This window comes from Sceloporus occidentalis, unplaced genomic scaffold (genome assembly GCF_023333645.1).
Source record: "Sceloporus occidentalis isolate IW3139 unplaced genomic scaffold, rSceOcc1.0.p SCAF_135, whole genome shotgun sequence".
In the NCBI taxonomy this organism is placed as follows: domain Eukaryota; kingdom Metazoa; phylum Chordata; class Lepidosauria; order Squamata; family Phrynosomatidae; genus Sceloporus; species Sceloporus occidentalis.
This window is the reverse complement of record NW_028317115.1, coordinates 1,465,158-1,534,301: the sequence shown is the minus strand read 5'-3', so window position 1 is coordinate 1,534,301 and position 69,144 is coordinate 1,465,158. Positions and strand designations below refer to the sequence as shown.

General features: G+C 39.4%; 2 protein-coding genes across 2 annotated transcripts; one reads left to right on the top strand and one right to left on the bottom strand.

Annotated features, from left to right (window-relative positions):
- The first annotated feature begins 35,037 nt into the window (after positions 1–35,037).
- Positions 35,038–55,146, top strand: LOC149281333 (anaphase-promoting complex subunit 4-like). The gene is made up of 28 exons (XM_089499420.1): positions 35,038–35,145; positions 36,110–36,215; positions 36,320–36,452; positions 36,765–36,839; positions 37,265–37,291; positions 37,370–37,414; positions 37,669–37,753; positions 38,138–38,242; positions 38,333–38,416; positions 38,640–38,726; positions 38,835–38,899; positions 38,978–39,020; positions 39,125–39,201; positions 39,589–39,689; positions 40,201–40,252; positions 40,757–40,812; positions 41,524–41,570; positions 41,714–41,770; positions 42,395–42,451; positions 44,149–44,242; positions 44,472–44,569; positions 45,425–45,486; positions 45,584–45,622; positions 45,707–45,808; positions 46,093–46,170; positions 46,352–46,522; positions 47,967–48,090; positions 54,946–55,146. The coding sequence occupies exons 1-28, from the start codon at positions 35,038–35,040 to the stop codon at positions 55,144–55,146; spliced, it is 2,379 nt and encodes a 792-aa protein (XP_089355546.1).
- Positions 55,147–56,654: 1,508 nt separating this feature from the next.
- LOC149281332 (rRNA N(6)-adenosine-methyltransferase ZCCHC4-like) lies at positions 56,655–67,449 on the bottom strand. Its single transcript, XM_089499436.1, has 13 exons — positions 67,341–67,449; positions 66,385–66,503; positions 65,346–65,428; positions 64,530–64,805; positions 62,677–62,757; positions 61,624–61,696; positions 61,280–61,430; positions 59,970–60,067; positions 59,168–59,289; positions 58,613–58,688; positions 58,242–58,293; positions 57,451–57,595; positions 56,655–56,781 (listed from the first exon to the last, which is right to left on the bottom strand). Exons 1-13 carry the CDS (start codon positions 67,447–67,449, stop codon positions 56,655–56,657), a joined length of 1,512 nt encoding a protein of 503 aa, XP_089355562.1.
- Positions 67,450–69,144: the final 1,695 nt, after the last annotated feature.

The following is a 69,144-nucleotide window of genomic DNA, read 5'->3' as shown; positions in this document are numbered from 1 at the left end:
GTTTTCATAAATGAACCATATTTTGAAAAAAAAATAAACTTTAGTTTAAATCAGATCATTCCTGTGCTACCAAAAACTGTTTTTACCAAATTGCCAAGGAATTTGTTTACATATTTTGTTTAATATTGAGTATAAATGGCTTTAACAATCCCCCTATGACATGTCAACTTTTTTATATGGTCTGATCAGTACCTCTCATGACAAATTAATTTATACAAAATTATGTTCATTTGTTTTGCTATTTTTTTCCCCAATAATTTGTTAAATTACAATTTGACCATAAATATATTTTACATACATGCATACACACACATACAGTGCATATGCATAATGTATGGCATATATGATTCTATGTGAAAACAAATGAATAAAATGTTTAATCTAGTAACAATGTCACAAACATTACCAAAAAACTTTAAAGTAAGACAACAAATTTAGCAAGTAGGTTACAGTATTGAATTTCCAATAACATGTTAAATACTGATTAAATAAACAGTAAGACAGCCTGCAATAGGACAGATGAACCGCATTGATGCAATATTAACAAGTATGAAAAATATATATAAATTGTTTTTTTGCAAAGGTTTCATTTATTTCCAATATTTCTTTGGGGGGGGGGTGTTTTGTGTAATTCTATTTGGAGTTGGTAGATGATGACCATGATGAACACTTTTAGTAGATATTCCTAGAAAAAAAAAAAAGCAAAGAAATTACAACCATTTCTGACCAATACACTTAGTATAATACTGTATATTCATTACACACGTAACATATGTAGAAAACCTCAGTTATTTCTTTATTAAATTGTTTCCTTCTGTTATCTACATGTTAGACTTAATGTTGTTCCTCATGAAATGTTATCTTCTGCAGTCATGTCTATGTTAACATGCTTAACACATATGGAATTATAGAATATGTAAAATGTATCTGTTATAGGAAGGAACAAAATCTTTAAAAAAACAAAAACCAAAAAAAACTATCCCTAGATAGGTATTAAAAGGAATTGTTAAAAATATTTTCATTGATACATTGTAAAACCTATATATTAAGATATTTTCAGCAGTTTTAATTATTTTAATGATATAGCTGCACACTCTGCCCATTATTGCTCCATAAAGATTAGAAGATGACATTTCTTATAATACCTGTAATATGCCCTCTTCGTTGATTGCTTTTTTATTTTGTTATATAATTTTAAAATATATCTTAATAAATGACAATGCTTAGAATGCTTTCAGAGACTTAAGAGTTTGTAATTTTGATGCTTGATAGATAATTTATTTTATGTGCTATTTCTCAACAGCCATAATCATGATATTCATGGCTGAGCACATAAGGGTCAATAACATGTTTATCTAGTTTGGTTAAGCTGTCTGTACCAGAGAAAATGGCTACTTCTGCAGTCCTGCTGCTCATTGTACCCCCAAAAACAATAAGCAATGACCAGTCTATCATTCCAGGGCTGATTTGTCCTGACCAATGCTCAACAGTAAAATATGACCTTTATCAATGACACTACCGACAAGTAAAAACATGGTCATTGTGGGATTTGATAATAGTTTCTATTATATTCAATTCGGGCCATTTATTTATGATATAGTTGAGTAAGCATGTAAATATCGAGATTGGAAATCTGAGAATAAAAAAGTACCCTGTATGCCAGAATTGCAACCTCTAACCCACCTTACCTGTCAATGTTAATAAATGAAGACCTTTTGGTTGTGTGTTTTTTCTCCATTCCTTGTCTTACCACTAACTGGATGCCATTTCCCTTAGAAAGACTGTTGCTCTCTTCCTTAATGGCTGCTTCCTGATTTCAGTCACATACAGTACTGTATTCTTACCTAGTCTGACCAGGCATTTTCCATAGTGTCAACACACTGCAGAATAACTGGGGTCTGATCGGCTATTGAGGGATAAGGCTTCCCTGTACACCTCCACTCCATGGACCAGTTCTTCCTCCGGGGATCTTCCTTGTGATTGGTCCACGTGCACTATGCAAACCTCAACATGACATCATATCCTAGTGCTCAACATAGTGTAAATGGGACTTGGATAAGTACTCTTTATTCAATAAACAGTATTATTAATTATTGTATATGTTTTGGTTTTATTTATTTCGTAACTACTTAGAGTATGCCCATGGTTGTATCCTGGGGATACCTTTGTTTGGATTACAGCTTGTTTACTCTAAAGGAACATATTGTGGATAACTGCAAGGGAGGCATTCCACAAAGGTACTGTAATATCTGTCTAATGGAATGGATCCTTACATTTATTGTGTTTTCTGAACTTTGGTTTTAGAAACAGATATTATAAAACTAGTGTCAGGAGGTACATCATCTAATAACTTATTAGCACGCAATGCTTCTTGTCGCATCTTAGAACACTCTTTTATTTATCCTTTTATTTTACACTAGTCAACGCCTCGATTTAAAGCACAAGAACAAAAAAGTGAGAAGCAGAGGGCTGTAGTAACAGAAAAGGGCACATGAGATAACTTAACTCATATATAAAGGTGGTTCCTTAACTAGGAATCAGGCCTATTGCTATGCACAGTACCCAGAAGCAGAGTAAAATAGACTGTTAATGAACTTGATTCTTCAGGTCACAGGATAATAAAAATGAAAGGGCCAGAAATAATTCCTTTATCTTTAAAGAGATTCAGATGTCACAGTTGTAATCATATTACTAGATTACAACATGTCTTTCTCTATGCACTGCCGTCCAGATATGGAATAATCTATCCCAGCCAGTACATTATTTTTATGATACAATAACTAGAAATTACTTTGATAAAGAATAATTGCATTACTTTTTCAGAATTTAAAAACAGTTTATTTCACTATAAAAGTAAATGGGTTTGGATTCTAATATGCGGGTTAAATATTTACATGTTTTGTTTTTTCTCCAAGCGTTATTCTCTTTAATTACTAGGCATTTTGAGGAGAAGAATGTGGCTTGTCTAAGGCATCAAAATGTAGTACAATATATAGAAAATACAGACAGGTTGAACGATTATATTGCCAGTAATAAATGTAATACTTTTTATCATAATATTCTCCCATAAACTTGAGCTAGAATAACTTTGTATTCCCATACATACTGCAGGCTTTTGAAATTAAAGGATGGATGCTTCCTTCTAATCAGTCTCTTTATATTAAACCACCAGCAAGAATAGTATGCATACATTTATGCTTTGACTGGTTTCCATTGAAAAATGGCACCAGACAGGGATGTCCCTATTGACTATTTTTATATATACTGTAAGTATATTCCAATTACTACCACAATTCCCCTACACTTTCTAAAACACTTTATAAAAGATGCAGCAAACATTAATTATAAATGACATTTAAACAAAATGACAGTTCTTTTCCATAATATGAAAAAAAGATCTTATTGAGAAGATACAAAGAGAATATAATTTATGCTGTGACCAAAAAAAGAGCATAAGGGGATTGCCCATAGTCAGGCAAACTCAACTCAGGTAAGCAAAGTCGATTCAGATTAATTTTTCATTGCATTTTTGTTGTGTTCTTTTCAGAACAACAAATTTTCTTTTCGAACAGTCGGTTAGAATGAAATTTGAAGGTCTTTTTATTATTTAGAAATTGGATTTGGGGGGTGTTTTGAAAGGACTCAACTTTCACTTACAGCAGCAGCTTCTCAAGAGATCCAGATTTGATTTTGCATTGAGGTACCACCACCACCAGCAGAAACAGCAGCACTACACCAATGGATAAATACATCCAGCATTATATTGGACTGAATGTCTCCCAAAGGTGGACCATTTTGATCGATCCCTCAGATTAAGGAAAGTGATACAGCAGCAGCAGTAGTATGGCACTGAGAATATACACGCAGATGGAAACATCTAGTGCTAGGGTATAGGCACTGAATTTCCTTATAAATTAGAAAAAAAAATTAAATATATTTGAGTAAGGAAGGAGGCACAGACAGTTGCAACCATATGGTACAAGACCTACCTTCAATATTCAAAAAGAAGAAAAATTGACGTAAGGACTTTGAGCCGCAGCAGAAGAGGCAGGGCACAGGGCAGGCACCGTCAGACAGACACATCCAATTTGCACAGGGTTGTTTATGACTAAATTCCCCCAATAATAGAAAAAAAGAAGAATGATTGATGTCCCAGTGTAAGGAAGGTGATTGAGCCACAATCCCATATTAGAAAAAAAGAGTAAAAAATGATCCCCCAGAGTAAGCAAGGACATTGAGGGCACAGGGGCAGGGCAGGGTACAGGCCAAACACTGACAGACAGACACATCTAACTACTTGGTACAGGAGTGCATTTCCCACAACATTTTATTCAATTAAAAGAACTGACCACCCCTGAGTAAGGAAGGAGATGGAGGAGCATCAGCAATAGTAAGGCATGTGGGCTACTGCTGCCAGTTTGCCCCTGAAGCAAAGCTGTGCTATGGTTTGTACATCATGTTGGTTCAAACTAGAATTGGTGAGATTGGTGAGAAGTGGTGCTCACTTCCTTATGACACAATTTGCACCTTGCATTGTGCTCATCTGCCACACTTTACTAAGGAGCTGTACACTAGGTGAGGTAGTAGTGATACCAGCGGTTTTTGTTTCTTTTTACATGAGAGTATTGGTGGTGGTGGTACTGGTGCCAGTGGATGTAGGGAAATCGGTGGCATAACAGCTGCTTTTGCAGAGTAGAAGGAACAACGTTTCTAGAAGAGACATTACTGAAAAATGTGTCGCTCGACTCCCCAAGCGATGTGCAACTTAAACCCAATTCAGGATTAATATTGCATTTTATGAGTCTGAATACACAAGTCTACAGATCTAGCTTCAATAGATTATTGATATAATCTTTCCTCTCTATCTGACCTATATGACACACTTTTCCAACACTCAAGGCTTCAGTTTCATTAGCCACCCAGCATTAATATTTATTTCGAGGACCGTTGGCCAAAATAGGCAGTTTTAGCTTTGCCCCACAGTGTTTCCTCTGCTATTAATCCTGCACTGATACAGTCATCCACAGCAACACTCAATAATGAACAGTACAAAATAGCCCTCGGTAGCTACAGGTGGATTTAATGCATAGATACATAAACACACAGATCCTGTAGAATCATGTAAAGCAGGTTTAAGAACACCCGTATATTTTCTTGTGACACACTTTGACTTATTGGCTAGCCTCAAAAGCTGACCATGGAGGTAAATAATTTACAAATAACAAAAGCAAAATTAGTTTTGAGTATTTAGATTTTAAGGCAGAATCCCGGTGCATCTTACCCTAGAAAAGGATATCAATAGCTTATTTGTGAAGGTAATCATATTATTATTATTTAATGATTTATACTGTGCCATCCTATTCTGCATACAATGAAAAACAATGAAAAATAATTCAGTAGTACCATACATTGTAAACTCTTTAAACTCTGAATTATTAAAGATAAGATATCTGAACTATTCTCATCTCAATCCATTGACCTTGTAACTTGTTTACTACACTCTCACTATGGCTGTCCTGTCCGCCAGAATATATGTGTATGTATGTATATATATATATATATATATATATATATATTCTGAATGGCAAGGCATGCAGCCCAATATGTAATTTATTTTAGGACTATGCGTAGGTAGTTAGTAAAGGAATGCAAACTTATATTTTCTTCTTTATTCCTTAACTTGACTACGAACTTAAATTCAGGGTTGCTTATAGGAGACAAGATCCAGCTTTATCTGATGTTCTTTACAGTCAGGGCAATGGGTTTATTGGATTTGTTATCAGCAGAAAAGATTAGATACATTTTTAACAAAACTGTCGTTATGAGTCTCCAAAACAATTTCAATTGTATTTTATATATACTGTATATACATAGAGTCCCAAGATCTTTGTAAGCTTATATTTTAAAATTGATTATATTAAAGGGGTATTCTCGATTTTTCTTTTTAAATTGTGGATGCAATTAAGTCACTTGCAAGGTAACATTTGGCTACAGCTGATTTGCAGGTTTTAAATATTGTTCTCATTAAATAACATTCTCATGGAAACCACATAATTTGAGAATCTACTTCAGGCTGTGTTGAAAAGACAAGAGACATGCTGAGCTCCATGGTCCTCTTCCAAATGGTCAATACAGTACTTGGTGGAAAGTGCCAGAGGACCCTACTAATTTTTTTCCCAACATCTTTTTATTAAGCATTACAGAGAGTATATCTAAATGCCATACAGACAGCAAGCAAGATCAGTATAAATAGACAGAACGGGTTGTTACATAGATATTATATTGCCACCGAGAGAGCTAGGCAGTATAGACATTAACCAAAGATAATTGTTGCAGTTCCCCATTTCCGTGGGGAGAGCCTGATTCCCCATGGAGCAGCAGGTTGTACACACAATTTTAAGATGGTATACAAAAATCAACAAAACCAACAACATTATAACAAAGAAATTTTTTTAAGAATGTGTGGATCGTTATTTCAATGATTCGGAAGCAGCACAGAGGTAAACTGTGCAGATCTCTGCAAATAGTGAGTGCAAGACACATGGACTTAGTTATATTTATTTATAAATGTTCTAAGATCTATCTAGGCTCCCAATTACCTTTACAATTACATTTAAAATCCCGGTACTAACATAACACTGTTCCTCCATACATTTCTGCCCTCATAAGCAAATACTCTCCTACTGGATCCTTACGTTCTTCTCATGGGCTAAGGCTCTCCTCCTCACTTATCACCTCTTCCTTTTTCCGTCTACAAGATTTCACTCGGGCTGCCCTATAGCTCTGGAATCTACTTCCACCGAACCTTCAGCATTCTCCCTCCCTTCCAACATTCAAAAAACATCTCAAAACCCACTTCTTCAGAGAAGCCGCACCATCCTAGCTGCTATAACCTCCTTGTCATTGATACAACCACCACCCTTTCTCTGTGCCTTATGTTTGTCACCCCATTCCCTCAAGATTTTAAGCTAGCGAGCAGGGCTCTCTCCACCTAATGTGTCGGTTTGTCTTAGTCTGTCAATTCTCGTCCTGTCATACCATATATGTATTGTATTAAGCGCTGCGTAGATTGTTGGCGCTATATAAATAAAAGATAATAATAATAATAATAGAGTAGGTTAACTAATCATAGATAGCAGAAAAATCATCAGTTGAGGAAGTACAGCAAAAAAGTTTTAATTTAATCATGCTCTCTTTCTCTCCCTCTAGCTGATCTAGTCCCCTTCACTCTGGCAGCTGCTCATTCACAGGTACAGAGTCCCAGACTGAGATACAGTTTGCAGGCTGCAGACACTAGTTAGTTTATTTCAAACGTGTTTTGCAGATAGGGTTAGTTAAAACGCCAGATGTTGAGACTGCATTTCCCATGACTCTCAGCCAATCTGGTATGTTAAGCTTCATGGTAAAGTGAATACTCAATAACTGGAGTGCTAAAGGTTAGCTTTTACATGCACTCCCATTAGCATGGAACATTGGTAGTTCATTGTTATAGGAACAGTAGCCAGTAACTGTAGATTGGGCTTTGGAGAGGGGTCTACGGTACAAAAACAAACTTTTGATGACTGTATCTACAATAATATTCAAAGTCACATTGCTAACTGAACTTGATGGGTACTGTAGTCATAGATTGGGGTTGTGGTGGCCTGCACTACACACTAGCTGCAGCTCCAAAGAGATACAGTCATGCATTACTGTTTGAACAGCATAGGGACTGTATATTTAGGTAGTGATGCCTAATCTTTACCAACTCAGCAATTTTAAACTAAAATTCTCATGTTCAGGGCGTACCTAGAGTATTTGGCACCTGGGGCAGATCCTGTATGTGAGACCCCCACACACACACTTTAAAACGGTATAACTGCTATCATGATATACTGAGGCAGACATTGATGGTGGTACAGGATAACTGCTATCATTATAAACGGGGACAGATATTGTTGAAGGTGGTACAGCGTAACTGTTACAATTATATACTGAGGGAGACATAGATGATCGTACAGCCTAACTTCTATCATTATATACTGAGGCAGGCAATGATGGTGGTACAGCATAAATCCTATCACTATATACTGAGCCAGACATTGATCGTGGTACAGCATAACTGCTATCATTATATTTACTGAGGCAAACATCGACGGTGGTATAGGATAATGGCTATCATTATATACTGAGACTAGGGTGACCACGTCAGCCATATTTTCCAGGACACATACAATTTTTACATATTGCAAATACGGTAATACCTTGTTGATCTAGCTCTTAAGGATGAGCTGTGTACATATTGCATGCTATGAAGGCTTTTCTTTTTTATCTTTTGAGCCATTCATGGGTGAACTTGCTTGTGTGCTTCTGCGAAACCCAACTGCGTTTGAGCTTTAGGTAACAAACTGATAGCCAGACATCCTTATTCAGGATTTTCTAGTAGAGAGGAGAATTTATGGTTAAGTTCTCCTCTCTACTAGAAAAGTCGCCCAGGTCCTGAAGCAGCAAAGCAGCCCCAGACCATCACACTACCACCATTTTGGAATGCTGTGTTAGCTTTACACCAGATCTAATGGCACCCATGTCTGAAGCTATCTATTATTTAGGGTGTTAATAATAACAATATTATGCCTTTATTTTCAATCATTACATTTCTTCTCTCCCTGAGAAACAAATTGTTGCGAAGCCCTACTGAGTTTGAGGATCTGTGTTCCCAGGGCTTTCTGCCCAGGAGGGGAATCTCCTTTATTTATAAAATGCTCTTGAGGGGCAGTCATGCCTCATCGCCCTTATTAATGTGCCAATGGGAAGACATGCTGGTAGATCATTCTTGGAACATCAATAGGCTAAGATATGTTTGAATATGACAGATTTGTGTACAATATACAATAAAAGAAAACGCCTATATGGTACCATACACCTAGCAGAGTGAGTAGGGTGATTCTAGAGGCCGACCTAAGCTGTTAAACTGTTGGAAATGCGGAGGGGATGTTGGCACTTTTCTCCACATTTGGTGGGAGTGCTTGCTCATCCAGCCCTTATGTAAAAGATACATCTGACTTTGCAGAGGGTGTCTGACTGCCCCAGGAATTGATACATTCTTCCTCGGGGTTTATACTGCTACTTGGATTACCTGGCTGGACTATTTTGATTCTAGGTTTGTTAGGGCAATGCTCGCCCCTGCTGCTCCCTCACTGGCCCTCTGATCTTCTCCTTCTTTACCCACTCTTTTTTCTTTTTTTTTTTCTTGCCTGAGACCTATTTGTTCCCACCAGCTTTCTGTAGTACTTGGATCAGCGGGACTGGGTTCATGCAATATAGTAAATTTGGGATTGGATACTTTGGGGGGGGGTCTCTCAATGTGGCATTTGGCAACAGTAGCTGGTGGCTTCTCTCTTTTAAACTACCATCATAAACTCAATTATTTTTGTAACAAAAACTTACAAGGGAGAATTCACAATAGTTTACAAGATTCGAGACTTCATTAGGTTTAAGTGCAGTTTACATTTCTAATAATTGTATGAGATTTTTTTTTCCTAGAACAGATGAATCATTTCCGTAATGCAAAACGAGTACTTTTGTGGTTTGAAACTCTGATTTCTAAATTGTAGATAATCTGAAACTTCATCAAGACAGATTTCAGCTGTGCAGCTCCAGCAAAAACAAAACACATTTTCCAAAGTGTTTCAGAGTGTATCACTCGGTCATCCAAGTCATCCAAGTTTTAAAAAATCTAAACCTTACATGACTAAGCAACAATGTACTATTTAGTGTCTCACATATACTGTAAACCTGTGGCTTATTTATGCTTCTTAATCAAAATTGGTTTGAAACCAGCAGAGCCTCCATAGCTTACTGTACTCAACATTGTGCGTCCTTCTGAGTGGAGCACCAGGGTATGAAATCATATTTCTTAGCTCAGTAGAACGAATGGCAACTATAGAGGAAGGTGTAGGAGGAATCATATGAAATCAAATATTTAATACCATATCAGATATATCCAAGGTCACAATCCTACCAGACATGAAGTATGTATTGCTAAGGACAGCAACATCACAACTACCTAGACATTCAAAAAAATGCCATTCATTAATATAGATTTAGTTCTAAAGAAAAGTATGTTTAGCCAACATATGGGGAACTTAATGGGAAGACTGGATGAAACCAAAGAGGGGTTGGGCAAAGTCTGGACAACATGGGTTCACTGGTCCTTGCACCCAAATCGTCCGACACGACTAAAGAGCAGAAGTAGCTTTCTCCTTGTATTTGGAATGGTGAGTGTGGCAGGTAACAGAGGAAGGAGAGGTCTACGGATCACTCACTCACTCTTACTATCATACCACACATTATTTTCATTTTCATGTCCTTTGTTAGCCAACATACACTATAATTGAACAAAGCTACATTGATTTTGTCTCAGTACTGTTTACAGATTCCGATGCAATGCACGTGAGTATCCTAGTCTCTGTGGTACAGGATCAAATCCTCCGAAAACAGTTGTGAAAAATGAGGTATATACAGCTTAAAACTGTTACTTGTACTGCTTTGCCGAATGAGCACATTAAGACTTCTACATACAAGGTAAAGCTAGCAGTGTTCCACCAAACAGTTCTTCAATAGCACCACCTATGGATCAGACATGCTGTCAGTATTGAAAGGAATTGCAGACTCAAAGATCTCATCAGAGTGTTTCTATGAGAGACATTGCTTATTTTACCACTCTAGCCTTTCTAACAGGCCAGCATGCCGGTGGAATAGAAGAGAATTCAATACTGAAACCAGCCCCAAGGGGGAAAGTACAGAGCGTATGCACACAGAAATGTTTCTCAGGGCAGAAGCCAGGGAGCAGTTTTTCAAAGAAACATTGTCCAGTTTGCAGATGTAAGAGAGCTAGAATAATGAAAGCATTTAGAATCACTACCCTATTAAACCTGGAAAAAAACATTTTTTGCTGTGGTTTTTCATCAAGCTCACATGGTTACCATCTTATATCTGACTCTCACTTGGGCAACAACTAATGAGAACAAAGGATAGTTTGTAAGACCTAAACTTTCATAAGCTCATTATTCCAGTGCCTTGTTAACAATTGTCTCCAAGATACATCTTAAGATTTAAAATACAAAGAGATTCTCGGACTGTAGTATATGTAAATGAGACAAAACTTGCTGTGTTGCAGCTATTTATTATTATAGATATTGATTGGTCACCTATAAATCAAGCCCGGAATGGATTGTGCCTTATTCCAAAGGTAAATGACACTGATGAACAGGCCAAGACTGAGTCTGTTGGTCCACTTTAGAAACCTGTAGCCAAGCGTGTAAGATGAGACAGCAATGTTTAGACATTTGTAGAGCGTGGAGTGTAAAATCCAGTCTACACAGCACAGCATGACAACTCTACAGGTACACAATTTCAACGTGTGCTCATTCTTTCGAAACTCTAAAACTAACAAACTTAAAGCTATTGTCCCGTGCAAACACAAGTAACTATTTTTGACTAAGCTAACAGACAGGATCAGTCAAAACAACTACTACTAAATACATGTTAATATTGAAACGTTTTAATTGTATGTCATAAAATCACGTTTGACTGTAACAATACACGCCTCTTCAAATTACGTCTCCAAAATTAACACTGGACTTTTAATCCTATTATGAATGGCGCTGCCAATTTACAAATGTTATTTCCCCAGATTTCTCAAACCAGGAAGAATCATGAGATCAAATCAGTGTTAGTCTACCCTGAACACAGAGAGAGTCTGTTTTTGAAATTACATCATACCAAGGAGCAAACAATTTTATAAGCATGTTTAATGTTTTTAATCGCTGGATCCATCAACCAGGAAGGAGAAAAATGTGATTAACTACGTAATTTCGTTTTTGTTTTAGTTACCCAAACATGCTTTGGCTCTTCTTTTCAAATGCTGTAACTTTGGCAAAAATAGGGTTAATGGAAAAATAGTGGTAATACAATGGATAAAATAGGGTCTATCACCTTCATAATTGTTAGCAAGGTAAAATGAATGTTTTAAAACTACCAATGGCTTGTCATTTTTATTTTGTAGAAAGTGTTATTGGTTTGCAAAAAATAGTTTAAACATTTTATTTAGATGTGTCAGAATCTTATGATAACAAATATACATAGCTAATCTCCATTAATCTCCCTTCTTCTAATACAGTCATTATAAAGGCTGCCTTAACCAACCATGAACAATCAGCAACTCAATTATGGAGGAAGAGATCATTTAACAGGAGAAATAACTGTGCATTACCTCTAGAATCACTGGTTTAACTACCTTTTCTTACCATTTTCAATAAAAAGAAGTCACAAAAGTCCCTCTGCTTGTGTATTAGCGTACTAGGAAAACTCCATGACAAATTTCTAGGGTCAAATAATTAGGAGCCAATTCTTCATATTCCAGTGGGTGCTATTCTGCTTGGTATATAACATCTGAAGTATCTTCTTGGATACAGCTGACAATTATAAAAGTCTTTGCCACTGAAAATGTCATGGTTTTTGCAAGCACCAATATTACAGTGATTTAGTACCCACAGTTAGCCATTCCCTACTTTGTAATGGACTGTTAAAGGAATAATATTTAAAAGGGTCTCTGGCTCAGCTAATAAATATAGTTTGAACATATGGATAATGGTGCACAACTATTCAGTGTTTAATAAAAAAAACTTAATACAAAGTGTGCATTTAACCAAGGCCCACCGATAGGACCCCAACGGTCATTGTCCCAACAATTTACCTGCCAAATGTATAACTATGAGTAGGACTAAAGGTGAATGGGGCAATCACTGCTTTAAATCAGTTTGTCATCCACGATTGCTATTGTTTGCAAAAACTGATCAATATATAAGACACAATGTCACACTGACTACAAAACAACCTCACCCTAACTACCTGTTCCCTGGCTGTGAGTCAAGTTAAACAGTTGAAAACAACAAAGGAGAAGACACTGTTACCCAATACTGATTAACATAATCAAAGTGTTAAACTGGAGCATCCAAAAAGTGAAAAAAAGATGTTCAGGCTATATGACACCTGCGCCCACACACTGAAGTCTCCCCAAACACTTCAAAAACAAAGAAACCAAAGATAATAAGCAGGGGGGATAAAGAGAAGCAGGGGAGATAGTAAAAAAGTGAGATAATGAGAAAATGGGGAGATAAGGAAAAATAGAAGAGATGATGAGATAGGGGGTATAGAGAAAGGGGAGAGATAGGGAAAAACTGGAGGTAAAGAGAAAGAGGAGGACAGATAAAGAGTAAGTGGAGAGATAATGAAAAAGGGGAGAAATAAAGATAAGAGATACATAAAATATGTAAAGAGACAAAGTGAACAAAGAGATAAAAAGAAAAGGGAGCAATAAGGAGAAAGATAAGAAATAGAAAGAAGAGATAAAGAGAAATAATGAGAAGAAGGGATCAGAGAGAAAAGGGGGAGAAAGAAAAATGGAGGTGATAGGGAGAAAATGAACAGATAAAGACAAAGGAGGAGAGATGAAGAAAATAGGGAAAGATATGATAAAGAGAAATGGGAGAGATAGGAAAGGGAGGGTCAAAAAGAAGGGCGTAATGAGAAAAGGGAGAGATGGGCAGAAAGGGAAGATATAATAAGAAAGAGGAAAGATAATAGAATAGTGGAGAAATGATGAAAAAGGGTATAGAGAGAGAGTGTGTGTTTGTGTTTTGAAAATGTTTATGTTAAAACAAGTATCCCTAAAGGTAAGCAAAAATGGATGGAAGGGCAAGTGTAACCCAGTATGTTGAAGGGCAAGTCTGAATGTGTGTGCCTATGTTTGTACGTATGGGCAGGTGTGTGTATATGGGTAGAGTATATGCGTATCCATCAACGTTACAGTTTTGGGCCTAAAGAATAAAGAGAATGAATAAAAGCCCATGGGTGCAGTCTGGGTGCTGGGTAAATCCTGTGTCTGTGTGTAATCTGGGTGCTGGGGCAAATCATGTGGGTGCAGTCTGGGTGCTGGGGCACATCCATATGTACATATTATACAGTTTAAATGGAATGTCTATGTCTATGTCCAGATAGACTTGGTTGCATATTTCAAAGTTTTGCAAATATGTGTGTGTATGTATGTATGTATACACCGGTAAGTCATAACATTATGACCACAGAATAACACTGATAATCTTCTTATCATGGCACCTGTCAGCGGGTGGGATTTTATTAGGCAGCAAGCGAACACACTGTGTGTGACGTAATTGTGTAATGTTCCAATCTACATAAGGCTTCTAAGTAATGAGAACTAGATTCACAAGAAGCAAAGGATGGTGGGTAGGTGAGTACTTGCATGAACATTAGCGATAACATTGCTATTTACAGTTTTTGCTTAATTAAAAAATGTATAAAATATGGGTAGAGCTCCCCATTAATGACACATTGCAGGGTGTGACAGTGTCAGTCACTGATGTGTTGTGAATCACTATGTAGGCAACAATATTCTGACTATGTATTTAATGCTTTAATTGATTTTATATCCCCAAATGGGCCAGGAGACATGCATATATTATACGCATTCCAAACTTCTAATCAGTTTCCTGTTGCATACTGCATCGATGAACCATTATCCAAACAGCAAATATATGATTGATGTCTTTACTTTATTGATACATTGGACCAGGGCTGTGGGTTTGGCTGCATAAACAGTGATTAATCAATCAGAGTCTAGTTTACTCTATACCTTAATCTTTGACTATATGCATGCCTTGTATGTGATATTGATTTTTATTGTAATTTGGATGTTTTGTTTAAATAAAAAAGAATACCTAATATATGAGATATCGTCCTCAAGTATGACATACATGGGGTGAAACCGTTAAACCTGTCTTGAGTTTTTAAAAAAAAAGTAACATTTTATTTAAGGAATAAATTCCTTAATAATATAGTGTTTTGCTATTATGGAAATATATTTCACAATCCATTTACAGCTGTCAGTATTCAGTTCCATGTGGGTATATGCAGTTCATAGTCACATGAACATCAATGTCTTTCCCTGAACACCCATGACTACTCCTTAGCAAGCATTAGAGCTTGTTTGTGGGACATCAATAGCAAACAGGGAACCTGACCCTACTGAATGCTGATAAATGGGGGGGGGGGGGGGTCAGGGAATCTAGATCGTTGTATATAATAAATCAAGGTATTAGTTTAATTCTTATGATTACCTATATATTTTATTTTGCATGTAAATGCATACATAAGCAGAAAGAGCTCCCCTTGATTTCAGCGAGAAGACAGCAATGCAACAGCAGGGAGATGTCTCTTCCACAAAAAGCATAGACACATATATATATATATATATATATATATATATATATATATATATACACTCCCTGATGAGCATTGTGGCAGGTGTTATAGTGCATTAAACTAAACTGTCCCTTTAACTGTAAATAATCAATCAATAAATTATCATAAAATGGACCAGATATAATCTACTTCACTAATCACACAAACAAAAAACAAATGTTAGCATCTTTTAAACAAGTAGCCGATATGTACATTCAAAAAACTATATGGACATACACTCAAACTTCTACTGTGTGGATTCCAACTTTTAATTGCCCTGATTATTATATCAAACACATTTTCTCTAACCTTAAAATGCCAAGGATGGGGTTAATATGTGTTCAGGATTCCAATGTGGACATCTCATTTATTCCAATTACGTTTATTGCTTTATTTCATGTGCCAAATAGATACCAGTTTCTGCCTTTTAGTTTAGAACAATTTTGTTTACCGGCTCATAATTACTAGAAGATAAGGGATGTGTGCGATTTTGATTGTGGTTTATTTATAGTATTGTTGAAACAGTGAATCTTACCATTTTATGAATTCCACAGAATAATATCGGAGGTATTTCTGTTAGTGTAGATAGTCTCCTGCAAACATTATAGAGCAGCAAATTCTAAACTGCATAGGATAGCAGAAAAAAAAGATACCCATATTTGGCTTTCAAATTCCTTGAGAACCTCAAAGATAAGGTCTGTGTAGAAACGTTGTTTTGCTGTCCATGTCAGATTTCCACAGTTTCTTCATAGGTTGCAGAATATACTAGTTCTTGAGCATTTTTTTGTTACAGCATATTGATCTGTATCAAAATTTTCTAATGGAATAGTTAGAGAATAGTCCATAGTCATAAACGTAATAAAGTCAAGAACAAAGAAAGAACTATGTTAAATGTAATGCCTAAAACATGGGTACACAGAAAAAATCTTACTGTGTGCCATAGAGGAAAACAAATTACCTACTAGTGTTATGTCAAGATTTGGGACAGGCCTACCCAAGCCGTAATGACTATCTCTATGACAGCCTTCCAGGAGAGGTGGTATAGATTAATGCAAAGAGATTTAAACATGCATTGGCTGGACACAAGGCCACCCTGAATAAAAAACAAGACCAAGGACTGCTAAGGTTTGAGGTTTTCACAGCAGGAAAAAAAAGAGGCAGATTGTATGGGCCAGATGGTTCTTAACTGCCATCATATGTGCCAACATGTTTGTGTGTAAAGCACATACAGTACATGAGAGCCATCAATTCGTAAACACAAACCCTGACATGGTAGGTGTCCTATTCAGCAAAGAAGACATCTATTTGAAGACTCAAACAAAATGTCTACATGCTTATGAGTGTGTCACGGTCTATGATAATGGCCCATGACTTTCATAACCAAATCACTCTTCAAAGCAAGCAAAATCAAAATTCATGGTAAATAAAACCATAAATAACACATTTAACAATCACACCTTATGTCTAACATTGACAACTATCTTTTTACTTGTACACAATTAACATTTTTGTTTTTATAATATGTTTGAAGGACAACTGCAGAAACAAAGACGTTAGAGGTACTTACTTATCTGATTCTTGCATACTCAGCGTATTCCAAAAGTATAGGGTCAAGTTAATATGATGAAAAAATGTCAAATATTTTCATACACGTTAGCCTTTTGCACTACTAGTGGGTTATCCTATATATATTTTTATAGATTTACAGTGTTCGGTTGCACAATAGATAAGTGACTAATTACATGGATACTATTATATACATACATTTCATATTAACTGTAACATTAGAGGACAATATGGCAACAATAGATGACAAATTGAAAAAGTGAGGGCATTGTCCTTTCTACAGCAGCCATATTCACTCATGTCTGTAACATGTTTTAAAACAGGGTTATCTATTAGAAATATCTGCGTATCCAGAAAGAAGACAATTTGTGATGTCTACAATATGTGGACAAAAGCACTAATCTTTTGACATCTCCAGTACTCAGTAGATACAACATAGAAGTTGAGAATATAAATAATTCTGTTCAAAATCTGATCTTTAATCCCTTCATGACAATTGAGGTGCCAGGCACATCACAGATAAAAATCCCCTTGGCGACAATTCACATGCCTGGCGCATGGACTTTAAATGGGTATAGAAAGAGATCTGCGATTGCTTTTTTTCACCCAAACTGTGTTGCTGTATTGCCTCAATGTTGAGGCATTCAGCAACACCAAGATCGGGAGCAGGGACCTCATGTGGCTCCTCCCCCAGATGTCAACATATATAGTATGGTGACAGACGCCTGATTTAAAAGTGCTTAGGAGGCGATCAATGAAAACCCACCCCAGGATGCACTGACCACCCTGGAAAGATTTTCATGAGTAAGTCCTAAAGTTAGCGCTATATCTTCACAAAAATTCTCACATGGAAAGAGTTAAAATACTGGCATGTGAAATGGGGTGTTTAGTTTTCATAAATGTATGATTTGATGAGGTGAATCGAATTGGTCAGTTTCAATAATGCGCCAAAAAATAGGACATGGGCACAGAATGACCAGATGTGCAAATTCCAAAAAAAAACACACCTCCCAAAGGTGACCTTTTACTTCCCAACAAACCCATGCATGGGTGGTATTACTGTGCTCGGGAGATATTGCTAAACACATATTGGAGTGTTGTGTCATAGTGACATATACCTGGGGAGGTATACAGTTTTTACAAAGACTGGTAGTAGAATTAGTACATGGAAAAACATTAAATACTAGCATTTGAATTACCCTGAAGTGTCTAGTTTTCAAAAATATATGGTTTGATGGGGTAAATTGCATTGGTCGGCTTCAAAGATGTCCCAAATAGCCTAGGGGGCAAAATTACCAGATTTGGTAAAAAAATGGTTTTGAAATAGCAAAATGCCACTTGTAGTTATTGCCCTATAACATGCAAACAAAAACAGAAAAAAACATAAAAACATTGGATATTTCTAAACTCAGGACAAATAGTAGAATCTATTTAGCAGATTTTCCATTAGCTCTTATAGATGAGTAATTATTATTTTTTTTTTCCCCATCATATTTTATACTTTTTTTATAGTAAATTATATGATACAATCTAAAGAAAGCCCTTTGTGTCCCAAAAAAACAATATATAACTTGTGTGAATTACAGCTAAACACGAGCACCGCAGAAATGTTAGAAAAGCCATTGTTACAGGTAGAAAAAAATAAAATCAGCCATTGTCATGAAGGGATTAAACTTTTGGAAATATAAATTATTGCCATGTTCTATGAAAGACCTAGAACACTTATTCAATGAATCTATTACCTCTTTCAAAAATATGTTTAATGTATTGAAACCAAATGATTCAGAATTGGATGGTGGGCCCCAAGGATTATGTTTTGCCCTGCCATAACCTTGATGGCAACATTTACCTTTCTAAATGTCTTTTTGCAAGATTTGGCAGCTGTGATACTGTTGGGGAAAAAACAAATTGTTTAAAATGCTTGATTAGTGAGAATGAAGAGTGAGAGTTATTTCAAATGCCCTTTTCCAAACTGGATAAACTAGATTGTACGATTAAGAAATCCAGAGACGGTTCAAGGTCCAAATCCTTTGTGCCTGAAAGTTATCCATGTTTAATAATCCAAACCTGGAAACATATACATTAAAAACTAGAGGCTTTAGTCTGTCAAGGTGTGTGCCACCCAACTAGTGTTAAAATAGTATTACCAAGCATAAAATGGTTACAAAAATCTGTTTAAGCCAAAAATGGTAGTAATTACTTTTATCCTACTAATTTAAGGGTTAGTGCCCCTTTGTTCAAAAAAAGAAAATACTATTCTAGAGCTTGCTAGGTGAACAACTACAAGATTTTAACAAATTTGCTTCTAACGCACACTAATGAGGGCATGCCATTATACCTGGGAACTCTCCAGGTTTGACCCAGAGTATCCAGGTAAAGTGCTGCTTATAAGGGTCTCCGGGTCACTCTCCTGATTCTCCGGGGAGGGGAGCTGTATTTAGTCACACCCACTCTCCACCCAATTCCCCTCCAGCTCTTAATATTAATGATCAAATGTACAGCTTGAGGACTGTTGTTGTACCTTGAAAGGTCAGAATAATTTGGTTCAAGTTGGTTAGTCAATTCATTTAACACTCTCCTTTCTTTCAATGTTTTGTCTGGCGTAATGGTGGCAATTTACAATAACTACGTTTCTAGCATAATTTTTAATAACATTTTAAATATACTGAGAGCGCTTACCTTTTCTGTTTATGTTTCTCAATCTTTTTAGGAGGGGTGACCCCCACCTTTAGTTTAGCTAAAGCAATTTACAAAATAGGTGTGAATGTTTGTCCTGCACACACCGAAAGTCATTGGCTTTTTTCACCATCATTCATTGAAACACCTAGTTCAATAAACAGAAAACAATGGCGCTATTGACTTAAAAGTAACTCACAATACCTTAATATCATGCAGGCCAAGAATACGCTAAAGGGATTTTTATAAGGTGTTTTCACACAAAGAAATGGACTTTAACCACACCGAGGGAAAAATATATGGTAGCAAAGGGACAGTGTGTTAAAGTGTGCAACTATATATTAATTACGAGAATTTAAGGGTTTTAAAATCACCTTTGTGTGCAAAACAATGTAATGTTATTTGTATACTATGGGAGCAAACAACTTATTGCTCTTGTTTGTGGAAGACAATGGCTCTGCCAGCTTTTGTAACAATGGGATAATGACTTCTGATCAAGAAATAGCAATTCAGGTCTTTCCACACATTTCAGCCTCCATAAGGTAAAGTAGTAAATCCCTGTTCCACCAGACTTACAAGCATACAACCCTCATTCTTAATACCTACAACCAACATGCCAAAGATGCCATCTGCCATGTCCACATCAACAGTTCTCCATATTGCGTTTGCTACAATCAACACATCCTCACCCAAGCAGTCCTCTCCTACCGTCTCCCTTCCCCTTTAACCACTAAATAGATTGTAATCTTGCAAGAGCAGAGTTTTCTTCTCCTTCTGTACCAGCATATTTAACATCTATTAAATAATAATGTCATGTAAGGGTAGTTTTAACTAAACTGATTTATTTATACCAAAAGCTGTAATGAAGTGACAGTCCCTCTTCATGGATCTATTTTTATTTCATGCAATTAAGGTTTTTGGCAGAAAATAAACTCCACTGAGAATGCTGTGAATATGTGGAATGGTCTTCCAGCAGTGATAGATAGTTAATGCAATGGGATAATTTAACATAAGCTTAAGGGTAAACATGTAGATGGCCAGGTAGTTCTTTAAAAAAATATATGAAAGAGGGGGTTAATGACAAAGCAGTGACAAATACAATGACAATACAATGACAAATACAAGGCATGTTCATGGCCACAACAAGCCAAGTGAAAAACACTAATATTTGATATAAAAAATTTGGTGTGTCACATAAGAATATATTCAATTATTTGCATAATTTAAATGCCCATGACGTTTGGTTCTAGTCTTTTTTACGTGTAAATGTCAGATCTGTTATTTTTGTTGTTGAAAAAAACCTTTGTTAGTTTAAAAAAAATCCTGGCTCCTAACTTTTTTAGCTGGCTCCTAGATTCAAAACAAATTTGTCAAGCCCTGGTATATGATACACAGCTACATCCAAACGCAGTGAAAATTATGAAATTCTCTGGGGGAATTGGCCCCTGGATTTCATCAAGCAACATGTCTCACAGTACTACCTTTGCCCATAAGCAGCTTATCAGTGCCATCTTTGTTCCCAAACAGCTTGCCTGTGGTATTTTTCCCCCGATAGTGCCTATTAGTGCCCCATATAGCTTGTCTGTGCCATATTTGCCACCAAACAGCTTGTCAGTGCCCCCAAACAGCTTGTCTGTGCTATCTTTGCCACCAAACATCTTGTCAGTGCAAGCAAATGGCCTGCTTGTGCTTTCTTTGCCTCAAAACAGCTTTTCTGTGCTATCTTTGTCTTCAAACAGCTTGTCAGTGCCCCAAACAGCTTGTCTGTGCCATCTTTGCCACCAATGAGTTTTCTAGTGCCAGCAAATGACCCGCCTGTGCCTCCAAACTGCTTGCCTGTGCGATTGTACAACCAAATAACTTACCAGTGCCTCCAAAAAGCTTGCCTGTGCCATCTTTGTTCACAAACTGCTTGCCAGTGCCCAAACCAGCTTGTCTATGCCACATTTGTCCCCATAAAGCTTGTCAGTGCCCCCAGACAGCTTGTCTATGCTATCTTTCTTTCCAAACAGCTTGTCAATGTCCCAAAACAGTCACTTCCTGCCCACTGGATCAGTCAACACATAGCGTGCAGGGTTCTTATGCCCCTGCCTGCTCAGCAAATAGCTGCGGGGGTACAGAGTCTCTCCATGCATTTGCAAAAGGGACAAATGTAAAGGTACCTCTCACCCATCACAAGTTACATTTTACATGCAATAAATAAGGAGGCAGATTAGATGGTCAAATGGTACTTCTTTGTCATCATATTTAAGATATTATAGCATTTATGTCATTACTTTTCATACTGTGCAGTTAAAAAGGGCAGAGTACCATCAACCGCTTCAACGTAACAATGAAAGGAATGTCCTCCTTAAAGTGTAAACATTTCCTGGTTGGCAGATTGGCACCGTGTGCTTAAATAACATGGATGAATCACTGCTATATAGAATAAAGGTTATATGGAATATTGTTTTTCATAAGCACATTAACAAACACCTTTTTCTTCACTTACAGACATTTTACTGGTAAGTAAAACTGGTAAGTAATCTTGTGAGTAACAGAACTAGAGCAAATAATTTGAAGTTAGAATCGCTCTTGTGGAACTCATCAATACAAGCAATTGCACTTTATAATGCTACGCTTGCATCGCTACTTAAAACACGCTACATTTTTGTCAGCACAGACATGCATATTAAAAATAAAGAACACATCGAATTCCTGTGAGGCTCAGCCAGACATAGTACTTCCATGATGCTGGCTGAGCATCATGGGAAGTGCAGTTAACAGTAGATGCAGGCTATTGCTGCCGAGCACAGGGATGACCTGATGCAATCTCTTGTATGTAACATAACTCTATTCCCAGTTGCTTCAAAAAATGTGATATGTTTCCATACCACCAACATAGGAAGATAACGTCACCTCTCAAGAAAAGACCGTTAGACATACTAGACCCAAAAGTGCATGGAGTTTTATTTAGTGGTAACGCTACAAAACATCTAACTACACGTCAATACATTTTCTCTATTCTAAATAATATAAAAATGTTACTTTGTCTTTCACATTAAATTTAAAGACAAAAGCTCTGAGGTCCTGCAATATTATGTAAATTTACATCTTTTTAATGTGGACTCAATAAAAAGGTATCCATTTAAATCTTCAAATCTATTTCAATAAATATATGAAATCTTAATTTATTCTCAATGACACTGTACTGGGTGCATTATATAGAGGTTTAGTTGTTACAATTGTCGTATGGCACATTACTGGGAAAACAGGCAACCTAAGCTTATGTAGCACTGTGTAACTGCCCAAATAGGGCGATCTGTTACCGTTTTAAAAAATCACCATTAATAATGGTTTTAGGATGGTATGGAGTACAATGTCTAGCAAGAGGGAGGAAGATGACTTGCGACTCCACTCATCAGAAGGCAATCAAGGAAGGCAGTACCGAAACATGTTCACTTTCAGAGCTGTAAACTAGGAATCTTGGTGTCTGGGGCAAGGTCAGAGGTCATCTCATGTGCTGATATGACACCAGCAAAAGGACAATGTGCTAAAGGAGCATCGTCATCCCGAGGCAGAAGTATGCCCCTGGCCTTACGCCACTTGGGGCCACTGCCTGTTGTGCTGTCTTTTAGGTTACTTTGGCCTTGAGCTTTTTCTTGCTTTAGGTAACATTTTTGAGCTTTGGCCCCTGGCTTATATATGTCCTTATCTGATTGTCTATGTTAGTGTATTGTAATGTGAATCACTTGTCAAGAGCAGTAAGGGAGAGTGAATATGACATACTGATATTTACTTTAACTGGTATGTTAGTGAAAGCACTTGGGGGCAATTACAAAGGTTTTAAAACGTAAGTAGTCTGATTTAACCCCTTCAGGACCGGGATTTTGATACTAACGTGTCGCTAAAGGACCGGAGCCGTTTTTGCCATGTCTTTCTTCAACTGTAATTTCTCTCTTATCAATTGGTGCACCCACACAAATCATATATTGGTTTTTTTCAGCACAAGTAGGGCTTTCATTTGAAACCATAGTAAGCTGGGTAGTACATTGTTTTGTTTGAAAAAAACTGGAAAAAGTGGGGAAAAAATGAAAAAACGCATTTTTTTTACAGTTTTGTATACATACAAATTGTACACACATTAAACCAATGGGAAAAAATTATCCCAAATATATTCATTAACTTGTCCTGATTTGGAAACCACCCAACATGGCCAGGATTTTTATCTATTTTGACCAGCATAGGGCAAATATTGCAAGGCATGCATCACGTTTTTGAAATGTAATTTTTTTCAAATTTGGCATGGTAGTCTAATAACTGCAATAGTTGTCACAGATACTGATTACCCCCCCAAAATTATATGTTTATGAACAGTAGATAAGTCAAGGTGTACAACTAGGGTCATTTTGACACTTTTCAAACAGGGATTTTATCGCCAATTGCTGCCAAATTTTGAGGTATTTTTATATTTTTGGGGGTTTTTTTGCATATGTTGCAATGTTGCTTTAGATTTTATATTATATTTTGTATAGAATATGTGCAACTGCAGAACAAAACACCAAATTGTGTTCACCAACATCCCCCGGTTCCAACAAGGCCTCACATGCATGGTTCATGCATTTTTTGAGGAAGCTATGAGGGCAAAACTGGAACATGCGCATTTTCGTTTTCACATTTGGAATTTTCAGAAATTGGTTTCCTGGGCCCATATCCCATTTGGGACATTTTGGAAGCCCCCTGCTGTAAATTACCCCATAAAAGTATATATTTATGAACAGTAGACAAGTCAAGGTGTTCAACTAGGGTAGTTTTGACAGTTTTCAGCTAGCCTTTTCTTCACTGATGTCTGCCAAAGTTCACGGAAAATTTATTTTATTGCGTTTTTAACAAATACATTTCAATGTTAAAATTTATTTCTTGCACAGCATATGTGCAACAGTGGAAGAAAACACCACATTTTGTTCACCAACACCCCCCGGTTCCAACAAGGCCTCACATGCATGGTTCATGCATTTTTTGAGGAAGCCATGAGGCCATAGCTGGAACATGCGCAAGTTTTCAGAAATTGGTTTCCTGGGCCCATATCCCATTTGGGACATTTTGGAAGCCCCCCACTGTAAATTACCCCATAAAAGTATATATTTATGAACAGTAGACGAGTCAAGGTGTTCAACTAGGGTAGTTTTGACAGTTTTCAGCCAGCCATTTCTTCACTGATGTCTGCCAAACTTCACAGGGAAATTATTTTATTGCGTTTTTAACGCATACATTTCAGTGTTGCAATTTATTTCTTGCACAGCATATGTGTAACACTGGAAAAAAAACACCACATTTTGTTCACCAACACCCTCCCGGTTCCAACAAGACCTCACATGCATGGTTCATGTATTTTTTGAGGAAGCTATGAGGGCAAAACTGGAACATGTGCATTTACATTTTTTTTAAATATTTTTTTTCATCAGATTACTTGTAAGTGACAGGTTTAGGCCGCTGACATCAATCAGGGAGACCGATCAATAATCAGCGACTTAAAATGTCACCGACAAGTGATCAGGTAATAATTATGATTTTTTCATTTATTAATATTTTGTGTTTTTTCATAATTACCCTAGATGACCCCTCTCTCTTTGTAGAGCAGGGTCATCCGTGGGCTGCCATAATGATCCGATCACTCCTATTGGCCAGGAGCAATCTGATCAGCCCAGCATTTGACCTGGAAGCACCCTGGACTTTCAGGTCAGTGCTGTTATTTTTTTTAAATTATTATTATTATTTTATTATTTTTTTTTTTTATTATTATTATTATTATTATTATTTTTAACTCTTTCAATGCTGATGCTCCATTGAAGCACAGCATTGATTGATATTTAGTCCCCACAAGCTTGTGGGGACTAATATTAACCCCTGCAATGCTGCGATGGGGGTCATACACAATCGCAGCATTGAAGGGGTTAATTGAGGAAGAGGGGGGTAGGGGTCAACTGAGGAAGGGTGGGGGTGGGGGGGTCTGGTCTCCACACTCATGTGGAGACCAAAGAACCCTGTCTCCCTGTCCCTGAAGCTGCCTGGGACACAATCTCCAATAGACTGGAGATTGTAGGGGAGGAGTCTCTCTGATCAGTCCTACAGGACTGATCAGAGGACTTCTGGGGGCTCGTTTTTGCTGTTGCTGGTCTGCCTGGGCTTCCAGGCAGACCACCAGCAGCAGAACCCACTAAAAAATGGGAATTAACCCCTTCAATGCCGCGATTGAAGGGGTTAACGCTGCACTGACGCTCTCATGGAGCGATCAGGCAGCAGGGGGGTGTTGGATCAGGCCCCCACACTTGTGTGGGGAGCCATTCAATACCCCCCCCCTTCCCTGAAGCTGCCTGTGGCAGCTGAAACCGCGATTGCAGATGCTTCTATCGAGAAGCACTTAATGATAGCAGCAATCATTGGTAGTCTTTAATCAAACTCTCCCAAATAACTTAATAACCCTTTTTGGCACATGTAATCACCATATGCCTATAAAAGACCCATTATTATCTATCTACATTATGTGGCCAGGGTCACAACATTACGGCATGCGGCATATGCTATGTACAGACACAAATTATTATTGCTCTTCACCCACGTCCAGTTATCCAATGTGTTCCTGCATAGGCGAGAGTACGGTATTTACAGCCACAGATAAAAGACTTAGGGGCTGATGGAGCTGCAGCTCCAGGTCCCTACCTTAAAATAGGCCCAGTCAGGACCGGACTGACTGGGCCTACGCGGCCTCTACGGCTGCATTAACGCAGGGCCCCTTAGGTCCGCCGCAACTGCGACCGGGTCCGCCACTCTAAGGGGCCGGGAAGCCCCCACCAGGGCCGGCCTTACGGCCGTTAAAAAAATCCTCGATGTTTTAATTTAAGCCCTGTGCGGCCGCAGACCCCTAAGGCCGGCCCTGGTGGGGGCTTCCCGGTCCTGGTCTTCCCGGTCCTGACTGGGCCTATTTTAAGGTAGGGACCTGGAGCTGCAGCTCCATCAGCCCCTAAGTCAATCCGGCCCTGCCGCGGGCCCGGTCGCAGTTGCTGCTTGCTCCGGCAACAAGGTAAGACCTCCCCAGGGTTAGCCCCCCCCCATATTAAGAATTTTTACAAAAGATCATTGCATTTGTTAGATCAGGTTTGATCAACAGTTTTTTTCGTTAGATCTACTCTAAAATAGGCAATATTAACAATCTTTTTCAGGGGGGGCTACCCGTAGCCAGCCCCCCCTCAACAAAAATTTCAACAAAATGTTACTGCTTATGATAGCTCCGCGTTAGATCAGGTTCGATCAGACAAAATTTTTGTTAGATCTAGTCTAATTACTGAGATATTGCATATTTAATGAGGGGGGGGGGGCTGGCCCCCCCTCAACTGAAATTTGGAAAAAAACTGTTGATCTAAATGGATCTAACGAATATCTACCAAAATCCATAAAAAAAAATCCAAATTTCAGTTGAGGGGGGGCCAACTCGTATGTATACCCATCCCCCACACACAAAATAGGATTGTGAACACCGCCTCCTGCGTGATAGATCTAACGAAAAAAACTGTTGATCTACCTGGATCTAACGAACATCTACCAAAATCCATAAAAAAAATGTACAAATTTCAGTTGAGGGGGGCCAGCCCCCCCTCATTAAATATGCAATATCTCAGTAATTAGACTAGATCTAACAAAAATTTTGTCTGATCAAACCTGATCTAACGCAGAGCTATCATAATCAGTAACATTTTGTTGAAATTTTTGTTGAGGGGGTGCTGGCTACAGGTTAGCCCCCCCTGAAAAAGATTGTTAATATTGCCTATTTTAGAGTAGATCTAACGAAAAAAACAGTTGATCAAACCTGATCTAACAAAGATCTAACAAATGCAATGATCTTTTGTAAAAATTCTTAATATGGGGGCTAACCCGGGGGAGGTCAAGGTAAGTAGGGTGAGAGAGGGGGTGCAGTGAGAAGGGGCAGAGGGGGGTTAGATAGTGAGAAAGGGGGAGAGGGGATAGATAGTGAGAGGGGGTACATATTGAGAAGTGGGGAAGGGGGTACATAGTGAAAAGGGGGAAAGTAGTGAGAAGGGGCAGATAAGATGGGGAGAGGGGGTAGTATGAATGCATATGAGAATGAATGAATAAATGTGTGGATGAATTGTGTGAATGCGAATGACAATTAATGAATTCATGTGTGGATGAATTGCTTGAATGATTTGTGACACTGCATTAATGAATGTGCTAATGATTTGTGTGAATGAGTGAGTAAGTACATGAAGGGTGGGCTTTAACAAAAAATAAATAAATAAATAAATACGGCGGGCTTAATGGGCTGCTCAGGCTTAAATGCACAGGCCTATTTTTTGTCCCTGTCCGGGCCTGGCCTAGCACACACACTTATACACATACACACACTGACACACATACACACTCACACTAAAACTAAAACATCCTCACTCTAACACACCTCCACACCTTTATCTTGCTAATCTACATTACTGTTTACAGCTTTGTATTTTATGCTCAAAGAGAAACTACACTATATCAGGAAAAGTATTGGAACACACCTATTAATTATGGAATTCAGGTGTTTCAATTAGAGCCATTTCCAAAGGAGTATAAAATCAAGCACCTAGCCTAGTCTGCATTTAAACACATTTGTGAAAAAAATAGGTTGCTCTGAGGAGCCCAGTGAATTCAAGCATGGTACTGTGATAAGATGCCACCTTTGCAATAAGTCAGTTTGTAAAGCATTTAGGAAGAGCAGCAACTCAGACCACATAAAGTCACAGAGTGGGGTCACCCAGTGCTGAAGAGTTCCAAACTTCCACTGGCATTAATATCAGCACAAAAACTTTGCGGCAGGAGCTTCATGTAATGCGTTTCATGCAAGCCCCACATAACCAAGTACAATGTCAAGCGTTGGGCTGAGTGGTGTAAAGCACGCCGCCACTGGACTTTGAAGCAGTGGAGACGTGTTCTGGTGCAGTGACGAATCACGCTTCTCTGTTTGGCAGTCTGATGGGCGAGTCTGGCTTGGTGGATTCCAGGAGAACTTTACCTATCTGACTGCATTTTGCCAACTGTAAAGTTTGGTGAAAGAGGAATAATGGTATGAGCATACCTGGGAACCCTCCAGGTTTGACCCGGAGATTGCCAGGTGAGCACTGCTCCTCCGGTTCTCCCTTTCAAGACCCGAATCCTCCGGGTCGCGAGAGCGGGGTGCTGACACACCCTGCCCATTTTGCCCGCTGACGTCACTGTGCAGTCCTGGCCGTGGCCCGCAACGGAAGGCTCCGGGTAGCCGGAGCCAAGAAGTTCCCAGGTATGGGTATGAGGCTGTTTTTCAGAGGTTGGGCCCGTTACTTTCAGTGAGGGAAATCTTAATGCTTCAGTATACCAAGACATTTAGACAATGCTATGCTTCTAACTATGTGGGAACAGTTTGTGGAAGGCCCTTTTCTATTCCAGCATGACTGTGCCCCAGTGCACAAAGCAAGGCAAAAAACAGACTCTCAAACAATTTAAAGCCTTCTCTGAACACCACTAAAGAGGCACCTATGTGTCAGGAGGGGCTTCTCAACCCTAAGATTTGGCAAGAATCAGCAAATATTCACAGCACCAAAAATACACAAAACATTCAGATTCCTGGGTTGCTGCTAGAATAATAATGACCAATAAACACATAAAACAAAGCATGAATTCGGTGTATGCCCAGTGAATACCATTCAAAAACACCTAATATCTAAGGCATAAATATTGGGGATTTAATCACACTATGTGACCATATATCTAATTTTTCATGGCTATATGGCTTGCCAAGGAGCTAAATCATATATGACACTTCAAACTTGGGTTACATGTCAGGTATTTTAGGGCAAAAAATATGTAAAAATATACTAATATTAGTATTATTATACATCACAAGTAAACAAAATGTATTCTGAGCTTAGATTGCACAGAATTAGATGAAATATAAGAACCATTCAGACCATCTAACCTGTCTATTTGTTTTAATGCAAAGACTCAGACCGTAGCCAGCTCTGGTGTTGTCTAAGATTGAGTATTGCTTCATGACTATGTCATGCTTGTTGCGGTATTAGCATCTACTACTTCTGCTGCGAAGCTGCTTTATTTATCTACCACTCTCTCAGTAAAGTAAAATGTCCTTAAATGACGTCTAAGCCTCTGACCCTCTAGTTTTAGATTAGGACTTCTTGTTTCTTTCACATCTCTTCTCTGTCTTCTTTCCTCCAAGGGATACATATTAAGATCCCTAAGTCTTTCTTTATAATTTCCATTCTACAAACCAATTACCATTTTAGTACCCTTTCTCTGAACTTTCTCAAAAATGTCAATATCCTTCTAGAGATGGGATCTTTCTGGGAAGTTTGGGAGGAGAGTATAGAAGACTTTAAGTTGTAAACAAGTTAAGTGAACAGTTAAACATTTTAAGGAATAGTCATGTTAACAGTTGTATCAATTGTTTGTGAACTGTAAGTATTGCAGAGTGCAGGAGACACTATACCATAATGCAATACCATATACCATATACCATAATGCAATATCATATACCATAATGCAATATCAATAGTAGAAGGGAACTAAGTCTATGCAAGTTTGTGCTGCAGTCATTTGTCACAACAACGTCAAAAGTACAGAGTGTTAAACAGTAGGTGTGTGAAATGCATGTGTCTAATATAGAGCTTCAATTAGTGTGCCCGAAAATCAGATGGTGTCTTCTGTTGCCAGCTCTTAAGTCTTGAGACATTTCATAAACGTTCAACTTAACTGTATAAACCTGAGTATCAAAACAACTTCAACATAAACGGCGATGTGTCAGAACTATAAACTAAAGGCTAACGATCAGAGGTGGTTCTACAGTCTGTATCCCAGATGCTACAAGTGACACCATTTTTGAACATTTTCCAGCCTAAATTAGATGTTTACAACTTAAGTCTGGAGGAAAAAAAAAAAGACGTGAAAAAAGTGTGAGACTTAATTGAGCTGTGAATTGCTTTATAATCTGTGCTGTACTTTGTACCGTTCAGTGCTTTTATCACTTTCTTCTCTTCATTTCTTACACATATTATACCATAAAGGTGTCTAGAGCTATAAAGTAAATGGAGTAACAATGATTTGTGTTTACAGGGAATTGTTTTACAACACTTACGGACAGCTTGCTCTCTTGGTTCTGTGTTCCCATTCCCTTCTAATACCAAACCTCAAAGTCTTCTTATTTACTGTATCTCTTCACGTTACATTCAACAACACCTCGAAGATAAAAGGCATAGAACCTTACAAATATTATATGAATCGAGCTAAACACTTATTTTTGAAACATTAGTGTGTGTCATACTTTATTACACAATACATAATTGAGTTGTTCTTTAAATACAACGAGTTAGGCCAGCATGAACCAAGTACACAACCGTTAAAAAAATTGAGAATCTATAGGATAAAAAAGTTGATGTAATATATATATATATATATATATATATATATATATATATATACACAGTCTCTATAAAGCATTATAAAAGTATTGGGGCACTGAATAGTTATTTTGAGTGTAAATCAGCTGTTAAACTACACTGCAGAGAAAAAATTTGATATTTATATACCATTCGGCTGTTACATACAACAGTGATTACTAAACTAAGCAAGCTGGTGTCAAACAGGCATGACAAAGGTGAATGCGATGAAGAAAATGATGAAAAATACCATCACTGCAATGCAATAGACTAGACAGGGTTAAACTAATTGATATATAGTGCGCAGCAGATTTCCCTTAAAACAAGAGATAGGATAGATTACACAGATAACATCGTTAATAACGCTACCATTTATGGGACAGTATATCGGCTCAGAGATCATCAACATGTTTACGAAAACAGTTTGCACAACTGCCATCACTGGAGTCATTGTTTCCAAAAACACATTTTAGCAAATGCTCTCAGATTTTAGGTCACCCATAACGTTATGGTAAATGTTATGCTAATGCTAATTGTAATTATATTGTGAAAAAGAAATATCATCCCTCACTAATACCGGGTGGCTAAAACCACGCACCAGCAATACAGAATCAAAGGGTACAGGCACAGGACAAGCAACACTGACCTTCTGATGCACTCTTCACTCAGCTATCAGGAGAGGTATGGAAGGCCAAATGTCACTTAGCAACAGCCTCTACATCAATGTTGACTGTTTTAAAGAGTATTTACTGTTTTGTAAATCGACCGGCATATGTGTCCTTTTTGCGGAGGAGATATATTTTATTCCGAGAACAGGAGCGGCTGCTCACCTGTAGCCGGCTCAATGTGCGAGGAAGGGAGCAACAAATACAAGGGAGACTTCTTTCTATCTGATTTCCATTAAAGTAACCTTGTGAATTTTAGGGGACAATTCAGAGAAAATTATCAAACACTCAGTATATTTAACACTGTCAAGATGCATTGGAAGAGTCTATTTTGGCCATCAACGCAACTGCCACAGTCTCCCTGATGTTCAAGACACTATAATGATTGGTATTGCACCAAAAGGCATCCATATCTACCTTGTCTTAAGCCACCTGCCTTCCGGATGTGAAATATCTTGGATAAGCCTGAACTTGCTTTCCCTCTTTCTTGGGAACCAGACCCAGTGCTAACATAACTAAGTGTGTGATAGAAGCTTTATGAAATGGTTCTGCCATTGTACCCAGCCCTCTCACCTTCAACAATGTATCCTTTACAACAGTCATAGGTAGCAGGTAGTTATAGGTAGACTTTTTCAACCTAGCCACGTTAGCAACAAAACTTATACCGGACATCTTGAACCCAAGCTCAAAATCATGCAACAAAATGCACTGCCTGTCTAATACAGGTTGGCTTCTTATTGGGCTTCTTATGAAAATCCACGCTAGAGTGAACCCCCTAAAATGACTGCATCGGTACATACCTTTTCAGCCATAGTCCTTGCTACATTTTGCTTTCATTATACGACCAACACACAGGCTTGGATGTGAAATTGCTAAAATGTGATTTATTCGCTGTTGGCTTCAAAACTGGCCTCACTATCATGGAACAAAACTTGTCCATAATTTGATATCCTTTTGACCAAAGCTCAATGATTTTGTATTAGTATTCTTCAAAAAATGGAGCTGCGCGGCATGGAGACAGGGAAACGAAAGCAGTCAGCAGAGAAGGTAGGGAGATATTCAGAGAGAGCATAAGAAATAGTGTTCCCTAACACTAAGAGTGAAAGAACCAACAAAATTCAAATGAAAATTCTGAGCTCTTTGCTTTGTTTTTGTTTAATTGGGGGTCCTTCCTCGTTAACACCTATTTGGTATGCTTGTTTAATTATACACCTAACTATATGCCAACAAAATCCAGGACTTTGTGCAAGGTTCCCTAGAAGAATTGATGCTGTTTTGAGGGCAAAGGATGGTGACACCCAAATTGATTTGATTTTTCTTCTGCTCACTCGTGTGTCTATTTTTCAAAGCATTCTTACTTTACAGCATTTTTTCACACCTGCCTAAAACTTTTGCACAGTACTGTACAACCCCACATGCTTGGTAATTACCACTGGGGGGGTCACTTACATTAGAGTGTTAGAAACTGACATTTGGGAAGGAGTAATCGAGGAACCCTTGGTGGTGTCCCCGCACAGACGATAACGGAGCTGAGAAGTTGTAATCAGTACAATACGACGTTCGCTAGGCTCTCAGCCAGATGGCATACAGGGTGCTTCTAAACCTTCCAGTCTATCTAGGCCAGAGGTACTGATGATGTCTCCAGGCCACAGCAGCCACTGGCCATACAGAATACGGCCTGGGGGATGGAGAAGGCAACGGCAGGGGGGAAAAAACAAAGAGACTGAGACTCTTCTCTAAAAGTGACCCGGCATTGCATAATAAATAATTGAATGAGCAAGAAGGCTTTGGAGAGATCTTGCTGATTCAACTTAATATGATACAGTCAGCCGAGCTTTCTGCAGAAGCTCACCAGGGTTGGCCCTTCATAATGCATAGTAAAGTCAAGGGCTGAAACCACAACTGCTCTGCCAGCCATCCCTTTAGTGAATAAACTCCAGAGTGAGAAGAGACCGGGAGGGCAGGACCATCTTACCCGACACAGATCTCATCAGCATCAGGATGAATTCTCCTTGCAGGTCTTGTCACAGAGGTGTTCGGAGTGGTATCTCGGGGGACAGAGCAGATCTGACAATAACCAATTGCTTCAGTTTATAAATACTACACTTCATGTGGCCGGTCAACTTTAACGGCAAAGTTGGTGATTCTAGACCAGCCTAATTCCCAGATTCGGAAACCATTTACTTACTTAAGCAAATACTTACTGTGATCGATATGGCAAGCTGATACGAGGCCTTACGTACATAAAGCAAAAAAAAATACATATTTTGAGTTTTTCTTATAAAACTACTAAAATGCATGGAGTTGGTTGAAATAAACACCCCCCTTAGTATAAATGTATTGAATAGGTGTAGATTTAAATATTTATATCATGTAAGCATATACTGTACATGGAATAACAAGAAAAAAATTGTCCTTTATGGCTTTTTTTTTAAGATCCAAGTGATAAGTTTCATGGTACACCCATTACTGTGGTGTACGTCCCCCCCAAAAGCGGGACACATGGGAGATATTAAACCAGTACATGTACTGCGGCGCCAAATCTACTTCAATGGATGCTTACAGTACCGTATCCGCAGCTAACATCTATGTAATGAGAAACTAGAAACCCGGTAAGCACATGGCGTTACCGGACGGTAAGACCTCGTTGACGTCGGTTTAAAACGAGAACTAAGCTAATGTAAAAACACTCTTCCTGTTACCGCGCGCGAGTTCAGCTTCTACACAGACCACGGACTCTAACCAGCGGCTTCCATTTATATATTTATTTAGTTCTGCTTCTTGTTCCCATGGCGACGTGATGCGCTTCCTGTGTAACCTTTCTCGCAGACTGATTGGTTGTGCAGTGGCGCTGGCGTTTTGCGTCATTGTTATGGCGCGGAGGTTTCCTTGTATGGGGATTCGCCGTGGTTGAGTTCCAGATTGTGGGCGCTGAGGGCAAGAGCAGCCCGTACGTTTATTGTATGTAAAATCATTCGTCATTATAGAAACATTTCAAAGGGCTTTCTAGAATCACCTAACCTACAGGTGCTTTAATCAGCCATTATCCCTTTCATTTACATGTATTCATTTATTTATGTATGTATGTGTGTGTATAATCTATCTATCTATACATATATCTTAACTAATAGCTCTTTTTATGGGGAAAAAAATGTTTAAAGATTTTTTTTTAATATGTTCATTATTTTTCAAACAAACATATTTGTTCTTACGGTCACACGGATTATTTAACCTTATGCCACAGAAAAGTAGTTGTATAGCATTTATCTTTTTTCCATGTTTTATTTTTTTTTTAATAATCTTATTTATTCTTTTTTTGTCTGCAGCCGCAAAAGTAAGCATTCAGTGTTGATGTCATTATTTACGCCAAAATGCCGCCGTTTCGACAAGTTGGGGAGAAGCAGCTTCCTCATGAAATTATTTTTATGTCCTGGTCACCTAAAAGAGATCTCATTGCGTTAGTCAACAAAGCTGGAGAGGTAATATGCAGATTGCAATGTGTGCTTAATATCGGGCGAATGTCCACATTTTAAACACTTGAACAATTCCTTGTAGACCAAACGCAGTTTCATATGTTTATGTAACCTATTATGCTGTTGAAAGTTGAATACAATGATGTAGACTACGCAATATCATGTGTATCAAATAGTAATATTACTGAAATATAAACTTTTGAGTCACGTATAATCATACCTGGGAACTTTTGGCCTCCGGCTACCCGGAGCCTTCCTTTGCGGTACGCGGCCAGGACTGCCCACTGACGGTGGGTGGTCCCACTGGTGTTGGTGGGCGCTCCCGCTGATGTCAAGTGTGTTCCCGCTGGCGTCTGCTGGAAACACCCCTAATTCAAGGGAAAATGAGCGGGGCGCGTCAAGACCCCGCTCCCGCGACCCGGAGGATTCGGGTCTTGACCCGGAGAAGCGGTGCGTCACCCGGCAATCTCCGGGTCAAACCTGGAAAGTTCCCAGGTATGCGTATGATGTCACTGAATTAAAATTCCACAAAACTAGCAACAGATTTTTATCAATAAGAGGAGCATGGTAGAAATATAGGAATAATTCTTCAAGTGAAATATCAACTCAGTGTTTCAGTTTCAAATGGGATGCCATGCTAAGTGATTATTATTATTATCCTTTATTTATATAGCGCCAACAGTTTACGCAGCGCTTAATACAATACATAAATTCAAGGGATATGACAAGACAAGAATTGACAGACTAAGACAAACCGATACATTTGGTGGAGAGAGCCCTGCTCGCAAGCTTACAATCTAGAGGATTTAATACGATTCGCATGCATGCTGCTTCTTACTATACAATATTCATTGGGGCACAAAACTTGAGGAGTTCCAGCCTGAATAAGCCTGCTGTGGGGTGGTTTGTGGGAGGTATGACGAGTACTCATTTATTTGTGGCTTTCTTTGTATCTTCTGCGACACGCTAGGTCTTGCTTCATCGACTAGCAAATATTCAGAGAGTTTGGAATTTGCCCCCAAATGAGAATACTGGAAAGGAAGTGACATCCCTGGCATGGAGACCAGATGGCAAACGTAAAGTGCATGCTACACTGAGAAAACAATGTATTAATGCTTAGTGATGCATCGCGGCATCGTGATCATGTGTCTTTAACTGAAGGCTTTTCTTCTGTTGACAGTTTTGGCTTTTGGTCTTGCCGATACCAAGAAAGTTGTGCTGTGTGATGTAGAAAAGCCTGAAAGCCTCCACTCCTTTTCCGTGGAATCCCCCGTGTCTTGCATGCATTGGATGGAAGTGACTGAGGAGAATAGGCACGTTAACAAATATCAATATTATCCACACAAAAATGGTTTGATTTCACCATAGGTTATGTTACCTCATTATAACAATGTGAAGGTGTACAGGAGTTTTATTGAAGGCATTACAATATATTATTGTATATTTTACTTTAAGATAAGTTTAGATTTCCCAGCTTTTGGAATGTGCAGGTGACATTTTACTGTCTGTAAATGTATAGGATAAGATTACAGGTACACTTACAGTGCACTGTTAATGATGTATAACGTACAGTAATGTTACTGTTTGTTTAAAAGCTCCTTATAATCCTTCTTCATTTTTTTCAGTATCTTGACTTCATTTTACAATGCTGAGGATGAATCTAACACTCTGCTGCCAAAACTACCTGCTCTACCGAAAAAGTAATGACTCTTCTGTGGCATGTTTTATTTGCGAGTTTCCCTAGTCTCTGTGGGGAGATAGTTGAATATGTATTTGTTCATCTTTCATGTGTCTAATGCCATTTTTCCCTTTGAAAAATCGTATGTGTATTTGTCTGTGAAATCTAACGTATTAAGAAAATTAAGCCAAAAGGGCAGTCTATGTGCCGGTACTAGGGGTATCTGTTAATCACCCTTAAAGGCAAGTGTGTGTGGCAAGTCTCTCTTACAAAAATGGGTTGTGTTTGGTTTTAGCAATACATTGTTAATACGTTGAGTTAAAATTCACTTTCCCGTTGTAGCTTACCATTTAATGAATGAAACACATTATTTTTCAATAGCTTGTTACTTTGTATCGGTTACTGTTATTATGATTGCTAACTTTTTATTTATTTTTATTACTTTAGTTACAGTGCCACAGCAAAGATTTTCAGGTAAGCCGCACTCTATTAATGTATTTAAACATAAGTCTTAGGAATCATTTAATTTCAACCAAAGCCTTTGCGTTCTAGTGAAGAGAAGTCAGATGAAATATTGAAGCTGTTGGGCGATGTAAGGTACGTGAAACATCCATTATTTTCTATACTTGTTTTAAATGAGATGAATCATTCTGTGAAAGTACTTTGTCCTGTTTTGTTTTTTTTTTAGTTGACCTTGCTCCCTAAATTGCATTTTTTAAGGAGCTAGTATCGTGTTGAATTTTTGTATAGTGAAGATTTTGAATTTTATGTTTTCCAAATTGGTGGGGGAGGTGGACTAAACAATTCATACCTGCCTTTATGTTTCGTATTTGTACTCTTTGTTTCTTAAGACTTAATGCTTTGGTCCTTGGAGGAGACTCGGGGCAGATTGAAATCTATGCATATGGGATGTACAAGATTGCAACAGTTACCGAGGTACCGTGTTTCTTTATGGAATTGTTTTAAATAAATTATGTTAAATATTGTGCATTCATAATCCAAGTAATTGAGTTCAAAAGAAGAAAATGGTTTTCAATGTTGCATTGAGTTTGTGATATCACAAAGTGTTTTATACAGGTTAATGTTATTGAACCGGATGATTCATGGAAAAAACACACACACACACATATATATATATATATATATATATATATATATATATACACACCTATATATATGTGTATGTGTGTGGCAAAGAGGCCCTCTATCAGCAACCATCACTCCTGTGTTTAGGAGTGATTTAGACACACATTAAGAATTCTATTTTGTTTGTCAAACTGTATTGTCTGTATCAAACACTACTTTTTTTGCTGTCTGCAGGTATATGGATCTTGCCTTAGCTTATGCTTATCTAGTGATTTAAAATCCCTTTCAGTTGTTACCGAACTATCAACAAACACTACACCAGAGATTACATATTTCCAGGTGAGTAGTGTTTCCCATGAGTTCCAGTAATTGAGATTTTACACAGCTACCGATTTTATTCACCGTTTTGTGTTTGTTTTGGATTCACAGCTGGATACTAGTTTGTTGTCTGATTGTTTACCTGAAGTTACACGGATGGCCAGGAAATTTACCCACATTTCTACTCTTCTTCAGGTATCATGCATTCAAAAATAAAACTTTTTGTTTCGTAGATTATTGGTGTGAAATCCAATATGAATATATATTTTGATTCTGCATTGTTTGTTACCCTTTAGTGGATGTAATAATCATTCTAATAATAAAACCAGAATATCTTGAAGCTAATAGTTAATACAATTATATTTAGATCACAATTATTTTGCCTATTAATTTATCTGTCTTTACTGTTTTTTTTTAGTATTTGAAATTATCCCTCACATGTATGTGTGAAGCCTGGGAAGAAATTTTAATGCAGATGGATTCAAGGCTCACTAAGTTTGTACAGGTGTGAAAGAGCACTTTGCGTATTGTATGCATTTTTGTGTGTCTGCATAAGTATGCAAATGTGTCATATTCACACTGACCTGTTTATTGTTTTTCTTGGTTGCGTTAGGAAAAAAACACTACAACATCTGTACAGGATGAATTTATGCAGCTGCTCTTGTGGGGTAAAGCAAGGTAAGATATTTTTTTATTTACTTAACTTCATGCTATACTAACCCAAGTACCTAAATTCAATATATCTTTGTCTTTTAGTCCTGAGCTCCAGACATTACTGATGAATCAGCTGACAGTCAAAGTAAGTTAAACTGCCTAGATTGTTTCTGCATTTTTTTTATTGTTGTGAAAAACACTAATAATATGGCGAGGATGTATATTTAGACAATGTCTTTGTATTGTTAGGGGTTAAAAAAACTTGGACAATCTGTTGAGTCGTCATATTCCACCATACAAAAGCTAGTTATCAGCCACTTACAAAGGTGCGTAAAAGGTCACTTACTGTCTGTCAGATAACAATCCAATATGTGATATTTTTGCTTCATAGCCACTGCAACGTTTACTTGTAATCCAAAAATGAGGCATACGTAGTTTCACCGATCTCTTGTGCTCATGCACTGGCCAAATCATCAGGCAATATACTGATAAGTGTTTCCTACTCGGGGAAGGAAGGATTTGTGTGTACCTTGAATCCAGCGTACTGATATTGTCTGGAAAACAAACGTTTTTCCAGGACGCTGTAGAGATGGATGTTTTCTACACTGAGCGTTTGTGTGTGCAGTAAGCTTTTCGGTATGTAATCCATACATTGACATATTGCATTACACAAGACGTAAAATCCCACGACTCAGCCTGGTCTTTACTTGCAGTGGAGCAGAAGCTTTGCTGTACCATCTTAGTGAGCTTAAAGGCATGGCTTTGTGGAAGCAGAAGTATGAGCCACTTGGACTTGACGCCAAAGCAATTGAAGGTATATTATATGTGCAAAGGTTTTCTTATGATATATTAGCTGTACCTAAATACAATATGTATACTTGACATGAAGGCTAGTTCCTCACCGACACATTTCTCTTGTTCTTTAATGAATGCTTTGTATGCAATATCTGCGTGTTTTCAAGCTATACGTGCGTGCGTATATATACTCCCTTTTTAGTAGAGCAGATTCAAAAGTAAAAAGGTACGGTTCAGGAGAGTTCATACACTTTAGTGGGTATCATAACAGAAACTCAAAGTTTCAGCCCTGGGGCTTTTATCGTCTTATTTATACTTCTATTATCTTAATAAGAGTGCTGAAACATTACGTTTCTGTTATGATACCCACTAAAAGTGAATAAACTTTACGGAACCTCAGCAAAATCCTCGGTCTGCTCTTTTACTTTTGTGTGCATGTGTGTGCGTGTATATAAGCGTGTTAGAGAATAATCATCGTGTGCTTTGACTTGTTGCCATTTTTTTTTTTTTTGTTTACTCTTGTTTTGCAGATGCCGTAACAGCTGTTGGTTCCTTCATACTAAAAGCAAATGAGCTTCTTCAGTAAGTGTGACATTATGGGCATATGAATATGTATTTTAAAATGTAGGGAAAATACATTAAAAACAAATACTGAAAACCAGGCCAAAGAAAAAATAAGGAGTGACTGTAGGTTGGTTACGTTTCAGAATAGAAATGTAACCGACATCTTTCAAAGCACTACAGTGCCGCTAAAACATACGTTTCAGATGTAGACTAGTGGGCAGCCCAGGACCAGTTCTTTACTTCAACCCCCTCCTGTCTGGCTTTTATCCAACCACCACAGCATTTCGTTTACCATCTAAGTGCCGGAAGCACACTCTTTAGCTCTAAAGTAAAACATTGAGCTCATTCCTAGACATTTGTATACGAATTGGAAACTTACAAGACGGCTGTTCTTAGTAGATTTTCTTTGATCAGTATTCAAGCTTTGATGTGACGTGTGATTTCATTTTTCATCATGTTGATAACATCGTTTCTATGTCACAAAAATACCCAATCTCAATTCTGTTGCTTTTATGTCTTCAGAGTTATAGACAGTGGCATGAAAAACTTCAAAGCATTCTTTCGCTGGCTTTATGTTGGTAAGTTAAAATATCCCCTCTCCCCACCGACCTCAATCTACCAGCACTGAGGTTAATATAATAATAATTATGGGAATATCACTTTATTGACGTTATTTTTCATTAGTTAGGTGCAAGCGATTGCGGCGCCATTCGTTTGTTTTTGGTTTTTTTTTAAGGATTTTCATTAAGAGAAGGAGCACTTTAATAAAAACTAATTCAAATAAACAAAATTGAGTGATGATGCAGAGGTTCAAAAAGGTAGCAAACATAGGTAGAAGTGTCAGATGCCACATACCTTCAATAATTTAGAAATGATCACTGCTACCATATTGGACACCCTGGAGAATTCCCTAAAGATTGTCTGCTCTAGTAACACACTATCTTATTTTTCAGAAAGTAATAGTAACAGAAGTGTTTCAGTTTTTTTCCCCATTCTGAAAAAAGTATGTCACCCTATCAATTTATATTAAATTATATTTTTTTCCTCAAAGTAAAAATATGTCAGGAACAAAAAAAATATACCATTTAACAATATACTTGATTTAACAAGTACTTTATGTAGGTTTCAGAAAGGCAGAACTTTTTTAATAGTTCAATTTTGTATACTGGATTTTTCTTAAAATTCTTATATACGGTGTGTGTGTGTGTGTGTGTGTGTGTGTATATATATATATATATATATATATATATATATATATATATAATATTGAAATCTCTTTTTTTTTATAGCTATGTTAAGAATGTCAGATGATCACGTGATTCCTGAACTAAATAAGGTAACTTGCCCTGAAATTGCCACTTTTCTGTGAAGATGCATTTTAATTTCTAAAAAAGTTTTCTCACTTCAGGAAACAAAATTATCATCTAATTTACCAACTAATGCCACACTGTACTCATTTTTGTTTTGCTTTGTGTGTAGATGACTCAGAAGGACATTACATTTGTGGCAGATTTCCTGACTGAGCACTTTAATGAGGTCGGTATCCCTGAGTTTACAGCGGTTTTCTCCCAAAGTTGATACTTTGTGGCCACGTGGCTTTAGAGAGACAATCCTCATGGACCTAGCATGATACTGCCTGATCAAAAGTAATCCAGCTCTAGACATCTCTCTTAATAATAGTCCTGCGCACTCCAGCTTTCTCTTCACCTGTCTTTGACTATGATGCACTTGGCACCTTCCATGAGCCTAGTTATTATTATTTATTGTTTTATATAGTTCAGGTTGTATATATTGTATATAGTTGGGATGTAAATCTGACCCTTGTTTCTGCAGATTGTAAACTCAGGCAATAGAGAAATGGTGTTGTAAAAGGTGTTGGAGAGCGTCCCGGGGAAAGTATGTTAATGCACGAGAAATAAGTACCTTTTGACATTTTAAATCGGGCTACGTGTGCCAAAATTCTGTGAGCTAAGATGTTTGGACCAGTCTGCCTTCCCTTCATACAGCGCAGTGGAATGTGCTGGGCCTTTGTGACCAGAAATAATCATCGTTCAGGATAAGATAATTATAGATGCCTGTTTGGCTCAACTAATAATATTAAAAATGTGAGTGCTTAAACCTATAGTCCATTTGAACCTATTCTCTATTTTTTTTCTCTAGGCACCTGATTTGTATAACCAAAAAGGCAAATACTTCAATGTAGAACGCGTTGGTCAGGTAAAGTATCACAGTTTCTGAACATGAGAATTCGGCCAGACCTTTCTGATTAACCCTTTCAGTTTAAGGGCTATTGACACTTAGATAAGCCATACTGGTGTTTGTGTAGCCATAGTTTCCATATCTCCCATTTAGGACACAAATTACCCAAACACTCACACCTGGAGATGAGATCTGTCGCTTTTTTCCACAAGATGTGTACCTCTTTCTACTGAATCATCACCCAAAGTTCCAATTCTGAAGCCACTTATGTTTTGTATAATTAACAAATAACGCTTTGCATCAGTAATAGAGTTAAGTGAAATATTGAAAACTGTTTCTGTAGTAGTTGCCTTTTTTTTTTAAGTCTTTTCTTTCACAGCTCTAATCAGGAACCTTTATGTTTTATTAGTCTTGACATTGTGTGTGGTCAAAAAACTTGTCCCTTGGTACCCCTAAATTCACATATGTGATTTTAAGTACCCAAATGTCATCTGATGTTTTTCTAAGCATTTTTCCCAATTAATAAAAAACACCACAATTTTGTAAAACCATTAACCTTGCTTGAAGAAAATGTTGTGTGATCCTCACATGAAAGATGTTCTCGGGAAACTGTGTATTTTAGCATTGCAACATAATTGTATAGTCACGAGACATGGTTTCAAGTAGAATCTGTATAGCATTCCTGGTAGATCACGAGAACCTTTAGTGCAGATGAAGTGCACCAAAGGAAGTCGCTTTAACCCCTTCACATGCATGAGCTCACAATGCCTTGTCCTTAATGGGTTTAAGGACTACCAGTTGTCCTCAAGGGGTTAAAATAAGGCCAGTAGGAATATAGAGTACTAATGAGGGCTTTCTATAATAATGAGCTCGTCTTATCCTCTGGTATAAGAGTATCATTGAAGCCAAGTGCTGCCCATTTACTTCTTCTCTGGCATTTGTAATTACTAAGAAAAGTAGCCAAGATAAATTCCTGACGGGGCTCGAGTATCACTCTAGGTGAGGGCATGTAAATATTTTGAGTGTTTTATCAGAACAAATTTACACTAATGTGGTATTCACATTGTTCACTTTCGAGCTCCCATCCAGTGAGTGAATTATTTGGGCAGTTTTTTTTTATATAAAACATACGTCCTTCATTTTGAATAAAATGAATTTTTTATTATTCTAATATGCAAGTTTACTTTTATGTGCAAAACAATTATCAGCGTTTGGCATCCCTGGTATGCTTTGGATGTGTAGCTTTTTCATTTTGTGCCTCACACGTTTTGGGGTATTGCGCTATATCGCCCCACCGCATTTATTGCATTCTTAAGGTTTTTTGGGGGTTTTTTTGGTATACAATCGTATATGTTAGCATTTTGGTGTAGCAGATAAAGTAGCAGATTTGATGTGTCAAAAATCTAATAATACATGTGTACTTGGGACATTACTTTAGCTGGTTAATTTGGTTATGTCAGTAAGAATTAGAATTAAATAAAAATTTGAAACAGAGAGGTTTGACTTTTTGAAAATATCAAAAAATGACATTTAGAAGTAATAATTGTATATGTAGAAATGTCCTGGGAAATAAAAGCAAGCCTGGTTATCTTACGCTGGACATTTTGTGTTATGATACACTTATTTTTTTTATGATAATGGTTGGACTTAATTAGAAAGTCTGATGACCTCGGAACTGATCCCTGAAAAGTCGCCTGTTGTTTCTTAATCCTTAGTATTTGAAAGATGAAGATGATGACCTGATGTCTATGCCGAGCACAGAAGGAAACCAGTGGTTTAACTTTCTCCAGAAAAGTACTTACCTGAAAGGCAACTATCGCTTCAATTAAAAAGATCTTTGGCTTCTTCAAAAGTAGAGCGGCACGTTAAATATGCAAACGTAAAAAATGCAGTGTATTTCTTAAAATTATTCATAGAAGTTACCCTGTCCACTAAGGAGGAGCGGGGAGCCCTAGACAGACTTCCCAGAAGGTGTTAGCAGCGCCACCTACAGCATTAGTAACCATATGACACTTTTCTTTTAACATTTTCTTTTTAGATAGTCCACTGTTGTTTCCCTGTTATCCTGAAAAATCATTGCATTTTGTCAAACGACAAATGGAAGGTGTTATTAACCTGTGCCTTGCAAAGCCAGCAGTAAGTCTTTATTATTCCTCATTTGTAAAATAATATAGCGGCACACCAAGATATTTTAATGAATATTTAAATGTAGGTGCAAATACGCCAACTTGTGCCTACCAGGTATATAGAATAAATAGTCATTTGTTAAATCATATATATATATATATTTATATTAAAGGTGGACCTGTTCCCTTTGCAGAATGTGGACCTAGGGGGCAGCAATCTTGACCTGATTTTGATGATCATATTTTACTCACAGAGTACCAGCAGATTCTATAGCACCATTACAACGGGGGAGTTATATTTATATAGAGCCAGGAGATTTCTGAGCTCTCTTACTATAGGGTAAAGTGAAAGTAAATTATTTAAATGATAACAGGCATTTAACTGGTGTAGAAGCTTACAATATATTTGATTGAGGGGGAGAGAAGACGGTAGGAGAGGACTGCTTGAATGAGAGTGGGTTGATTGTAGCGAGGGCGACATGGAGAGCATGGCAGATGGTTTCTTTGGCATTCTGGTTGAGGTCGTTAGGTGGGAATGTTGTAGGCTTTAGGGAATATGTGGGTTTTTACTGAACATTAGAAATTAGAATATGGGGAGAAAGTCTGGTGGAATAGGGTAGGGAATTCTAGTGTACTTATAACCTTACAATCGATTATTCTTCCCTGCTTATTTACTCGATGCCTGTGATGGATATTCCCCAGCATCTTCAGAAGGCGGGATGAGGTCAGGAGTGGTGGTGGGGGGGTAATATCCTATGATTTGTACAAGTTATTCCCTATATGGTAACTCAGGCGTTTTGTAAATAATAATTTTTAAATGTAATGAGACAAACACATCATTAATGTTGGTTTATGTGCATTTTAGGAAATTATAGGAAAGTCTGTGCAACAGAAACAGTGTATTCCTTTGTACCAAGCATCTAAAAGGTGAGTTCTAACACTTTTTGTTATCTTGAACACATTTACTTATAGACATATATATATATATATAGTCATCTAAATATTTTTTCTATTTCTATTACAGTGAAGTATCTTGTCCGAGGCTGATTTCCCTGCCTTCCCTGTAAGAGTTTTGCTCTATTTATAACTTGACATTTTTGTTAAAGAGTGTGTAGTGGGATCATCTTCTTATACTTTATAATTTTAGGTGGAATGACAAGTCACGTAATCTTCACTATGTCGTGTTCCACATGCTTGAGAGCTCCCAGTCAAAACTCATCATCTTCAGACAGCCAACAGATGTATCAAGGTACTAGCAGCTCCGGGGCACAGACGTGGACACAAGGGGGGGTGATATTTAAAAACTATTCTTAGGACTACAGCAACCAGTGGAATCTCTTCTTTGATTCAGTCGCGTCACTATGTGCTGGTATTAGAACTTTACAGGCAAATGTTTTATTTTCTATATAACCACCAATGATTGGTCTGATATTGTGTGTTGTCCTTTCATGTACATTTTTACAAAGTGGGGACCATTTAGATTTGCTGTCTTCTGTGTCTTGCGGCAATAACTGAATCTCTTTGATTTTGTAGATCTACAAATGATGCTCTCTTAGCCGTTGAATTCGGAATTTCCTTAAACTGTAGCACAGCTGACAGTCAAGAAGCAAGGTGACTACTGCGAGAGTTGTGTAAAAAAGCTGTAATAGGCTGTATCATTTACTGGACCGACTTGTCATTGTCTCCCAAGAACGTTATTGAAGAATAATTGTTCTGCCGTATTGCTGATACAAGCACTTCAGACTACACTGCATCCTACGTATTTTCAAATTTTCCTTTCTCTGACCTTCAGTCGTTACAGCTGTCTGGATGCACGGTTTTATGACGAAGACCTTATCACTGTGGTTCTGAGAGATGGTTCTGAACAGGAGGGGAAGGATAGGATATTAGCTCAGCTGCCGCTGTCTTTGATATATTCCGATGAAGAATCAGACCGTCAGTTTGCAAGAGATTCAAGCAAGAGGTAAGGAGCCGTCATGATGTATGCAGTAGGCACATGGAATTATACTGCTTTAAAGGGAGGATACCGTAAACTACATGTGTCTAGTAAATGCACACCTACAGATTGAGCATTATAGTATGATTTTCAAGATAAGGATAGCCCACCAAATTTCCCCATTTATGACGTTCCCATGTATAAGACGCACCCCAGTAACCATAACTGCACCCCCAAAATTAACCCTAAAGACCCCATTAACCATAACTGCCCCTAAAGACCCCATCAACCATAACTGCCCCTAAATTAACCCCCACCTCCCCTAACTTTCAGCAGCCCAAATATTAATTTTATACTTACTGTTAGATGAGTTGGTGAGCAGTGTGGACGCTATAAGGAAATGGGTGGGGCCAATCATCAGTGTAACTGAACTGCAGGGAGGGACTGGGAAACATAAAAGGGCAGGGCCAATAATCAGTGTGACTGCAGGGAGGGACTGGGAAGTAGTAACTGCTGTGGGGGCGTTTGGGGCGGCGTTTTTTTCCGCTCCCCTGAAATATGCTGCCCCTCTACAATCTACAACAACTGTATAAGACGCACCCAGGTTTTAGACCCCACATTTTTTGAAAAAAAGGTGCGTCTTATACATGGGGAAATATTGTTATGGTGGGAAGTAGCAAATATATGGCAGAAATGTGGTATGTAATCTTCTATCAGACCTTTTAGAGAATTCAGATGAACAGAACAATTCAAAGTACAAGATAGCCACCCCTAGGGCATTCAGCCGCTGCCTCGCTTATTCTAAGCACTGGGATATATGTGCAAGTATCTTAATATGTAAAATAAGATTAGCAAGTGTAATAAAATGGAATCACATGTATATAAATAGATTCAAATTTCCACCATTGAACTGGACTATTCACATGTCTGTATACATGTAAAAAAGGTATGGGGAGACATTGAGTAGGGGTTAAATATGTACAAATATTTTCAGTTTTGCAATTTTCTTCCACGGCCATCCAAATTCTCACCAGTGTTTAGTCAATAGACCCTAAAAACATACTTACCACTGTAAAAATGTAGTAATCTTTTAACCCCTTAATGACAGCCTGTACATGTACGGGCTCAAAATGCATTGTTTTCAATGGGTTTAGGGACCGCCCATTGTCCTTTAAAGGGTTAATTGAAATAATTTTTGCTTATTTATTTGTAATTGTGTTTATCATGAAACAAAATTTCTTGCACCGTTGCCCTTGGCTGTCTAGTTCCACCACTGGTACAGGGTATGGAGAAGTTTAAAAAGTAGGGATGTTGCCAGAGTGCTGGGCATTAATGAAACCCTGAACAAGGGAGTAAATTATGCCTTAGAATAGTCATTCTCCAGGGTTTTTAGCGGGGTATTTTAAAGCTTGAAATTGCGATAGGACTTAGGAATCCTACAGAAAGGTTACATGTTTTTAATCTTGTACAGGCTGGAAGAACAGTGCTCTGACATACCGGCACGAACTGTATTTCTCGAGGGGCAATGGAGGATCCTAGAAAACATGAAAGCGCAATATGTCTCTGTAAATGGCATAAGGAAGGTGGCGTGCGTGGTAAGTTCAGTTGGACCAGTCCACGGAGACAGGAGTGCTGCAGGGTCACATAATGCAATACCCCTGCGCATGTGAGAGCAGCCAGAGAGAAAGCTGCTGGCGAGGGAGGGAATAACATGCTGTAAAAAATATTTGCCCCTTTACTGATTTCTTCTGCTTTTGCATATTTGTAGCATTTTAATGTTTCAGATCATCAAGACAATGTGAGTGAACACAAAATGCAGCTTTTTAAATGATCGTTTCACTTATTGAAGTTGAAGAGTTAATCGAAACCTATATCACCCATGTGAAAAAGTAATTCCCCCTTAACCTAATAACTGGTTTTGTCGTGCTTGGCGGCAAAAACTGCAATCAAATGTTCTCGATAACTGGCCATGAGTCTTTTACATCGCCGTCGAGGAATTTATTTATTTTTTTTTATCTTTTTATTTGCGTTGATCACAAAACAAATGTTGAAAAAAGTACAATATGTGCATGGTCAATAGAAAAATATATCCAGAGCACAAACTCTTATGAATACATAGGTTTCACATGTCAGTGGAATGCGAACAGAGCATTAGAAGCTAGATGTACAAATGCTTAACATCAAAGAGGAATCCACTTAAGTGTACGAATGACCAAGTATACAATGTTGTGACAAGAAAGCAATTTTATGTTTTTATACAGAATCGTCGAGAGACGATTTGGGAATGGGATGGGAGGTGTGGGGAGGTTATGAAAAGGTGTGTCTCCAGCTGCCTAAAGGTGTAAAGCGGAGTGGACCTAACCCAGATGGCCTCAAACTTCGGCATGTCGTCTCGCAGAGTAGCTGTCATTTTCTCCATAGTGAAAAGATGCCATATGTTTGCGAGAATTTCCCCCCGATTGGGAGGGGTAGCCTTCCAATGTCGAGCAATAGCTTGTTTGACCGCCGCACATATGCGGTGAATGAGGCGAGAAGCAGTGGGAGACAAGGTGTCAGTAGTGTCCATGAGCAGCAGAGCGGGCTCCGGGGATGCTGTAATATCAATGCCAAGAGCTTTTGACAGCATAGTAAAGCAGGTGGACCAGATCGGACGAAGGTGTTCGCATGACCACCAAGAGTGGAGGTAGGAGCCAGGTTCCCCACAGTCCCTGAAGCAACCGCGGTCGCCACCCTGTATCATGCGCGAAAGTCTCATTGGCGACAGGTACCAGTGGGCGATCACTTTGTAAGATCTCTCATGAATTACCGTATTAGTGGTGAGTTTATGGACATTCGCCGTGGCCTCGTCCCACAGTTCCTCTGGGTACTCCCGTGGAGGAATTTTTGCCTACTTTTCTTGGCAGAATTGTTTTATTTTAGCCACTTTGGAGGGTTTTCAAGCATGAATTGCATTTGTAAGGACTTTGATTATTTAATCAAAGACTATTTAATCGATGTTTAGATTCAGCAGGGGTGGCATTAATCATGCCTGGTTGTGTCTAGTGAAATTGAATCCAATTAATTACATTTGGATAATTGGTTTATTTAGTAACGTAGGGCCAGGTAGGGCTGGATAGTTCTATACAAAAAAAACAAAGGGATCGATCCAACATTTGAAAAAAAAAACTTCCAGCTTTATTTTACTTAATGATTAAAAAGCATAGTTCACACCTGTGCATCCAGTACACAGGAAACCCCAAATCTGACGCGTTTCAAGCGGTACCCCGCTCTTTATCACAGATAGTTCTATACATGAAATAATCATTTAAAAATGTTGTGTTTCTTCGGGTTATCTTTGTTTAGTATTATAATTAGTTTGATGATCTGAAATACTTGTTCCAGCCCTGGCATAACTATCTCCTGATTAAACAAGGTTATTGTGAATTTGCAGAGCATTAATACTAGAAACTGCCATTATAATAATGATGAAAACAAAAATATTTACATAATAAATAATTAAGTACATGTTTTTTAACTGCATTTTAATAAATCAGAAGCAGAAGATTAACTGCTGTATAATTATGTTTACACTTTATTTTCCCGGCGTATAGTGGCAGTACCGTTGGGTTTGCTCTTTTCCCGGGACAAACACTGTAAAAAGATCGAAGGGTTAAGCTCCACCCCCCCCCCTTACCCTATAACCGCACGTACCGGCGTTAAGAGTCAGTTCTTTTTTTGTCCCGCAGGGACGAGCACTGGGGCTTCGGCTCCGCTTGAATCATCGGTCGGCACCGCGTTACAGACTGATTCTGTAGCGGTGATTTAAGCAGCCAGGGGAGGAGCATGCGCAGTAAGGTGGAACGCACGCCCTGGTGGCTATAACGCGTGCTACAACGCATGCGCGGTTCGGATCATCTTTTTTGGCGCCAAATTCAAGAGTGTGTGTCAGGACAGGTTTTGCCGTGTTGTCTGACCCCCCCCCCCCACGTTTTTTTGGTGATCTTTATATTGATACACTAAAAATATGTTAACCCCTTCATCTCCAGAGAAGGATAAAATGCCTTCTGCTCCTCCCAAAAAGGCTTCATGCAAGTCTAAACATTTGACTTGCCTTGAATGTAATACTCCTCTCCCAGACGGCTACAAGAGGAAGACATGCCAGCAGTGTTTAGCAGATATCCTGGCAAAGGAGAAACAGAAGGATATGCAGTCTTTTTTATCCTGGTTCCAGGATAATTTTAAGGAGGCTGCCAAACCAACGGTGCACGACAAGCCAAGTAAAAAACGCAGGAGAGAGCGAAGTTCATCCACATCAGAGTTGTCATCTGGGGAATGTTCGCGTTCATCTATGGATGTGTCTAGTTCTGAAGATTCTGAATCCGAATCCGGTTTTCCCTCTCAAGAACTGGGGAAATTCGTTAAAGAAGTGAATCATGTATTACTGAATCCAGAAGCTAAGAAAAAGGGTTTCCCAATTTTGCCTCACCTTATGGAATTTGTACAGCGTGAGTGGAAGCATCCAAGTAAGCGAGCTTTTGTTTCAAAGCACTTCAAACAAATTTTTAAGCTTCAAGATGACATCATATGGGAAGAGCTTCCTAAAGTTGATGTCCAGATCGCTCGGTTGTCTAAAAAAACTACATTGCCAATTGGAGAAGTTTCCGGCTTAAAAGATACCATGGACGAGAGAGAAGAGACTGTTAATAGAAGAATCTTCCAAGCAGCAGGGCTTCAAAGCAAAGCAGCATCAGCTGGAGCAGCGGTAGCGAGAGCTCAAGGCTTATGGCTCCAGAAATTGGAAGACCACGTTCTGGAGGATGCAGATAAGGATCTTTCTCAACTTCTAAAAAATTTGAAGCTTTCTAATGAATTTTTGATCGATACAGTGGAAGAATTGGTCAAGCTATCCGCCCGTAATATGGGGCTGTCTACGGTTGCCAGGAGAGCAGTTTGGCTTAGATCCTGGAATGCTGATTCTGCATCTAAATCTTCACTGTGTTATTTACCGTTTGAGAGAAAAAAGCTTTTGGGTTCTCCTCTGGAATAACTTTTGAAACAAATGTCGGACACCAAGAAAGCACTGCCTCAAGATGTTAGGCCTAAATGGAACCGCAGGTATCCTTACAATAAGCAGAGATATTTCAGACCATCGGATAATTCTTCCTTTCGGAAACAAAATAAAGACACCAGATTTCACCCTAAAGCGGCTAGACAAGATAGGGCGAGACGGTTCTGACAAAGTAGGAGGTCGCCTTCGGATGTTTCGGGAAAGATGGTTCCAGACTACCAGCAACCCATGGATCCGTCAGATTATATCGGAAGGCTACACCATAAGATTTTGCAGTTCACCACACAATTGTTTTCTAGTCTCCTCTTACCCATCAGTGAAGTGAAGAATACAGCGTTAATCAAGGCACCATCAAAACTCCTCAGGCAGGGAGTTATAGAAAACGTTCCAAAGACACAGCTTTTTCAGGGGGTTTACTCCCATTTGTTCCTGGTCCCAAAGCCAGGTGGCACTTTTCGTCCCGTACTGGATCTGAAGTTCGTCAACCAACATATTCCATACCAACACTTCCGTATGGAAACCATCTCTTTGGTTACTCAAATGATTCAGAGAGGGGATGATATGGCTTCCCTAGACCTTCAGGACGCTTACCTACATGTGCCTATAGCGGTAAAGTCAAGAAGATTTCTAAGATTTGCAGTGAACACAAGCCAAGGTCTCCATCACTTTCAATTCAAGGCGCTACCCTTTGGCCTATCAACCGCTCCAAGAGTCTTCACCAAGATTCTCACCCCTTTGGCGGCAGAACTAAGATTGAGAGGAATAGCTGTGGTTCCATATCTGGACGACTGGCTGATAAAAGCTTCATCCGCTGCACAACTCTTAATAGATCTTCAAGTGACAATCGCTCTGCTCAAAGACCATGGTTGGCTTCTGAATGTAGCCAAATCAAACTTAAATCCAACAACAGAGATCAAGTTTCTGGGGTTTCGGGTAGACTCAAGATCTCTACGTCTTTTTCTTCCAAAAGACAAAGCCAAACGCATCCGGCTAAGGGTCGCCGATCTCCAAGCATACCCCTTCTGTTCTATCAGAAGGGTAATGAGCGTTTTGGGACTTATGACTTCCACCATGCCGGCGGTAGCCTGGGCACAGGCAAGAATGAGGCCTCTCCAATGGCACGTTCTGTCCCACTGGTCCAGAAACGACGAGGACCTAGACAAAGATATTCTGATATCTCAGGAAGTGCTTCGACAATTAGAATGGTGGAAAATCAAACAAAATTTGATAAGCGGACTGTCATTCCAACCCAAGCAGTGGCTGATAGTTACCACAGATGCATCCCAGACTGGTTGGGGAGCTCGTTTCCAATCTCACACAGCACAAGGGAAGTGGTCAACGCAGGAGGTGCGTCAATCCTCGAACTTCAGGGAACTAAATGCCGTCTTCAAGGCCCTAGTATTCTTCAAGCCATGGATATTGGGCAACCCGGTAAAGGTTCAATCAGACAACGCCACAACAGTGGCCTATATAAACAGACAAGGAGGTACGAGAGTAACCAGTCTTCAAACTTTATGCACCAAAATCATGCTATGGGCACAAAAAAATCTAGATGCTATCTGCGGTTCACATCAGAGGTCAGAACAATGTACTAGCAGACGACCTCAGCAGAAACAGATGCCCTCAAGCAGAATGGTCCCTTCATCCGACTATTTTTGTGGTGGCAATAGTAGGCTTGCCAGAAGTGGATCTAATGGCAACAAGACTGAACCGGAAAGTCCCTCTTTTTGCCTCTCTGTACAGAATGGATTACCCTCCTTTTCTGGATGGATTGGAGATCAAGTGGCAATTCAACCTGGCCTACATCTTTCCTCCGGTGTCGATTCCTCGAGTCTTGCTCAAAGTCAAGATGGACAAGGCAAGAGTGTTGGCAGTTCTCCCGTTTTGGCCAAACCGGAGTTGGTTTTCAGTCCTTACCCAAACTTTTGATAACGTATTGGGAACTTCCGTTGTCCACGGATGTTTTGGAGACGAAAGGAATTCCGCTCCACATCCTCCAAATGTGCAGACTGACGGCTTGGCTGCTGCAAGGCTGATCCTGAAAAATCAAGGTATAGACCCTATAATGACTAATCTTCTCTTGAGTTCAGTGAGACTATCTACATCAACTATTTATCTAAGAACCTGGAGGAAATTTCTGGAATGGTGTCAGTCTCAAGACCTGCAGACTTCTCCTCCATCCATTCCGGTCATTTTGCGCTTCTTACATGGGGGATTTACAGCGGGCCTCAAGGTGTCAACACTTAAAGGTCAAGTGTCTGCTCTCCGTCATTTCATGCTACTCGATCTGGCGTCAGATCGCTTAATTCGGAGATTTTTTAAGGCCATCACGATTAAGAGACCTCCGGTTAGAACGTTTTTTCCACCATGGGATCTTACCGTGGTACTCAAAGCTCTGTGTTTGTCTCCCTTTGAGCCTCTCCAGGAGGTTTCGCTAAAATTCCTCTCACTGAAGACAGCATTTTTAGTAGCTATCACATCAGCACGGCGAATTGGGGAACTCCAGGCTCTCTCAGCCTCAAAAGATTTTCTCATCTTCCATCAAGACAAGGTGGTGATGTATCCCAGACCGTCATTCCTGCCTAAAGTGTTATCTCAGGTTAATATTAACCAACCTATAGTCCTGCCAACCTTTTATCCAGATCCTGCGACACCAGAAGAAAGTAACTGGCACTCTCTGGATGTTAAGAGAGCTCTTACCATATATTTGGAACGTACCTCTTCTTTTCGTTCATCTGACCATCTGTTCCTTCAGTTCCATGGCAGATCTTCAGGGCAAGCAGTGTCAAAATCTACGCTGTCCAGATGGCTCTGGCATATGACTCCTGTGGGGCCACGATTCCTCCTCAGATTACGGCTCATTCCACGAGAGCCGTCTCGGTTTCCTGGGCCTCCAAGTCTTCGGTCTCTCCGGAGGAGATTTGTAAAGCAGCAACATGGTCCTCATGGGACACTTTCATCAAACATTACAGACTGGACATTTCTTCTGCTGTGGCAGCTGAGTTTGGACGTCAGGTCCTTCACCCTGTTAAGGTCTAACTCCCTCCCTTTTTTGGGGGGGATCTTGATATATCCCAACGGTACTGCCACTATACGTCGGGAAAAACAGTAATTTTACTCACCGTAAATTCTCTTTTCCCAAGTATAGTGGCAGTACAGGTTTCCCTCCCAAATTTCGTTAATAAAGATAAAGATAATTTTTTCCATCCTTTGGTCCTCTTGTTATTTAACTGACTCTTAACGCCGGTACGTGCGGTTATAGGGTAAGGGGGGGGGGGTGGAGCTTAACCCTTCGATCTTTTTACAGTGTTTGTCCCGGGAAAAGAGCAAACCCAACGGTACTGCCACTATACTTGGGAAAAGAGAATTTATGGTGAGTAAAATTACTATTTTTACGCTTCAGCTCAGTTCTAACCTGCGTCATGTGAGAGTGTTTGAGATGGATGTGGAAGACGATGGAGAGGCTGATGAAGAGGAGGAAGAAGGTGAATCCCGCTCCCAGGACGTGACCTGCGAGGAGGAAGAGCTCAATCAGTCTGATGACGTGCAGCCCAATTCTCCGGAAGCAGCAGCTGATGTGACAGAGGAAAGCTTAGGCAGCTGAAATCTCTGATGGCCGCCTATTGTATCGTCAGAGATCACAATGAAGTATTTGTATAAATGTTTTGTACAACTGCTAATGTTCATGTCTTTATATTAAAGGAGTATTGATTTGTGAAAATACATAGTTCATTTACTTTCTTCAGTTCTGTGACATTCTTAAAAAAAAAAAAAAAAAAAACTGCGGCCTGTCCAAGGTCACGTTTGGTTTAAGACGCCCATCTTAATTATCGAGATTAAGGGTTTCTAGTACCATCATTAAGAGGTGTATAAAATAAAGGACATAGGCAGCCATCTCCATAGACAAACATTGGGAGTAGAAGAGCTGTTACTTTGCCACAAATCAGTTCTAAGTTTCTGCCCCAGTTCGCTGTAAATACGGTTAATGTAAGGTGGAAGGATCTAGGAGTAGCAACTGCTCAGCCACAAAGCGGTAGAGAACTCACACTCGCTGCAGAGTTCTGAAGCACCTCCTAGCACATAAAAATCCCATCCTGTCCCTCACTACAGAGTTCCAAACAAACAGCCTTAAGAAGCAACATCAGCACAAACACTGTGTCAGCAGCTTCATGAAATGGGTTTCTGCGAGCATCTGCACACAAGCTAAAGATCACCATGAGCAATGCTAAGCATTGGATGGCATGGCATAAATCGCCCTGCGACGCGTTCCTGGAGCACCGGAAAGTTCCTCTGGAAATCTGATGGACAGATCTGGCAGATGCCAGGAGAACGCTAGGAACCAGAATACATAGTGCCTGCTGTAAGGTTTGGTGGAGGAGGGAAAATGGTCTGGGACTGTGTTTCAGTGAAGGGTAAAGTTAATGCTACAATATAATCCTTCCAGCTTTGTGGTAGATTTGGGGAAAGTCCTTTCCTGCTCTAGCGTGAAGACACCAGCTCCACAAAGACAAGGGTTGATGAGTTTGGTATGGAGGAACTGGAGTGGGGCTTCCAATTTATTATGAATTGGAACAGAGATTTGCGATCCAAGCCTTAACATCCAACATCAGTGCCCAACCCCACAAATGCTCTATGGGTGCAGGCTATTATCGCTGAAAGAAGGGGCTGGAACTCAATCCAACAAGCATATCTTTTGGCTCTATATAGTATATGTCAAGGGCTCCCGACCACCCTGCACGCTCTTCTGAAATGGATGGGAACCAAATATTCACCCCCAGCACCATCAACATAGATAATTCGCTCTTTGGGCTATAAAACAGAAAAAAATATGCATTTGACCTGGTTTTACTATATTTAATAAACTGGGTAAAATAAAGACATTTGTGTAGATTTACAATAACAGATGATTTCTATAGCCCGTTTGGTGATAGTTACTCTGTTTTTTTTCCCTTCCTGTAAAGCACAGCAACTTGCGTTTGGTAAGAGGAACGGAAAAACTTTCATAAACTGTATAAAATGCTTATTCATTTTTCTATCGTCACTAAAGGGTACATCTAAACCCAGTACAGAACCGGTTTGTGTATTGAAAGTTTCTTAGGGACCAAAAATTGATCAAGGAAGCTGTTTCTTCTTTCCACATTTTCTCATCTTGTTACGCACAGACATGGCAGGCGCATGCTTTCCTGCGTTTCTCTTAACTTTTGTTTTCGGAAACTTCTTTTTGCCTTGGATATTCACCCTAAAAAGGAATATAACATTCACATATAATAATAAGATAATTATCTGATTTTCTTTTATTTATATATCGCCAACAATTTACACAGCACTTAATACATGCTTTTTCCATGAAATTGTTTCCAGGTGGTTTTGCACCGTCATTGATCTCACATCTATAGGGGGTTGTCTAATATTACAGCTGTGGAAGGATCATTATTTTTACTAATACAATGAGGGAATTTAAACATGCAAGGGATGGGCATTCAACTATCCTGAATAAAAAGGACCGATTCAGTTTGGGGTCTTATTAGACAGGCCAAGTGGATCTTATTTGCCTTCAAATTCTGTTTCTATAAACCTGTCAGAGTTTTCAATATTTCCCCTCGGTAATACTGTGAGCATTATTCACTAAAGGGACAGCTGTGATTTTAACTCTCACACTGAGCTGCCTAGTAGAAGGAGACTAAAGCTAATTTAACTATACATTATACAGGGCCAGCCACGCTCTTCCTGCAGCAAAAGCTAACTGGGGTTTGCTCTTTGTAATGTATAGTGAAGCCAAGGAGCAGAAACACAACTCTGCCCCCTAATGAATTAACCCCTGAGGGTATAAACTATAGTGAATAATACAATAAAAGTAGAAAACCTAACATATGGTTATGGGGTACTTAAAGGACAAGGTAAAACTCACTTCTTGCAGCCTGCGGTCCCAACGTGATGAGGACAACTCCGAAGTTTGTGGCCCTTCTCTCCGCACAGAAAGCAGCCGCTCTCCAGGCTACCGCAGGAATGGATCGGAAGTGCGCAGCGGCCGCAGGAACTACAGTGAATCCAGGCTGGAGAGCACAGAGAACGGTCAACGGCTGCTCTAGAGTACATCAGAACGTTCTGTCTCTTGTGCAGGTCGTGGGGTTAGAGGCGCAGAAGATACGTATCGATATCTTTACAATATTATCAACAACACACATGGTTATTCCTCTTGGAGACTTCTCGGTGATATCAAATCCGGCAGTAAAAGCGTCAGTAACAGTAACTGTCCGTCAGTGCTGCCAGCCTCGGCACATCCGTTCAGTGTGTGATCGCCCACTTTTTTCTGTGTAACAGGACATTTTTGCGAGCATTTCACAATACAGTATAAAGAGAAAAGACTGCCCTTTCATAATTTACATTTTATGCGAGCGCAATCTAGTTGGAAATCATTTGTCTAAACTTCATACCCAACTTCAAACTTGTCTCAAATCAATGAATGTTAGCGGCACTGAACACAGAACAAGTCAGTACCTCTGCTAACAAGCAGGAGGGGTATATGCGTAACGCTACAACAGAACAAAGCCGAGGAGCCCGAATATTTCTCCTAATACAACCGTCCCTGCACAACATCTGCAACTTTTATAACCCATTCTTCATACAAAACGGCAATTAGTAGTCATTATGAGAAAAAAAATTGCGATACAAAAAAAACACCAGATGTTTTATACTTACACGGCTTTACGCATTTCTCGCACAGATCACAGTGTTTCCAGGATCTGCCGTCCTACAATAAAATGATTAACCAAAGTTCATGACGTGCCTTGAGAAGTCACGGGTTTCTCTTTTGAACAGTTCTAGTTGTGGTTGCTATGCCACTGTTTTAATGAAACAAGAACAAGCCATAAGGAGGATGAGAAGACATTATTATTATAATAATAATAATAATAAAGCAGCCAGGTTTCTGCCAATGCTAAGTCACATTACTGCATACTCAAGGAGAAAATGTTTTAAGTGTTGGTACTGTCCATCGTTCAGGTTTACTAAATATTTATGCAGACGGCTATAAAGAAATATTATATTAAATGGGGGAAAAAGAAACGTACTTTGGATGTGCAGGAATTGCATTTGTCACAGTGTCTGTTCTCAGCTGATACGTATCTCTTGCATAGAGAGCAAAGCCTATATATTATAAAAAAATAAATAAAAATAAAATAACAGCGCAAAGATTAAGATCTAAAACACAGACATTTATTTAAGAGCCGCAGCAGATTCCAGGGTACTCTTACAACACGGGGGAGGTGAACGTTAACATTAAAAACTGCCATTACGGACAACAAGAACAACACAAATCCGCCTACCGGCACAGGAGGAGAGGACCTACTCTATTCGGAGTTCATCTAAACAACACGACAAAAACGTATTTACAAGACTCACAGTGACCAGGAGTAGACCGGCAACATGTATAATATATAAGGAGTTATGTATAAAGGGCACAAAGGCAAAGCGATGAAAGAGGTGAAGTCACCGGAGCATCCAGGGGGCTCTTTGTGCCGACTGCCCCCGAATGGCCCGTTATACATAAGCCCTACTTCACTGTATGAATCCCAGTTATTACTTGCATCGCTGGCCGGCTGTAAAGACCGTATTGGAAGACATACCTGTAACCTTCACTGGCTGGGAGCACCATTAGTTCAGGAGGGATATCTGTGAATATGCGCACCGGCGACTGCTTCCGGCCCGTCTTGCCATGCTTATAAAGAGTGTGGTTATCATAGTCTACCTGGATCCAATAAATAACATTAAAAAAATATTTTGTTAGAATCAGTTACATAATTTAACTATAATTGACCTAAAAGCTCTCAATGACAGAAAAGTACCATTCAGCCCATTTTCCTTATGTAAAGAATTAGACCGTGATCAGTCCTCGATCTCATCCTAGATTCAGGATAGCTTTATGCCCTTACCATGTACGTTTAAATTCCCTCACTGGATTAGCCTGTACCACTTCTGCTGGGAGGCTCCTCCATTTATATACCACCCTCTCAGTAAAGCAGAACTTCCTTGCATCACATGTAAGCCTCTGAGCCTCTACTTTTGGATTATGATCTCTTATTCTAACATTTCCCCTCCTTTGAAATAAACTTCCCTCCTGTACTTTGTTAAATCCCTTCATGTGTTTAAATGTTTCTATCACACTTTTATTCCCTCTCCTTCCCTCAGAGCCACATATTCATTTACCTTTCACGCTGTTAAATTATGAATTGATCCGTTATCTCCTATAAACGTACAGAATTACGTATGGAATATTTTTAGCTAAAAGCCATCAAGTGTTCGGAGCGCAACGCTTGTCTTGTGGCTTTAGTGTTCATTTATCTCGATCACCTCAACATCGTACAAGAAATGAGAGCTAATTGCCCCAAATACATTAAGATGACTATCCAGGCACGTGATTCGCATTACCTGATAATCCAGCATGCTGAACTCCGGAAAGCATCGCACGATGCGGGACTCGAAGAAGTACGGAAATATCCAGAAAAGAGGCAACACCTTAAAGCCTTCTAGAGGGGAGAAGAACATTTCCGTGAACATCCCGCGAGGAGAAATGCTGAACGGTACGAGTGACGATCACACGGCAATGTGACATGGATGTCACGTGTTCCAGAAGCACACGTTGTGTTAACGTGAAACACTAACGTCCGCATTACACAACACACGCTAAACAAAGAGTTTGCCAAAAGAGCAAAAAAAAGTCAGGTAAAGCATCATAGGGTTTAATATAATTAAGTTAAGAACAATGAACTATCTCCAAGTTTACTTTAACCCCTTCAGGACCAGAGCCTTTTTTACATATTACTATTTTTATGTTTTTGATAGCTTTCGTCAACCCAAATATTCCTAGTTCTCCTTTATTTTACCCAAACTAATGGTATATGATTGTTTTTCCAGGACAAGCAGGGATTGGCTGCTTACGCGGTCAAAAAGTGGCTGTAAGTGCTTCCGATGGAACTAATGGGAGTTTTTTTTATCACTGATTGACAGCTTAAGCAGCCAATCAGTGCTAGGAAAGGGCTAGCACTGAAATCAATGGGGAGACTTTAGATCAGCGCACGGGGGTCTTGAGGGGGCACATAATGCGCAGGGAAACGAGTGTACAGGTAGATGCGGAAAACATATGCATTTGAAAAATGGACCACATGAAAATTTAAAGGGACCTCAAAGCTATCATATGCATTAAAGTGTACAGCAAACCCCACAAGTATGTTTTAGGGTTTTTATTTTTGTTTTTTAGATTTTGAACATTAAAATATTTTGTATTACTGTCTTAATGCGTTGGCTTGTAAAGGGTCTTAATTCCACTGGGAATTACGGGGGAAATGTTTGGACTCTTTTTAACCATTTCTTTCACTGGACTATCAGCAGAGCAACGTGACTTTGTGTAGCATCCAGAGATCACTCCTGTAACCAGAGGCCAACCCTGAAGATGTCACCAGGGTCACACTAAATATTTACTTGGAATTTACTATCTATTTCATCTATTTCTGTTTCTCCTCAACTCCCTTTCCTGCCCTGCTGATCAAACAGTTTCTCAACAGGAGCCAACACTGAAAGCCCAGAGGGGAGAGCAGGCTGCCAGGCTGACTTTTCTGTACCGCCTCCACCGGATTGCAGATTTCAACCCATGACACACTATTCTGGTACGCTATCAGTCCTGAAGGACTTACAATTACAAATGGCATTCGGTGTTGTGGCTACCACGTGAACACACATACCTGTGTTTGAAGCTCCTCTGTGTAAGTCCCTCAATCTTTTAAAGCTAAAAGCTAGGGGTTCCACCAAGCCTCCAAACGGAGGGTCGGTCACCATGACGACTCCTCGACCATCGTCTTCCCGAAGGAATTTCTGACAAATACTCTGCGCTGCCTGGAACATTCATTCGGTGAACAAACTGTTAGTTACCCCCCCTACTTACAGATGTCATAACATAACTAATGAAGTATATTATATACACACACACACACACACACACACACACGCACACACACGCACACACACACTCATTGGGAACATTCTAAATGTATTCATTTGGTACAAGAAATAGAACTCGTGTGCTTACCTCTCCACCAAAGAAATGATGATTAAACATGTTGTAATGGCAAAATTCATTCTCATTGTAAAACTGTGAATATCTATAATTAGAAACACAAAATAAGAGGTTTACGTATTTGGTAAATGCTCTATTTCAACCAAAACCTTTAGATCCCATGACTTACTTATGGAAAAATCAGACATGCTTAAACATATGAAAGCTGAACCTTGAAGCCTTTTCTGCTGCAATGGCAACAAACATTCTCAGTACAGCTACATCAGTGTCTACTTTGTGACACGTCTACCAGCAAGAATTAAGCAGTTCCTGTAGAAAAATGCCTTTCATTCAGATAAATGAGTGCTATTTCACTTCGAAACTACTGTGTATGCGAACAGCACAATAGCGAGAGCTACGCTGCCTGAAGTTTGGCAGAAGCGATCAGTTCTGTAGAACGATTCACACAAAGCTGTTCAGCTCCCCCACTTAGTCCTGCTGCAAAAACATTAACGCTAACCCGGTCCTTGGTCTTGTCATAATATATTTAATATAGCCATATGCTTATCCCACGCATGTTTAATTTCCCTTACTTCTGCTGGGAGGCTGTTCCACTTATATACCACCCTCTCAGTAAACTACCCCTTCCTTACATTAGATCTAAGCCTCCACCCCTCTAGATGATCGCGAATTCTTATATATCTTCTCCTTTGGAATAGACTTTTTGTTGAATCTCTTTATTTAGCAGTCAAATGCTATGTTTCTGGGAGTTAACGAAAAATGCTGAGATTGGATCTCTTTATTGCACGTTTCGCACGTTTCTGTCGGTATTGACGTCTCACAAATCTCACTTTCCTATCACGTGGAGATGAACCCCAGAGGCGATATATCTGGCAGCTACAGACCGAACCTGCGAGGCACACGAGACTCTAGAACGACGACGCGCCGCTATCACCACACTCCGAAAGTTAACTGTTCTCGGGATGTCATTAAGTTTAATCCAAACTGGAAGGAAGGTTCCGATAATTACAAAGCAAAAGGAAAAATGTCATCGGCAACATAATACTATAATTTTAATATTTATACCTAAAATCAATGTCTAACAAGAGGCTTTTCATATGTAGTTGGTTTTCAGCACCGGCGCGAAGTCTGAGCAATTCGTGAAGCCTAAAACAGAGAGGAATACAAAGTCAGTATAGACAATACAACAATATAACAGCTATGTTATAATATATATATATATATATATATATATATATAATGTGGAATACTAATCTAAATCTTATGCATGTGGCATATACACATATATATATATGCTGCTTCTTCTAGAACGGTTCCTACGCTAGAACATTCTCAGCTACCATTCACCATCTAGAATGGACGAGTCTGGAGATTTTGCTCCAATTCAGCTCAAAAGTTCCATCGGTTAGATTTTAATACGCAGTTAACCGGTTAATATCAATACACAATAGTTTTCAGGTATTTCCTGTGAAATGTTCACAAGAAATAGTCTGGAATATTGCTCAGCCAGAAATATTACATTCTTACCTGGGAATTTATTCTCTTTCTGAACCCTTGACCAGGACTAACAAGTGAGATGTAGATTCTTTTGCTCCAGATAGGGCCAGAAGTCAATAAAACCAGACCGCCCCCCCTCCCCCACTGCCCCCTCAGTGTAACAACAAAGCCCAGTATATAGCATGCAAGCGAAAAAACATATTGGGGGCGACAAGAAAATCCCAGGTAAGAATGTAATGTTTCCCGTGTGATCCTCAGCAGCACGAACAAGACAGATGTACGTAAGCGAAAGGGTGGGAAATAAAGAACGGACTGCAAAACTCGGCCGCCAGACGTTTCAGCTCTTTCAAGTCTTAAATGCTTTACATAGATCTAAAGCCAAGACTAAACTATCGCTCAGGAGATCTGTTACGGAGGCAGATCCGCTAGATAAGTGGAGAGAGCTTTCAGCCCCAGAGGCGGCCGCAAACATTCTGTAGCTTCCTGAAATGTCTGTATTACCCACCTACTGATGGATCTCTGAGACAGCAGAAGTCCCGTAAGGGAAAGGCAAATGAAATGAACAGGTTGGTGGAGTTGGTATACGGAGAAGTCCCTTCCAGATAAACCAGTAGTGCTCGCTTGATGTCTAAGGAATGCAGCTTAGTCTCTGACTAACGGCCTGAGCAGCATCAAAAACGGGAATTCTCTTGTGGAGAAATCTCTGTGTTAAACGTAGAATCGTGCGGGTTTCAAAAATGTCCAAGAAGGGGTAAGAAACTCTTCTGACAGAAGTAACTAGCACCAGGAATGGCACCTTTAACTTAAGGAATTAACCTTCTCTGAGTTGACCTGCCTCATCTGACGAGAAGGCTTCAAAGGATGGACCTTCATGCTCAGAGGTGAAAGAGTTAATCACGCTTATGGACAGAACCCCCGGAGGCCGATGGTATAGCCATAGCTGGAGAAGCAGGAATCTGGTTTCTGAAAAACTCAAGGTACCAACCATTTCAAATACTTGCTTCCAGTATTTTCTTTAGATCTGGAACAGGAGAGTGGAGGTGAGGACATCCCACCAAAGGGAGCTCACCTCCATCCGAAACATAAAGGAGAGGTGCCCACCCAAGAGACAATACACCTGGGGCAGAGTCCAGGTAGCGCTAAGGTAACCACCCAAGGCTCCAATGTTACCTGGCTGCTTGCTCCCGATTGCTCTACCAAAAAAACAAAAAGATGGGTGAAATAAATGAAGCTCCTACCTGCAGTAGGGCAGGAAAGACACTGAGGGGGCAACTGGGAGGGGTGGATTTTATTAATTTCCCTCCCTACCTGAAGGAGGACATACATCTCACTTGTTAGTGCTGCTGAGGATCACAGGGGAAGATAAATAAATACTTATACAATATAGTTTACCAGCAAGATAATCCAAAGCAAAGTCATACCTGGGAGTTCCAACACAAAGCACCCGTTTAAAACCCAGGTTCACCATTGTGTCCAGAAGAAAGCTGCAGCTTCTATCGGCAAATAAGTACTGTGCGTTAGCTTTCTTGTTCTCTAAGGGATGGAGCAGTTGGGTGGGTCTCCTTAAATGGGAAACGGAGATGTCCCCAATCACATGGTGACCCAGGTGTCCATCCCAGTCTTCTGGGAGCAGAAGCTGCTGACATTCTCTGCAAAACTTTCTTTTTGATAACGGCAATTGGATATATTCTTGAAACCTGGAGAGCATATACACAAAAAACCCCACATACATATCTGGTGATGTTATTTTAATGAATGTCAGTAACAGTACAAGGCTTTCAATAGTTAAACCACAAAGGATAAAACAATGATGTTGGGCTATGATGCAAAAATACAACACAACACAACCAGTTGAGCAAAAGGACCCATGGATGGCCGACAAGGAGCAGACGGGCAATTCTTCCTTTGGCTGTTTGATTTGAATGATATGGACAACAAAAATTGGCCATGGGGGGGGGGGGGGGAAACCAAAATAAACGGCTACATTTGCAGGAAGCATGTGATCCAGTGCTAGATCATTTCTGTGTTCCTTGCACTGTGTTTTGAGTGAATAGAATTAGTAAATATGCAAATGGTTCCATTACATTATTAGGACATTTGATGGGCTTGCTCCCCGCAAATCTGCTCCTTTCACCAAACCATAGAATAAACACAAGCGATCAAATGCCAATATTGAATACTCTCTAGTAATCCAATGTTCTGTAACAGTCCCAGTACAAAACCAGTATAAATTGTACCTTAACATATACTGTACGTGGCTCAGGGGCGGCTGATGGCTTCGGTTGAATTGTTCTCTTGCTAAAAGTCTGTCTTGGGAAACCTGCAATAAATATTTTTCAATTAAAGAAAAAGCATGAATAACTCTTTAAACAGTAACCAGCAAGCTGTCTGTGTGACACATATAAGCGGACGTCCACAAGAGATCATTAAAGACAAAGGAATAGCGCCAGAGGGGCGCGAGCAGGTGGGAACTCGCTTCCTAAGCTCATTACGGCGCGGCCCTGCGTATTCTCTTTGGTGTGGGCGAAGGTCTTGATATCAAGGTATTACAGCAACACCGGCTGAGCGAAGAAAGTCATCTTTGATACCTTTTTTTTTTTTTTTTTTTTAACTCATCTAACCCCATGATGTGCCAGGTGTGCCATTGGTCCTTAAGGGGTCAGATTCCCTTATATTTGCATCTACCATGTCTACTAAGCGTTTGCTCCACTTATCTACCACCCTCTCTGTAATGTAAAAATAGGGGCAGTCCACAGTCCCAAACGGCTTCACCAACAATGAATGTATGTTAAAGTTTCTATGGATAACAGCGTCAGCTGCTGCACTCTATTGGGGAGCTTTAAAAGCACAATGGGAATATACACCAGAAAGTGCAAAAAGACACAGATTTTTATATATCTGAGACAGATCTGATACTATCAGAGCTAATTCCAACAGATCTTCTACCCATTCAACATTATCGGAAATGAACACAGCACATTGAGGTCTATTCACTACAGGGAGAGTTACGCTTTCAAGTCTTTGACTTCACTATACATGAAGAAGGTCCAACCCCAATGAGCTACTCCTGCAGGACGAGCTTGGCTGCTCCTGTATAATGTATAGTTAAATCAGGGGGACTTATTCCTATTGAATTATGCATTATACATGGGCAGCTCAGCCATTCATGGTGGAGAAACCTACCAGTGCTGCCCTTTATTAATAGTGATGTGAGGGTTAAAACCACAACTCCACAGACTTTCAATTCTCCATGGAGTCATTATCTAAAACCGTCACCTTCTCATCTTCCCACTGAAAGAAACGGCAATCCTTCCTGTCCCGGCAGGCTGAACACGCGTAGAACTTCCTGCCTTCTTCTTTGCCTTGAGACACTTTGACAAACAGCAATGTCGGACCTGTAGAAAGACAGACAGACAGACCCACCCTTTATTAATTCCTGGATAGAGCTATCACAAGTACAAGCATAGCCATACTACTGCACCATGCCCATCCCTTCATTATTTACTGTTCTATATAGTGCCATCATAGTCCACAGCGACGTACAACGAGAGAACCTTTGGCTGATGCACCACAGTTTTATATGAACACACGGGATATCAGATAACATGTATCACTCAACGCAGAGCAGAAAGCTAGCTGGATGACTGTATTCTGCACTGTACATCAGCAGGTAATAATCTACTTATCTGACCTATAAACGTCATCCCACTGTGCCAAGGATTTATTCAATTTCGCATTATAGATCTGGGCAAAATAGATTTACCAAACCCGCTTATCGGTTTGCAAGTGAACACAAACGTACATATTTAAGAAATTGTAAATGTGAAGGGTGGTAGATAAATGGAACAGCCTCCCATCAGAAGCAGTAGGGGATAATACAGGTAGGAAGTATAAATATACATGGGTTAGACATAAAGCTATCCTGAATCTAAGACGAGACAGAGAACCGATTTACACACAAGTCTCTACATCGGTTAAAATGGGCAGATTAGACGGCGGATCGCTTCTTCTCTATGTCTCGGATCATTTCCACTGACGTCATCTCTCCTGGTGATTGATATACAGACCAGTGAAAGGATTTCTATTATATTCCCCTCTGACCAGAAGCCCCAAAAGCAAAACATTCTGGTTTATATTGTATTCACCATTACTATTGATACGTTATAGTATTTATTGGCTTATATAGTGAGGTATCTGATTAAATACACCCTTCCACGGGTGGCAATTCTCACCATGGGGGCAGTGAGGGGCAATCTCTCTGCTCTCCTGGGCAAGGAGGACCTGTATCCCCTCAGATAATTCACATCTGCCCTCCAGATATTCCGCCCCTGCAGCCTCCATCTCTGCTATCAACAGGAAACTTCAACAAGCGCCGCATCAGAAAGCTCACAACTTCCTGCACGTGCTTTCCTCGCCATCTTTACTGTGGGCGCAAACCCGCAGTCAGAGCCGAAATAAGCACATCCGCCATTTTTATTGAGGGCAACAGCAAGCCGTTAGTAGCATCTCAAAGAAAAGCAACTGATTTGCTCATTACGACGACTGCGGGAAACCACCAGAAGTAAAGTATGGAAAGCAGCACTAGGTATATAAATGCTACAAATGCTTCTACATGTAGCGCTACGCACGGCGAGAACAGCACCCCTAGTGGACTGGAGGATCTCTGTGCTGGTAATATCTTTTTCTACATTTGGGTTGATTCTATCCAATAATGATTTTAGGAAATAAAAAGCGGGAAGATTTACACTAAAAGAGTCACTCTTTTTCAGCCATTGGTTACTGTAGAGGCTCATACTGTACTTTCAGTGAAGGTCACTGTCAGCTCCATGTTTTTAAAAGTCCTAAGCAAAAAAGGATGAGTCTATAATACAAACAATAAAAAAAGCAGGCAATAGTTTAGATTTTTAGGGATTATTCACTAAAGAGGTAGTTGATCATTTAATCTCCCTGATATCGCTATGCTCCATCAATGGCAGAGCAGCAAGCAACTTCTGTAGACGGGGCCTGGTGTAATACACAGCTAAGTCAGCGGACTGCGTGTTACACGTGGGTTCGTTCACGCGGTGTATGGAGGAGTCAAGGACTCAAAACCACAAACTTTCCCTGCAGTGGGGCAATTTCTTAATAAATAGGCAGTGTGGCTTTGGGCCACCACACTCCCAGAAGCGGGAATTAGGGAGGGTCACGTAAAGCGATGTTACGTGACCCCACGGTAAAAGTGCGGCTGCTTGCGCAGGGTGTTTGGGCAGCTAGAAGAAAGCCTATGGGATGGTAAAGGGGTGAGGGGAGGGAGAGAGAGAGAGTGTTAGGGAGGGAGTGAAGGACAGGTAAAGAGAGTTAGGGTGAGAGTGTGTGTAAATCTGTGTGCCAGTGCGTCTGTTAGTTATCCAGGTGGGCAAAAGGCTGATGGGGCCACTTGGCTTTATCTGCGACCCGGGCCAGAAGGTGCCAGCCCCCCCCCCTGAGGAAACTTGACAATGCACAGATGTCTAATCTTTCTCCAAACTCTCCATTTAGTGAATAAACCCCTCTGGCTCAAACTTCTTTCCCGATCAGCTGATTGATTTGTTTATATGGTTGGATCACCTTTTGTTCTTGGATCATTTAGCGCTTAGTGTTTCTTTACAGTTAAAGCAGAGAGCAGGACTGCCCTTACGGCGACAGTACAGATGGGTGCCAATTGAAGGTGTCTGCTTTATTGTTACAAGGACATAGGTTCCATTAGATGCATTAGTATGTGCCTAGGCACCTTTTTTTTTTGTTTTTGTTTTTTTTAAGAGGGGTACAATATATGGGATTTAATGTTTACCCTGCTTGCTTATTACCACTATTCTCACACATCCCACTCATTCTCCTTTTACCCCTCAAATTTGACACGAATGCCTCTCCCAAAACCAGCTAGGACTAGGACTCGTGCACCTCTAGGATAAACGCAGGCCACTCGACTCCACAGAATGGCAGTTCACAAACCCCAGCTCCCGTTACGAATATAAACCTTGGCTATTTTAGCAATAAAATAATGGGGTATGACAGAAG

Excerpts from the sequence above, each read along its gene's own strand:
- LOC149281333 (XM_089499420.1), top strand. The coding sequence starts at position 35,038 with ATGCCGCCGTTTCGACAAGTTGGGGAGAAGCAGCTTCCTCATGAAATT. Across the intron at positions 39,021-39,124 it reads TGAATCAGCTGACAGTCAAA|GGGTTAAAAAAACTTGGACA; the intron begins GTAAGTTAAACT and ends TTGTATTGTTAG. Across the intron at positions 41,771-42,394 it reads TGACTGAGCACTTTAATGAG|GCACCTGATTTGTATAACCA; the intron begins GTCGGTATCCCT and ends TTTTTTCTCTAG.
- LOC149281332 (XM_089499436.1), bottom strand. The coding sequence starts at position 67,449 with ATGGAGGCTGCAGGGGCGGAATATCTGGAGGGCAGATGTGAATTATCT. Across the intron at positions 60,068-61,279 it reads CAGAGGAGCTTCAAACACAG|AAGGCTTTAAGGTGTTGCCT; the intron begins GTATGTGTGTTC and ends TCTCCCCTCTAG. Across the intron at positions 57,596-58,241 it reads CGAGAAATGCGTAAAGCCGT|CCTGGATTCACTGTAGTTCC; the intron begins GTAAGTATAAAA and ends TGTGCTCTCCAG.